The sequence below is a fragment of the Macrotis lagotis genome, chromosome 1 (assembly GCF_037893015.1).
Source record: "Macrotis lagotis isolate mMagLag1 chromosome 1, bilby.v1.9.chrom.fasta, whole genome shotgun sequence".
Lineage (NCBI taxonomy): Eukaryota > Metazoa > Chordata > Mammalia > Peramelemorphia > Peramelidae > Macrotis > Macrotis lagotis.
In genome coordinates this window covers 727284680-727356768 of record NC_133658.1, presented here as the reverse complement: position 1 = coordinate 727356768, position 72089 = coordinate 727284680, and the positions used below count along the sequence as shown (strand labels likewise).

At 36.0% G+C, this 72089-nt stretch overlaps 1 protein-coding gene, 1 long non-coding RNA gene and 1 pseudogene across 2 annotated transcripts; 2 read left to right on the top strand and 1 right to left on the bottom strand.

The window, feature by feature from the left end:
• Positions 1 to 22761: 22761 nt before the first annotated feature.
• Positions 22762 to 24086, bottom strand: LOC141523723 (annexin A5 pseudogene; annotated as a pseudogene).
• Positions 24021 to 57635, top strand: LOC141506424 (biogenesis of lysosome-related organelles complex 1 subunit 4-like). The gene is given in 5 exon segments (XM_074213209.1): positions 24021 to 24169; positions 32397 to 32511; positions 56522 to 56724; positions 57156 to 57562; positions 57565 to 57635. Coding segments are annotated over 5 exon segments (945 nt in total).
• Positions 57636 to 66411: 8776 nt separating this feature from the next.
• LOC141523717 (uncharacterized) lies at positions 66412 to 72014 on the top strand. Its single transcript, XR_012478570.1, has 3 exons — positions 66412 to 66744; positions 70548 to 70635; positions 71228 to 72014. It is a non-coding gene; the product is annotated as an uncharacterized LOC141523717 (long non-coding RNA).
• The last annotated feature ends 75 nt before the right edge of the window (positions 72015 to 72089 follow it).

The window sequence follows — 72089 nt, the reverse complement described above, 5'->3', positions numbered from 1 at the left end:
TGCAGGATTCTTTGCTCAGTAAGAAGGTAGATGAAATTCAGTTTTATACAGATAGTAACCATTCAAAGTGGTTTTATGATGTATTAAAGGCTATTTATGGCTAAAGACCTGCAGTTCTTTTCAACTACTCAGCTTAACTATATTGTTGGCAAGATTCTTGCCAAAGTCCTCCTTATTTGAATGATCCTTTACTTAGAAGACTGTCCTCCATTTGAGAGCCAGTGTGTCTTCAGAAAGGGCTGAAGAATTTTCATTATGGTGTTTGATGCCCAACAACTTCAAGAGAGATGCCAGGAGCAGGACAGAGATCTGTATTTATCACTCTAACTAAGGCCTTTCAAACTGGCAGTCATGAGAGCTTATGGAAGATCTTGGCAAAATTTGGTTACCCAAAGAAGTTCATCAGTATAACACATCAATTTATGCTTGCTCCAGTTCTAGATAAGGGACAATGGGACAAAGGGACAATGATCTCTCACTTCCATGGTTCTTTCTTCCATACTTTTTAACATGATGTTTGCAGTGATATTGTTAGATGCTTTTCAACAACGATGAAAATGGTATTAACATCAGCTACTATATGGATTGTTAATTATTTATCTTGAAAAGGCTATAAGCCAAGACAAAAGTAGAGAACTGGTTCATGACTCTTTGTTCACATTTAGTATGCATTGAGATACAACAAAAAATGAATTGATTCCCTGCCATTTGTGCTAATTTTGACCTGATAAACTCAAGAAAAGAAATCCATAACTGGACCTATCAGTTATAGCAAATGGAGAAATTTTGAATACTGTAGATAAGTTCACTTATCTTGTCAGTGTATTTTCCAGGGATGTCAACATAGATGATGAAGTTCATGTATATATTACTAGAGTTCACTAAATGTTTGGGAGACTGTGAAGAAAAGTGTGGGAGAGAAGAGGTATTGGGGCTACCTATCAAAGTGAAATTCTACAGAGTTGTTATCCTGACCTCATTGTTGTATGCCATGAAACCTGGATAGTCTACTGGTATCATGACAGAAAACTGAATCACTTCAATTTGAACCTGGAAAGATACTAAGATCATCTGACACAATTAAGTGCTGGACATTGAAATTCTTTCTTGAGTTGAACTGTCCAGAATTCAAACTCTGTTAGAGAACATAATGGCGAACAAGTAAGTGCTTTGAAAGACTATTTTATAGAAAATTCACACAAGGAAAACACTCATATGGAAGACAAAAGAAACAATATGAGGACACTCTCAATGTTGTGCTAAAGAATTTTGGTATGAACTGCACAACATGGGGAACACTAGCAGAGGATCACCCAACATGACATACCCACATCAATCAATGTACTGTGCTTTATAAGCAAAGCAGACCTGCAGTAACTCAAAAGAAATGTGAGATGTCCAAATACAGAGACAACTCCACTCTAAATGTCCATATGTACTATTTTTGATCAAACTATGATAGAGCTTTCTAAAATAATATTAATGCATCCAATCACATTTTCTTTTTTATTTTTGCAAAGCAATGGGGTTAAGTGACTTGCCCGCACAGCTAAGTTAGTATTAAGTGTCTGAGGCCAGATTTTAAATCAGGTCCTCCTGATTCCAGGACTGGTGCTCTATTCACTGCACTACCTAGCTACCACAGTCAGACATATTTTACCGATTCCAACCTAGAGATGCTGTTTTGAGCCTTTTTAATCAGTCAATTTGATTTATGGTTAGCTGAGAACTGTGTAGCATAGACACTGTTGTAGCCTTCTTTGGAGGAGGGAAGCAGAATGTGACACTGAGAGAAGCAGTGAGGAGAGATGGAAACTGTTATATTTAATGACCTGCCATTATTAGTCCAGAAAGCCATTAATGTGCCCAAATGGACCCCAGTTTGATTTTCTTTGGGCCTGAAAATATTTTGCTAAGGGAAGACTATGGATGGTTGATAAGGAGCTTTCTAATCAACCTAAAGAGATTATAAGACAATGAGCCTATGAAATTTTACTTTTCTTTATTCCTACCCTGCATTCAAGTCTAGAGTTAACTCTATTTCAATTCACCTTTCTTTGCTCCATTTTCTCAGCAACTCACTAAAAAAGAACTACTCTAAAACTAAGGTACTTTTTTTTAAGCAGTGAAACACAAAGCTTTGGTTCCAACCCATAATCAATTCCAATTATCCCTGACCAATTGATAAGATTTAGTTGTCTATAATCCTCAATGAAAATGGAAAGAAAAAAGATGAGCATTCCAGATGTTCACAAATCTTCTAAAGAGGGTTTTCAACAAAGGTTTTCCTTTGTTAAAATTTATATTATCAGGTTGTTCAGAAAACTATCTAGTTAAATCTCATTCATTAACAAAAATTATTAGGGAAACTGGTTAGCAGTTCAACAAGACCTGAGAGAAACAATTATCTGAAACATTCACATTTATAAATGGCAAATCTACAATCTAAAATTAAAAATAAAATAAAAGGAAGATGATGGAATGTATCCTTCAAAACTATATATATAGGGAATAAATTGTTAACAAACTATAATTTGGAGCACATTATGAGAGAATAGATGAATTCAATTATATAAAAATAAGCTATTGCACAATAAAAATGAATGCAGAAGAAGGAAGAAAACAAAATGGGAGAAAATAAAGAGTTGTTTAGGGTATTCCCCCTCATTTTTCAGATGAAACAACTCAAACTTTGGGAATCAACATTATTTCTCTAGGATCAAAGTGATCAAAAGCAAGTTTTGAAGCCAGGACCTCTGATTCCAGAGTCAATGTGCTTTCTGTTTGCATTAAACAAAATTATAAATAGCATCTAAAACTATAACAAACTTTTGGTTTCCTATAAAAGCATCATTCTCAAATAAATTATCAAAGGAAATTTTAAACCTCTCTTCTTCCCATACTTTATTCTCCTATTTCCTGTGGAAATAGCAATGGCCATACTGACTTTTGTTTAAATCCAACTTCCACCCCATTCCCCATACTCTGTTCCCTCTCATTCTGAACATTTTACAACTTTAATTCTTTTAGACCTCTTTACATATAGTATATAAGGGCAACTAGGTGGCACAATGGATAGAACACTGGCTTTGGTGTCAGGAGGATGGGAATGTGAATTCCAGCCTCAGACATTTGATACTCACTAGCTGTGTGACTTTGGGCAAGTCATTTAACCTTGATTGCCTCTCATCCAGGACCATCTCCAGTAGTCCTGATTCATATCTGGCCACTGGATCCAGGTGCCTTTGGAAGAGAAAGTGAGGTTGGTAACTTAGCACAGCCTCCCCCTCACTTAAATCTAATTCATGTGCTTGTCATGGCATCCCCTCCCAGATGTTTTGGTCTTCTTAAAGAATGAAGTACAAATATCATCACATGTGATATATGAAAGACAGTAACAATTTTGGTGACCAAAGATAGCATCCACCAATTATACTCAATCCTGTGTACTCTTGTTCCTGAGATGTTTTGCAACAGGGGCATGATAAATATTATAGGGAATTTTCCCAACAGCTTCACTTCTCTTCCCAATCACTATTTTGCAATTTTGCCAAGTAAACTTCCTGGGATAATTTGTGGTGACCCAAGGTGGCAATCAGGGGCATGACAGAAATTAAAAAGAATTTTCAGAACATAACTAAACACTTTAGAATGAAGGTGTCTAGTGAGCAATAGACAAGATGATTTTTTAAAGTACAGATTTAAATGCTTGATGTTTCTAAAGCTAAGTAAAGAGTTCTCTAGGGTCTACAATCACTAAAAAAAAAAACCCAAAATACTCCCTTGGGCCATGAATTAAAGAATTGATAACTCTCTCTTTAAAGCAAAGGGATTCTTAAGCTCTGACTCTCAGGGAATCAATGGGTAGATTTCAGTAAAGGGGAGTGTGTTTTTTTGAATTTGGATGGAAACAAAATTAGCATTTCCTTCAATTATTTAAAAACATCCTTAGGAGATGTGGTCCATACACTTCACCAGAATGTCAAAAGGATCTATGAAACAAAAATAGGTCAAGAAGCCCTGCTCTAAGGGACTTCCTATAAATCTATAAGGCTTTATTAAGTGTCTACTCTATCTGTTGAACCTTAGTACTAGATATATAAAAAGAAAAATTGAATAGACCCTAGCCTGAAGAGCTTATATTTCCTAGTTAATTAAATCTCTTTTAGCCAATGGTAACTCATTTGTAAAGTGAGGAGGGTATTTTCAAATATTCTTTGATTGAGAATTTTTCCCAAATCCATTTGATGAAATGACAGGAAATAAGAAGTAGGTTACAGAAACAATATGTTAAGACTTTGCCTCTTGTGAAACTTTAAGAGGCTGAATTTACAGCTTGTAAACAGTTCACCCCTTTCAGATTTTAATGAGTCAATGTAAAAGAAATGTTTTCACTTTGTAATTCCTGCAGGCCCTATGAACAAGTTTCTTCATCAATTTGATAGAATTTTAAAGTTGCCAGTCTTGGCTGGCTGAAGGATTAGCTACACGCTTGATAACTTTAAAAAGTACAAAAGAGATATTACTCACTTTAGAAAGGATTTGAAGCTTTAATAGCCCAATTAAATCAGAAGAACTAATGAACTTGCCACTAGGGCATAGACTGTATTTATATCTTTGTTCCATCTGCATAAGATATGGAAAGGAGTCTGGGAAGTAGAGCTGACTGAACTGGGATTGATAACATTAAAGCAGAGAGATGAAATTTTACCAGGAAGGATTGTTTGACAGAAGAGACAAGCTCACTCCTGTCTTCCTGACTGGAGATGATAAACCTCAGAGCTGAGGTCAAAGAGAGGATTCAGTAATCCAGAATTTCAAAGTAATAATAATAGTGTTGTTGTCCAGTAGCTTCAGTCATGCTATTTCAAAATGGGCAACTTGTATTCACTTATCCATGGTCTAAAAAAGGAGTCCAAAAACTTACTGTATTTTTCATCTTTTGGAAAATTCACATTATCCACCTGGGTATCCTTATGTCCCCCTATTTACCAAGTCACCTGAAGTCTGCCATTTTAAGGGGTTTTTAGAACATTGCTCTGGGAAATCTAAAACACTCAACCCAGTAATCTCTTCTCCTAAGCCCTTGTGATTCTGCAAAGTTCATATCTCTGAAATTCTCAGAACATAAAATCTGAATATGCTCCTAGGCTTTTGAAGTTCTCTGTCCCTCACTACCTCTGAAATTGCTTACCTATTGCTGAGCTCTAATTATTATGATTCAAGGTCATATAATCACCCTTTTCCAGAACTGAGTGAAACAAGATTCTATTATTCTACTGCTAAAGAAAATGATTCATTCAAAATCATGCATGCATTGGTCCCTTTGGTATTAGTGCTTTCAAAAGAGTTGACAGCTCTGCCAGAGATAAAGGACTCCTAGTCCAGGCCCTAGAGTTCTTTATCCTCCAATAGTTCATTGGACCCCCATTGGTTATTAGGTTTGGGGAGTTTGGCTTGGTTTTGAGTTTTTTTGAGTCCCATTTATCAATGGTTTCTCCTACAAGAGAAGTTTACACAAATAGATTTTAAGAAGTCATGAACCTGAGTGATACTCTAGGGAATATAGAGTCTAACATGTCCTCCTAGTGCAACCAACTCCAGACCACAAGACAAGCATAAGGGAGACTTGAGGATGGGATTGGAGTAGATCTTCAGCTACCATGATTCCTGCTCATTGGTCATGGATCTGACCTGAGACTTGAGGACCACAGGAGTGGAAAGTCAAAGACTCTCATTTTTGAGGTCTGGAGTGATGGGGGAATTTTGCTAATGTTTTCACAATTTGTGGACCTTGTAGTCACCCATCGGAGACATCAAAAGTTAAAGAAACAGGTTTAAAATAAAAACAGCAGAGGTTGAAGATTAGGTCTGTTGTCAATATGGACACTGGGGTGATGCAAGATTGTGCTAGGCATAGGACCATATAATCTCCCTAAGTAGACAAGACATCTATTCCTGTCCAAATGAGTTCTTTGTGCAAGTTGGAGCCCTAAGTGGCCCTCAAATTGATCCCAATTGGAAAAATAATTCTTCCACCTCTAGCCATGAAGTTTGCTGCATTATCATGCAACCAGACTACCCAGGTCATGAGTCTAAACTTCCAAGAAGTCATGTCTATTACAAACCAATGCAATCATAGGGAAGGAAAGGGCTTTCTGATCCTGTGGTTTCTAGATTTCAGTCTTGAGGAAGATAAGAAATGAGCAGAATCAGGAATATCAAATACAATATCAGCAATATTGTTTTGAGAATGACATTGAGTGAATAAGTTATTTTGATTTTTATAAATACCCAAATTAATTTAAAAAGACATATGAAGAAAGATGTTATCTGTATTCAGCAAAAGAACTAACAAATTAAAGTATGTGTAGTATATGTGTATGCATCTCTCTTTGCACCTAATGGCAGCTATTTCTAGGGCATAGATAGGTGGTAGAAGAAAAGTGGGGAAAAAAAGAAGGTTATATGATAATTTTGTTGTATATTTGAAAGGAAGTTGTACATAGTAGATTCATGTGCAATAATGTTATTATAACATATTTACATATTTAACATAAAACAATGTTATAGAAGTGCTTGTTTTATTCCATAACTTTAAATTATTTTTTTAAAAAATAAAGGATTGTTTAGGGATTTAATACTGCTGACTCTCTCCCTGCATTTTTTAATTCCTTCCTTCATGCCAAATTACCTTCATTTTAAGGTCCTTCCTGCCCTATCACCCTTTACCCCCAAAGGCTCTGTGCACCCTTAAGAAACAGCTTTCAGTTAATAAACTTCTCAGGAGGAAGCTCTTTTCCTAGAAAGGGCTTGGGGAAAAAAGTGGTATTGTTGTTGGGAGGGTCTTTGTTTTCTAACAACATGAAAAAAGTGATAATTATGTAAATGTAGGAAGTATGCATTTACTTGAAATAAAAGGTCTTAACAAGAAAATTTGGTATTAATTCTGAGTTGTTGGATCTTAGTGAGGGAGAGACCTTATTTAGCCCCTTTGCAAGGAGGTAAGCCCCTCCAGAAGTCAATGAGTCAAATCAGTAAGATATTAAATATTAAATGCCTATTGGGATAATGATTTCATATCATTTCTTGATATGGCTTTCAGAAATAGGGAGATTTGGGTAAGTAAGTCAGAGAATATTGAGTGAATAAGAACTACATCAATATCCACGAAAATCTCTTAAAGACTTACCAATGATTCTGATGTATGATGCATTGTCGACTTTGCAAGAAATGTCATTTTCTGTATCATGGTCCTGATGTTTCTTGTACCATTTCTACTCATTTCCATCTTCTTATATTAGGAAAAGAATCAGTGACTATCCTGGAGGTATTGTCATTTACTATATCCTAAGAGGCCTATCATCATTATTGGTGAACTACTGTGAACTATAAGGATTTGGCATCATTCACTACATGGACCAGATGGTTGAGATCTGAAACTCAGTCTTCCAAATGGAGAAAAAAGCCTAGAAAAGATTCTAACTTTTATTCTCTTCCATATTTTTTCTTTCCCTTTCTTCTTGTACTTTTCAGTTTTATATGTTCATATTCCTTCCCCCACCCTCTGACTATGCCAAGGGAATTGTTCAATAAAAGCCCCAAAAGTATTAAAGTGGCAGAAGATCCTCTAAGATACTTAGAATCTCACCACCAAGGGAGTGGTATGATAGTACCAATATATTTATCAGGGTTCCTTCCCTCTCCTCTAAAAAAATGATTAGAGAAATGTAACACAGATAAAACTCAAATGGACAGGGAATGGAGTAAGGGTCAAGTTTTGCCTTCCTTGGTACAACTTCCTGGTGTCCTTTCTAGTACCTAGAAGCATAAAAGATACCATCTTCAAGGAGACATGGGTAGCCAGATGATGCTGTGGATAGAGTACTGGGCCTGGAAAATTCATCTTTATGAGTTCAAATATGACCTCAGACACCCATGTAATGCCAGGCAAGTCACTTAACCTTATTTATCTCAATTTGTTCATCTGTAAAATGAATTGTAGAAGGAAATGGCAACTACTCTAGTATGTTTGCCAAGAAAACACCACGAAAAGTCAGACACAACTGAAAATTACTGAACAACAATATATGAAGGCAGGGTCCCTGGAACTTGAAGGATAGCTTTGTCTCCTTGCTGGTCAAACTGATTTTCATATGGTATGTATATGGGCTAAATAAAATTTCTTTTACTAATTGCTCAATTACTTATGAGAACCTCATTTTGTCTCAACATCATTAATAGGTGGCTAATGGCAGGCTTACCTTAAACAGCCAGCTCACTCAGTAGGAATCTCTGCACTCATCAGAGAGCAAAAAGAAAGGATTAGCTATGGCAGTTGAGAGAGTTGTTGAAGAGAAAAACAGACCTGGATATTCCACCTGAGTCACCTACCTGGCAGAGAAGTAGAGATGATGAACATAGGAGGAGCAGTATGAGGGCATGGCAAGAAAAAAAAGGCTATTGGGGCCTGTAGCATCAGAGCTATGAATTATCTTGGCAATTCCCTATATGTGGGTCTCTTTGTTCATTAGCATTTTTGTGTGTATCTTCCTACTGATATTGCATTTGTGTGAGAATGGTCTTGATGTTTATGGAAGGAATATTTTATTACTATTCTTCATACTGTGCTTTTTCAGGAAATTCCTTTGCTTTGAGCTAATTGTGACAACTGTATAAATATTAAAGTTTATTGCAATATTGGGTACTTCTGAGTGAGTTTTATGAGTGTGGATCCATAGAATTCATTGAACCAGGGTATCAGTTTTGGGACCTCATTCCATGACTGAGAGTTGTTAATATAGCTGAGAGAAGATGTTGACATGTAAAATAAGGGTGAGTAGATGGGCTTGATGACCTGTAAAGAGCTCTAGATCTGCAGTCCTAGATAGGGTCTACCATACATATTCTCTATAGATATGTTCCCAAAGTTTGTATGTTTGCTCTCTTTCTTATTGGTGGTGTGGAAATTTAAGGAGAAGTATAATTATATATAGATATAAATTATATATATATATATATATATAAATATATATATATATATATGGAAAGAGAGAGAGAGAGGCAGAGACAGAGATAGGCTGAGACAGAGACACAGAGAAAAAGAGACAGAGAAACAGAGATGGAAAGAGATAGAGACAGAAGATTTTTCTTCTTTATTTTATTACATTGTATAGTACAATATATTATTTTTGCTTCTTTATGAAGACTTCACACAGGGCAAGTACTCACAAGGGGGTCAGAAGAATTGATGCCAAGAAACCCCAAAGAGACCTTTAGAATTGATTGTGCAGCATGGGAGATACTGGCACAGGACAGCCCAGCATGGTGTGCCCTTATCAGTGAGGGGGCTGCACTCTATAAGGAAAGCAGAATTGAAGCAACTCAAAGAAAATGTAACACATGGAAGTTTAGAGTACCTACCTCAGGTGTTCACCTGGACTATTTGTGCCCAATCTGAGGTAAAGCATTCTGAATTCATTTTGGTCTCATCAACCACAGTTGAACATACTCTAATTTGTCTCAAATATAGTGATGTCATTTTGGTCTTCTTCAACAACAAAGGACAAGATCAACCAACCAACCATATTTTGCTTGAACAAAAATGTCCTCTTCTTGGCTGGTATAATAATAATAATAATAATAATAACAGTAATAACAATAATCATCATCATCATCATTCTTTTTCTAGCTGGTTATTGATTTTCTATATTTTTAACTCCATGCCTTCAATGGGCTCTTCATACCTCACCAGTGTCCTGTTTCTTTTTTCAGTCTCCCTTTCTATATTGTCTTCCCTCCCATTAGAATGAAAACTCCTTGAGAGCAGGGACTGTCTTTTTTTTTGCTTGAATTTGTCTCTACAACACTAAACATATCATCTTATAGGTAGTATGTACTTAATAAGCATTAACAAATACTTGCCTAATTAGGATCTCGTATGGTTAAGGGGTTCTATGCTATCATGTATCTCAAACCTGAGGACGGACATAATTTAGTATAGCAATTTTTCATGTCAAAATTGTCTTAAGTTCTTCTTTCCTCTTAAAAGTCTCTTCTCACATTGGAACATAAGCCTTGGAGGGACGGCTAGGTGGCACAGTTGATAGAGCACTAGCCCTGGAGTCAGGAGTAACTAAGTTCAAATGCGGTCTCAGACACTTAATAATTACCTAGCTGTGTGGCCTTGGGCAAGCCACTTAACCCCATTTGCCTTGTAAAAAAATTAAAAAACCTAAAAAATTGAACATAGGCCTTGCAAGGGATTGTTTTGGAAATAGTTTGGTTTGTCGGAATGGGGAGCAAGATTATATTTATGCTTATTGGCTCTTTATCCACTGCACCACCTAACTGCCCTTCAATAATTTAGTTTAAAAAAAAGAATTAGTGACCTTCCTAAAGACTAATTTTTAAAAAGCCCAACCCCTATAATTGATGGATTTGTATGTGAAAAATTGTATGGACCTATTAGAATCAGAAAACAAATTCCCTTGGTATTTTGCTATTTGGTAAATCCCATTGAAATGTTTTACTAGATGTATGGATGTCCTTTGCCTAACTTGTATAGAAATGCCTAGAAGGGTAACCTGAAGGCTTATTTTTGGTCCTTGTGTTGTCCTTAAGATATAGAGATAGAAGATAGAAGATTTAAGGCCATTGAAAAGCAAAATAATTTGCATGCTCCTGTTGGGATTTTAAAACTGCTCAATATTTTATTACAAATATAGCAAAGTAAATAGGTTTAAAAACTTTTTCTCCTGAAGGGTCAATAAGCACTTTAGGACAGAGTGAATAACAAAAGGCTAGACATGGTTGCCTAGTAGACAGAGACTGAAACAGAGAGAGGGAGATAAAGAGAGGTAGGGAACAAAACCAAATATATCAGCCAATTTGGCCTAGTATATTATGCAGCTCTGCCTTTCTTAGTTTATTTTCTATAATTACCAAGGGAATTTGGGGGTAGGCTTTGTGGGAATCTATGGTTTTCTTCTGAAGGCTGTCCTTCAACTGCTCTGGTGTGAATATTCCACTTTGATTATTAAACTACTTATATAATCAAAGTGGACCTTCTGGCTCATTTTTTGATATTTTGATATTAAACTTAATTCTTTACATGATAAAGCCTTGAATATCCTTTTTGGGGGGGCAATTTCCCAGGAAAACAGTCCTTTTCCCCTTCTCTTTCCCTCAGAAAATGCAAATAGTGCAAGTGCTACAACTGACACACCTTTTTGGGCATGATTTTGTCTATAATAATAGGGGGAAGATGTTCCATTTCATTGATTCTCTGTCCAACTCTGTCCAGAGCAATGAGTGGACAGAAATGATTTACCAGTTGAGTTCAATTATTTAACTAAATCTCCCTCCACAAACTGATATATGGGAATTCCAGTGTGAATAGAGCAAGGGTTCCAGATATCATCCCTAAAGGACTCAAGTTCCTTGAGTGCCAGGAACTACGTTCATCTAACTTTGGTTTTACTGGCAGCCCTCTGTGCATAGCAGGCCAGTAAATAAATACTTGTTTACAAAAGAAAGTAATGGCCAAGTTTTTCATGGGTTAACATTTGAGTGCAACCATATTTCTGCATTCATCTCAGACTCCTACAACATTGTTACATGTGGTTTTGTAGACAAGTTGATTTCCTATTATAGAGCTTGATTTGTCCCCTTTGATTCTGAGAGGGTGGGCCAGTCAGTTAATCAGAAGCTATTCATTATGTGGAAAGCTTTGTTTTGGTGTTTTCTAGCACAGCTGCCTTCCCATCTGAGAGCAAATTCAAGAAGAAATTCAAATACTTAATGAAGCTCCTCTACAAATAGCCTGTAGTATCTACATATTATTTCATCACTCCTTTGTAGTTTCCCATCATCCTCTATTCTGAGCTATGAGGACTAATAATGAAAGAGCATCTTTGCCTTTTCATAAGTTACAGAGGGTACTGAGGTACCAAGGCTCTACAGTTTGAGGATCCTCAAACCTGCTCTCTCATTCTTCGAGACACATTCAACACATTAATAAGAAATAGATTAGTACAGAAAGAAGATCAGAATTTGTTATAGAGAATTTGGGGGGAATATGGCTCTTCTTTTCCAAGGCTTGCCTAATGAGATGAATCTGGGGAACAAATAAAGTGCCTTGCCACTTGTCCCTTAGGGGAAGAGATGGCCAAATCTATTCTCAAGGGGGGAAAATAGAATTGGGTGTTTTTGGTCACTGTATTTATGATCATATAATTAAGGTCTCTCCTGGATCCCAGTACATACATGGAACTCCAAAGTAGCAAGGGTCTTGTCACTCCAAAAAACAATAAAATGGCCCTGTTTTCTGAAGGAGAATATCTTCCTCCAACTTCAGGGTCATAGAGTATAAGTCTCCTTCTGAGTATCCAGTGAAGGTATGACTGAGGTACCCATTTGATTGATCTGAAGAACCTAACCACACATCAGTTCTCTAGATAGGCTATGAGGGAGAAAAGAAAAAAGCTTTGTGAAAAATGAATGAATGAAAAAACATTTATTAAATGTTTACCAAATGATACCAATGGATCCACTATGCTCTGGAGCATTCTAATTCAAGGAGGTTATGTTTTACAGGGAGATTGTGCATAGGAAAGTAGAAGCCAAGGAGGACCACTTTGATCCAAAAGGGTTTGTTTACAATGGAAAAAACTCTGGTGAGGGAAAATGGTGGTATCAGGCAGTAGTAGAGCCCAGTGATAAAGGACAGGCCTGAGTTATACAGAGATAAGAATATCTTGGGAAGGCTCATGTACATTAATTCAAATCAATAAATATTTATTAAGTCCCTACTATTTCCAAGGTACTGTTCTAAATACTGAAAACCAAAAAATAAAAAAAAGAGAGTCAGAAGTCAGTCCTTAATCTCAAGGAATACAAGGAGCTAATAGAGGGAGACAAAATACAAACAAATATATACAAAACAATTATATATAGAATAATGCAAAATAATTAATAGAGGTAAAGCACTGGAATTAAAAGAGGCTAGGGAAGACTCAATAAGAGGTGAGATTTTAACTGGGACTTAAAGAAAGTCAAGGAGGTCTGTAGTTAGAGTGGAAGAGAATATTCTAGACATGGCAGACAGCAGAGAGAATGAAAAGAAAGAGATGGAATATTTTGTTATGGAATAGTGAGAAGACCAGTGTTGTTGCCTGAAGAGAACTGGCTGGGGAATGAAGTATAAGAAGACTAGAAAGGTAGGAGGGATGCAGATTATCTATTTGACAGCTGAACATAGCATTTTATATTTGCACTTGGTACTGAATAAGAAGCATGAGAAGAGCAGATTTGTGTTTTAGGAAAATAACTCTAGTGCCTAAAATGAGGATACATTGGAGTGAACTGAGACTTGAAGCAGGCACAGTCCTAAGCAGTAAATGAGAAATGAGTGTTTGTAGTAGAGTGGCGGATGTGTCAGAGGAGAGAAGGGGACATCTGAGAGATGTTCCAAAGGTAAAGGAATGATCACATAAGTAGAAGGGAAATCAGGAGGGAGAGTATCCTGAAAACCTAGAACGAAAAGAACATCAGGAAGGAGAGGATAGTGAATAGTGTCAAAGGATACAAAGAGATCTAGGAAACTAAGGATTGAGAAAAAGACTTTGAGTTTTGTCAACTAAGAGATCATTGGTAACTTTAGAGAGAACAGTTTTGGTGGAATGATAACGTCAGAAGCTAGATTGGATTGCAAAGATTGTAAGAAAAGAGTGAGAGGAGAGAAAGTTCAGGCACCATCATAGCTTTTTTTGAGGAGTTTAGCTACAAAGGGCAGAAGAAATATAGGTGAAAAGTTAACAGGGATGGAAAGATCAAGTGAAAATGTTTTGGACAGGGGAGACAAAATGAGCCAGTACACAAGGAAAGATTGAATATATAAGTAAGAGTGGACATTATAGAGGGAACAATTTGCCATAGGAGACAAACTGGAATGCAATTTCTTAAAAAGATAGAGGGGTTAACCTTATTAAGGAATAAAGCCACTTCATCCTGTGAAATAGGAGTGAAGAAAGAAATTGTGGCAGAAGGTATCTAGGTGATAAAGATTAGAAAGGGAAAAAAGAAGACTCTCATAGTGAATGACTATAATTTTTTCTCTTAAAATAGGAAGGAAAGTTCTCAACTGAAAAATTTGGGGTGAAGGAACAATGGTGAGTTTGAGGCTTATTGGAGAATGGGAAAGAGTTGACAAAGGAGATATAGTAGGATTGGGATTTCCTAGTTACAGTGAGGTACTAGTTGCAGCTATGTATCAAATTTGCAATGTATTCTGTCTGAACAGCTGTGTGATTTTTTTTTTCACTTTCATTAGCAGCACATGTGAAGGTGACCAATAGTGGGAGTGATCACCCTATCATACCAGAGATATGATAAGGAGGTTAAGGAATTCAGGAGTTAAAAGCCAATGTTGAATTGAATTAAATGGAATTGAGGATCTAGCAGGAAGGAGGTATTCATGATAGAAACAGGATCACTCAAGGAAAGCAGCACCAATGTTCTTGGAAGACTGGTGAACTGTAATGATACAGACCTCTGGACATTCACTTCCCAAGTGAATCAAGTAATTGCAATATCCCCCCACAGGTGAATTGTTTTGCTGTTACCCCATGCCTCCTAGACTCTCATTCATTCCCCTAATAATCAGACTTTCTTTCTGCATTGTCCTTTAAGCTTGCCCAGAAAATTTTATTTTCCACATCACAGCTTTGCTCAATTTGTATTCATTTCTCCAGCCTGTCAATGTTATTTGTTTTGTTTTCTTTTCTTTTCGAATAATTATAGCACTATAGCTGGAAGAGCTTTTAGAACTCATTCAGTCCAAACTCTTTATTTCAGATGAAAAAGCCCAGAGAGGTTACGTTTTGTTTTGTTTTCTCTTAGCCATGGAAACTCACTTCTTAGAAAAAAGATCTATTTACCCAAAGCAAACTGGGTAAATGTGCAATGATGCCAGACCAAGAAGGCAGCAGATCACTGCTACTCACCCTTCTTTGCCTCCAAAGTACAGAAAAATCCATTCCTGGTTACTCCTGGAGGGCTCCTCCAGGAAAATGTTCAATTATACATTTTAGTACATTTCCCAGTCTTTACCTAATATGACAATTAGACTTGTTTTCTTCTTCCTTTTTCTTGACAATCTTAAAATCTTTCTGAAATATTATTTCTCCCCGATCCCTGGTCCACAAAGACCCATTTCTTTTCCTCTTTTACCAGGAAAGTGGCCCTGTTGATCCAGTTCCTATTAGTACACAGGGACTGCTAAAGTCAGCTCATTCCTTTCTTCTTGTTTCCACAAGTTGGCTTATGTTGCTAGGCAGCCTCAGCCTGGACATCAAACAGTCTGGCTGTCTTTGCTCTCAGCCCCACAGGAAGGGTGAGATGACCCTGCACCTGCTGGACAGTGTATGCTAGGACAGGCTATACTGGATAAAGGATCAGAAAATCTGAAAACTAATAAAGATCAAGCTTTACTGGCATTGCTACTGGCCAAATACATATAGACCAGGACTTCTCTTCAAAGGAAGGAAATGGAACAATTCAAGTTGATTTAGGGAATCAACTATCTTCTCTCCTTTTCTCCTTCCCTCATTGTGCTTTTCTACTCTCTCCTTCCCATTTTCACTCCACAAGAAAGCAGCACAAGAAAATAGACAAGCTTAGTAAACACAAATAATTGTTTTATAACCGAAGAGAGCAAGTGTGTTTATTATATTAAGTAACTGCTTTTATAACCAACCTTATACCTGGGCAGAAAAGGTGGTTGTCCTACATAGAATATGTGTCCCATGGGAGGCAGGGACAGTCTTATTTTTGTATTTGCATTCCTGAAATTAGAATAAGACCTGATATGCCATAGATGTTTAGTCAGTCACTAGGCATTTTTAAGTACCTACCTGCCAGCAGCATAAGTCTGGGCATAGAAACAAACAAAAAATTTGTTCTGATATTAAGGAGCTTATAGTCTAATGGAGAGACAATATTCAAACAGCTTTTTAAAACAGGATTTTCAGACCATAAAACCATAGTGTGAATGAGCTTTTTGGTTTCTTTACCCTCTGAGCAAAGTTCAGGGCAGCATGAGACCCTTAAAGGTTGATGAAAGAAAGCTAGGGATAAGGAAAGGGGAGGCAATGGGCACTAAAGACAGATATGAGATCACTTAATAAGAGGTTCTCAGTTTATCTCACTCCTTTCACCCCTCACTTTCCTTATGACTAGCCACAAATTATGTTTTATTGAGATTAGTGTAGAATGACACAGGTTTTTTGTACTGGGATAGAAGAATGACACCTTTTCACTTGCATAATGATATTTGTTAGGATATGATTGCTATGAAAGTGGGTCTGCTTCACAGGTATGCCTTGCTGACTGGGTGTTACATAAATCTTGGTTTGTCATTTGTAGTCTTGTCTTCTTGGCATGTGATTCATGTTGCTATAATAGCTTAATGCTATATTAAATTTAATACTTTCTCCTTCCCCATTTTCTTAATCTTATTGTTCAATCATTACAGTAGTGTCTTCAGGACCCCAGTTGGGATTCATCTGGCAAAGATATTAGAGTCATTTGCCATTTCCTTCTCCAGCTCATTTTATAGATGAAGAAACTGAGGGAAACAAGGTTAAGTGATTTGCCCTGGGTCACACAGCTATTAAGTGTCAAAGGCCAGATTTGAACTAAAAGAATTTATCTTTGTAAGTTCAAATATGGCCTTTGACAGACTTTGTTGACCCTAGGCTTAGCAATCTAACCACTGTTATCATCTAACTGAGGGTTTCTGAACCTATTTTGGATTACAGACTCCTTGGGAAAACTGATGAAATTTATGGCCCTTTTATCAGAATAATAGTTTATTGACACATACATAATGGAAGAAAATATTGAATTGCAGTTCATGGGTAGTGAAAAGTCATAATTTTTCTCACCTAAGATCATAATCTGTGAAATCTATCTACATATCTTAATGAATCCATGTACCCTAGTTTAAGAACACCTTGATTTAGTCTATTGTAGCCCAATAAGGCTGCTTTGTGGTAAAGCCAGCAATTAGTTACACATCCTTTCACTGCATTGCAGCATTGGACTGGAAATCAGAAGACCAGAGTTCAAATCTCACCTCTGACATTTAATTCTTATGTGACCTTGAGCAAGTCACCTAACTTCAGTTTAGTCAACTGTAAAATAATGGGAATGAATTAATTGATCTTTGAGGTCCCTTCCAACTCTAGATCTATTTTTCTTAGATTCATCTATGGTAAATTCAGTTGTCTTTGAGAGGACAGAAACAAATACATACTCATAATCCCTACTTCAAATACCAATTATTATTGAACAATGGAAAATGGCTCTTATAGTTACCCCAATTAATTGTACCTTACTAGGGAGTCATTCCACTTTAGTTCATTCAAGGTTTCTACTCAAAAAACTCTTTAGCACAAGCAACTAGTTCAAATTACAACATTATAGAAGTAGGGTAAAAGCATGATCAATCAAACTTAAATCATTTTCACAGAGTCCAAGACTTTGTTTGAGTTAAGTTAGGCTGAACTGAACCTATAAAAAAGGTGATGTTTATAGACTTGAGGTTTAAAATACCCTTCAGGTTTGTGGTGGGATATGAAAGGAATACAGAAAAGAGGACAAAAAGGAAAGAATTCAGAGATATCTTGAAAGTGATCCTCCCCAGAAATCTTCTAATTTCTAGTTTATGATATAACAAGAGATGAAAATTCCTATATTTTGGACACAATTTATTTATCTATCCATTCATTCACTCATTTGTTTATTTATTTGTTTGTTCTTTGTTTATTTTACATCTGGGTTAGTTTTAACTCATATCCTCAGAGAAATATAACAATAGAAAAGAGATGTACAACAAGTTTTGTACAACTCCTTGGGTCTGGGGGGTTAAAAACTAAATCCCCTTGAAGTCTCATGTAAAGCCCTTTATAAACCTTTCAAGCACAAAGGTAGAAAGTGACCTTGCAGAATTTGGGCTAAAGGTTTAAAAAGTACCTCAGAGGGGTGGCTAGGTGGCACAGTGGATAAAGCACCTGCCCTGGAGTCAGGAGCACCTGAGGTCAAATCTGGCCTCAGATACTTAATAATTACCTAGCTATGTGGCCTTGGGCAAGCCACTTAACCCCATTTGCCTTGCAAAAACCTAAAATTAAAAGTCCCTCAGAATTCTCAAACAATTCTGGTTTTATGCAATTCTAAACATCTCACATATTTAAGAAATTAATTGAAGATCAAAGACTCAAACTAGGCATTAGGAAGAATCAGTTGGGCTCCCCAGAAGTAACTGAAGAACATTTCAGGAGAAACTGAAATGCAGAGCACAGTTATAGTTGATTGGCGATGTCACTGTGAAAAGATATTGGTGAGGTAATTTTATTAGGTGCATACCTATACATGGATACTAGAGAATTGTTGTGGGCAAAGAAAATGTGGAAGACATTTAACTTAAGTGAGGGAAACAGCCATCTTGAGCAAGTCTGGCAGACACGGCAAACATAAAAACAGGAACCCTTAAGTCAACTTTTAAAGACAAATTTAATTGGACAGGAAGTAATGAAAATCTTAAAGTAATACACAAGACACCATGGAGAAAGACAGAGAGGCTCTAGGACATGCTGAAGTTTCTGCTGGGAAGGATAACAATGGGAAGGACCAATGACACTGGCCTACTTGTTGTTCCTTGCACATATATTCTATCTCCCAACCCCTGATATTTTCACTTGGTGTTCCTCATCCTTGGAACTATCTCCTTTCTTATTTATATCTCCCAACTTCTCCAGCCTTCCTTTAAGTCATAGTTAATTAAAATCCTATCTTCTACAAAAAAAGTCTTTTCTTATCCTTCTTAACGTTGGAACTTTGCCTTTGTTTATCACTTCTAAATACTACTTACTTTGCAGATATTAGTCATAAAAAAGATATAATGTAATTATGAACCCAGAAAAAAATGATGGCACTTTTAAAAAATTAGTTCTCCCAATAATGTAGAGTAAGTTGGGTACTTAAAATCTTGAAATGCACTTTTTCAAAGAATCTATTACTTTTTTCTCTGAAACATACTTAGATTGTTTCACTCTGGGGCATAATGAAATTCCTTTGATATGCATTTTAGCTTCAATTTAAAAAGCATCTATATTTCTTATTCTTCTTATGTACTTGAATGGAAATCTCTTTTAAATGCTTGTTTGAATTAAACCAGTAAAAATAGAGACAAATTCTTACTGTACTTAGTTGGATCCTAAATTCCGCCACAAGAGGCATTTCAGAATGATTCAGTATTCTCTAAAGTTCTCTCTTAGATTTGAAAAGATTATAGCAAAGTGATTACCTTTATTTTGTTTTATTTTATTACTATTTTACTAAGCTTTTCTAAAGCCTGAGAGAAGTTTCTTTGGGGGGGGGGGGAGTTGGTAATTGATCTAAAGGTATATTCAGTAATATATTATAAGGTTTCAGGTACTACTAAATTATAGTCTTATTTACATATATATATATATATACATATATATATATATATATATGTATATATATATATATATGGAGAGAGAGAGAGAGAGAGAGAGATCAAAAGGAAAACATAGAAGGAAAAAGAAATGTGAGAAAAGGAAGCTCCTTTTGGTATTTGAATATGATAATAGTATTTAGAGTCAGAATAAACTTTAGAGTTAGTCCAACATTCTCATTTTAGAGATGAACCTGAAGTCAAAAGATGGAAAGGGTCAGCTTTGATGAAAGGAATAATGAATTTGGAGATAGAAGAGCTGAGTTTGAACCCTGATTCAGTTATTTACTTTTTGTGTGACCTCAATACTTCACGTCCTTGGTTTCCTTATATGCATACCGAAGGAGGTTAACAGTTATGAGATTTCTAGCCAAGATGGTAACTTAAATGAAGGTAGATCTTTGAGATCTCCTACATGTTCTCCAGCAAAAACCCAAAATTAACAGAATGCTCAAAAACATTCAAAGAGGAATTATACTAAGTGACTTCCTCTACCCATGAATTGAACAAAATGTTAGCCTACAGCCCACAGGCAATAGGAAACAGAGCCAGCAACAAAACCAGTACCCAAACAAGCAAACAAGACTTAAGAACTCCCACTTCAACAAGAGAGGACTGGGGACATAAGAAGGCTGACAAGATTTGTGTTCAAGGGGCATAAAAATATAGGAATCTACTGAGAAATTACTGAGGAAGTTTAATAATGAAAACAGACAGAGATTCAAAGGAAAAAATAGATTTTCCACGAGGACTATATAAATACCTAGAAAAACTGAAACAAGAGGGATAAGAAAAATTGTAAAAATTAGTGAAGAAAGAATTGGTGGGAGAATATATAGCTTAAAATAGAAAGTGTTCTTACTTGAGTACTAGATTCCCTGAAAACTAAAATGGAACAAACTCAAATCAATGATTCCATGATAGTAAGAAATATTAAGATGAAATTTTAAATTGATGAAAATATAAGAAATCTTATACTAAAAATGACTGATCTAGACAATAGACAAGGAAAGATAATTTCACAATCATTGAACTCCCTGAAAACTATGCTTTAAAGAAAAAAATTTGAATCTGTTTCAAGAAATCATAAATGAAAACTGCCATATCTGTTAGAATCAAAGGGTAAAGTAAGAAAGACAACACCCATCATCTTCTGAAAGAAATTCCTAAAAGTCCTAGGAATGTCATAATTTGACAAAGAAAATATATTACTAGTATGAAGAAACAATTCAAATATCAAGTTACCACAGGCAAAATTACAAAAATCCTGTTAGCTTCTACTAAAAATAAGAGAGTATCTCAAAATATAATATTCCAAAAGGTCAAAAACATAGACTTATCCACCAGAATAGCTTACTTTGAAAAGCTGAGTATAATTCTACAATGAATAAAAACTGGAATAGAGGATTTTTAAGCATTTCTGATTAAGACAATAGCAGAATAGGAATTAGGAAATTAAAAAAAGAGTTCACAAACATCTAGATTCTAGATTATATGTACTTATTTAAGCAACTTGGAGAGATTGTTTAATGACATAGTACTGATATTCTAATTCTAATAATTCTAACAATTGTGCCAATTCAGAATTTAATATCTCCAAAGGATATTAAGGGAGTTAAAGAAAAACAGAAGTCCTAGAAGTGGATTGATTCTTTTCTGGGGTTTTAAAGAAGGGGAAAGAGAAAGGTAGATAAATGAAGAAATACATTGATATAGAAAGGGGCAGAATTTGCAATTTCCCACATTGGAGATACATAAGGAAAAAATACAAACATGGCTGACGAGGTGAAGGAAGTGGACATCGGATGAACTGCATTCTTACATGAAATAAAAGTAGATTGCACATGCACAAAAATACTTTGGCAAGGAAATAATATTCAACAGATACACAAGGAGAGTGTTGAGTTGGGGTTAAGAAGGACAATATTGAGGAATAAATATTTGCAAGCAAACTTCCCACTGAAGGTGGGGTTAAAAGAGGAAGTAAGACAGAGCTAAAATGAAGGAGGTTCTATCAATTGAGGAATGGGTAAGCAAATTGTGGTATAGCAATGTAACCAAATATTATTATGCCACTGGGAATTATAAAAATTATGTTTGCAGAGAATTCTGCCTGCCTAGCTTTTTAACTAATGTGGAATGAAATGAGCAGAACCAAAAGAGCAATATATACCAGTATAACAACACTGTAAAGAAAAACTTTTAAAAATGTAAGAATGGGGGCAGCTAGGTGGCGCAGTGGACAGAGTACTGGCCCTGGAGTCAGGAGTACCTGAGTTCAAATCCGACCTCAGACACTTAATAATTACCTAGCTGTGTGGCTTGGGCAAGCCACTTAGCCCCATTGCCTTGGAAAAAAACAGAAAAAAATGTAAGAATGCAATCATCAACCATGTCTCCTGAACTCTGATGTTCAAATATGTTACCAACCTCCTAAATGAGAGATGATTGAATCAGGATACAGAAAGGCATACATTTAAATACCAAGTTACCACAGTCAAAATTACAAAAATCCTGTTAGCTTCTACTAAAAAAATGAGAGAGTATCTCAAAATATAACATTTCAAAAGGTCAAAAACATAGACTTAACCACCAGAATAGTGGTCATTGTGGAACATAATTTGCTTGATTCTGGTTATCAGTTCCAGGGATTTTTGTTTTGTCTTTCATGTATTCTTAATTGAGGTGGATGGATGAGGTTAGGAAGACTGGCGTCAAAAAAAGGGGAGGCTATTGAAATATTTTTTAAAATGCACAGAAAAGAACAAAAAGAAATTTAAAAGTAAGCACAGGCAAACAAGATAATTTTGAAAGTAACATAAGAAATGTAAAAAGACTCCAAGTACTATGAAATGGAGACTCATGGTTTCATATACAATCTTCTCTTTATGTTCTGTGTTTACAGAAATGTTCTTCGGAAGAGGTGATTTCAATATTTTTTTCAAAAAAAAATGAGTGAGTTTTATTAAATGAACTTAAAGATCTCATTCAGTCCTAAATCTTTGATTCTCTACCATGTTCAAGGTTTTCCAGGCAGTAGTAATAAAATGTGAATGTCAATCAGGTCTCCTTACTCCAATTCTAGTCTTTTTGTTTTTGTTTTTTCTGTATGAGATTTCTTTTTTTTTTATTTGAGGAAAAAACATGAAAGCCAATATAATTTATTTAACACAGATTTATTTTTTCATCATATCATAATATGATAATAGTATCCCTGAGCCAGGCTCTAAACTTAGTCCCTAAGGAGGAGTTAGAGGTGACTTTTTTTTTGCCCCTGAAGAGTGCTCTGTGATCCCACAGCCCTCAAAGTAGGGAATCCTCAATGCCGGGACCAAAAGGCAGCCCAACAATCACTTCTACAACATGCTTCCACTTAGGGGTCAATCATTAGCATGCTAGTATGAATAAGGCAATACAGAGAGCATTAATATACTAAAATGAGGCTAAATGGGAGGCTAGCTGGAAGGCACCGGGAGGCAGGCACAGAGGAAGATGCTTTCTACCAGGAGACCAGATCAGTCATTTTCTCCACCACAGAGGAGTAAAAGGGCTCTCTTATAGTCCCCAGAGGTATCATCCTCAATCATGGAATAAAGAGAAGTTGAAAAGTTCTTTCTAAATTCTTTCCTGATGTTGAATAGGTCTTTTTCACTCCTGGAAACTATGACTCTTATAAGAGTGTGGTCATCAGTGCCAGCTCCCTTCATGGCATAGTAGAGCGTCTCAGCAAGGTAGGCAGGTACGCTTTGGACGGACTTTACAATAGCAAGGAGCAGCTGTTCCAGGTGCCCCAATCGATGTTTCGCGGTCAATGGTTTCTTCAATTTGAAATCCTGATATTGTCATGTATTTATGAAAGACCCTTCTTAAGTGAGACATATTGCGTGTTCCCAGAATGGTGATGAACTTCTCTTCATCAGTCCCCCATTTCAGTTCCCCAGCTTAAAAGAGAGCCTTGGCATCTTGTTCCACTAGGTCTTCATTGAGTCCATTATCGGAGTCTCGATTAGCCTGCAAAAGAAGCACCAGCATCCTCTGGTAGTACCCAGAAGTATCCCCAATGACATCATCCTCCAGACTGGAGCCATATTCTTCTTCATAAGCTTGTTTTATGCTCACTAATTCTTTGGGAGTTCTGGATGCCAGAATTTCAGTCAACACTTTTTCATTTGTTCCGGCCCCCTTCAAAGCATGCTTCAGTTCATAGGTATCATAGAGCCTGGCAGGCTTCATCAGAGCCACAATGCGTTTCTCAAATTTCCCCGTCAATTCTGATTTCAGGTCATCCAGAAGATACCTGCCAAATAAAGTTTTAAATGCCACCGCAACGTCTTGGTGCTGGGCATTGCTTCGCGCCGTGAGGAGAGTCAGGATGCTTTCTTCATCAGTACCAAGTCCCTTCATTGCTTTCCTCAGGGTTTCAGCATCAGCCCGGTCATCAAACCCAGGGAAGGCAGTCACTGTGCCTCTGGTTGCCATGGTGGTTTCTGAGCCGGAGGGCCAAGTGAAGCAGGACCCGGGGGCTGGCGGTCGCGGCGGGGACAGCAGGAGTCAGCAGCGGCGGCCGGAGGACCGCGAGGAGAGACGTGGCGCGGCGGGGACGGACCCGCAGTGGCCCCCGGCTCTGTATGCGATTTCTTGACGAGGGTTGAATCACCTACACAGTTTATCAGAATTGATTCTTTTTCTTTCTTTCTTTCTTTCTTTCTTTCTTTCTTTCTTTCTTTCTTTCTCTCTCTCTTTCTTTCTTTCTTTTTCATCCATTTACACACAACACACACACACACACACACACACACACACACACACACATATATATATATATATATATATTTTTTTTTTTTTAAGTTAAAAAATTTCCTTCCACCCTCCCTTCCTAGTCCCCTTCCCTCAGTGGCAAACAGGTTAGCATTGTACGTTTTTGATAAATATGCTTACAGATTAGTTACTTTCACTACGAGGAATTAGAATTAAGGGAAAGGAGATACAAAAGAGATCATTTTTATAAAGTGTTCATCAGATTCTGAAGGGTTGTTTGTTTTGTTTTGTTTTGTTTTGTTTTTCTTCCTCCGGATGCGGATAACATTGTCCATAGCCAGTCTTACACCCTTGTCCTAGCTTTCTCAACTGCTGAGAGGAGCTGCTTCCATCAAGGTTAATCATCTCACAATGTTGTTGTGTCTTGTGCAGTATCACACCAACTAGCAAATATATGAGGTTTCTGAGGCTAGATCCAGTGTTCTATCCACTATGCAATATTGCCTCCCCAGTCCTCCTCTCTGGACCTGAGAGACTTTATTCTTTACTAAAAGAAAGAGTTAGATTCAATGATATCTAATATCCCTTCCATGCAAAATGTATGAGTTAATTTATCTGATTGATATCTATTACCTCTCACTATCAGCCAACTAGAGGGCTAGACCCTGAAGGAATGGATAGAGTGTTTACAGATAAATTTTGATGCATAAGAAAGGAGCATGATGGATTGTAGTTAATGAAGAAGACATCACAATGATGTCTTGAGTAGTCAAAGGAGAGAACCTTATGGGCAAATTTAGGTAGAGGAACTTCAAGAACAGACACAAGACTGGTTTTCACATAGACCAGAAGGCACAAGGTCTTGGAAGATCAGGTCAGGTATGGAACTGACAGTTATCCATAACTACACATCATTCTATGTTTATTGAAGCATTATTTTTATATATTTTTGTCCTCTACTTCGATACATCTTTCATATTCATCCATCACTAGTCTCACCAAAATACTTTACAAATCTGTAATTTTCATAATTATCATATACAGCAAGCATTTATTGAGCACCAAGCACTATGCTAAGTGCTAGAGGATACCAAGAAAAGGGAGGGGGATAACCCCTGTCCTCAAGAGACTCACATTCTAAGTAGGTTGACAACATGAAAACAAGTATCTACATATAAGATATATGCAAGATATTGGAGGTAGTCCCCATATAAAAAGATGGAGTGAAGGAAGGAAGGAAGGAAGGAAGGAAAGGAAAGGAGGGAGGGAGGGAGGAAGGAAGGGTGGGAGGGAGGAAGAGAGAATGGGATCAGTCCATAAAATGATTTGATCCTTGGGGTAATGGGAAGCTACTGGAGTTTATTTAATAGAGAGGAACAACTTCTTGAGTAAGGGAACTCTTTTATTTAATATAAATTAACCAACTAATAAGCATTAAGTAAGAACCTCCCCTATGGCAGGCATTCTACTAGGATACATAAACAAAAATAAACCTGTCCCCACCATCTAGCATAGTTTATATCCAATTTGGGGAAACAATGTGTCCATATGAATAAATACAAAATAAATACAAAAATAACATTTGGGGAACATAAGGAAGCATTAACTGTTGGGGAAAGGCAGAAAACCCTCCTGGAAAATATAACCCTCTGAATTCTGCATTTCATGAAAAGCCATGACCAAAGAATGAAGTACTTGGGTATTCTGCTGGCCAGGCACGGTGTGTGTCCTTGAAGCCTTATTCCAGAACCTATGTTTCACTGGCAAATTACCTTCATATCAGTCAAGGCATCTAAGGACATATTTAGTGCAGAAATCATAATAATACTTTCATATTTGGAGAGTACAATAATAGCTACAAAGTACTTTCCACCTCCACTATCCCATCTGATCCACTCAAGAACTGTGCAAAAGAAGTAATGATGATTCTAATGTTTCTTTAGTGTGTTTTTACTCCCTTGATCTAGTAATACTTCTGCAGAATAGTAGAGATGAAATAAATCAGACCCAAAGTACTGCTCTGACAGGTCTGGGCAGAATGAGGAACTTATTCACTACCAACCTTCAGAAAATAACAGCAATTTGATTTTCTTTGCTATAAAAATTCCAAACAATGCCATGCCTTATTTAGAAGTACATCTTGACAATATCCACTTTATGACTTAAAATTAATCCCCAAAACAATGGTATTTGTCTTTGTCTTAACAAAAGGGAAATCACATTTCTTTTTGTCTTGAAGCTTATGTAATCATTCTGAAAGGAATATGGATACATAGACTATAGCAATTTGATTTGTAATCAAGGCTCTTTGGGATCACAATAAAGTCTTCTTTTGTTTCCCCTTGAGGTTATGTTCCCCATATCCTTCAGAATCACTTTTTTCTTTCATAGATGTTCTTCCACTTTTCCTCAGCTATCTTCTTTCTCTGAGGCATGTATTAAGTCATTATCTAGTCTCCTCAGAAGATATGCAATCTCAAAATGCAGAGAACAGGGCCACTGGTCAGGGCAGGTATTTTACAAATGGCTGTAGAATGAATGAATGAATGAATGAATGCACAATAGATCAGTACAAATGAACTAGATCAACAGGTCTCTATACATTTTTTTTCATGGCACAATATTCTTTGCTATGAAGAACTGAAGTTATTGCAACACTGTAATAGAGTGGGAATAACTGTGCATATACAGGAATTAAAAACAATCACTGGAACATATATTGCTTAAGGTTTGCTAATACTTTACAAATATTCTTTCATTTGATCCTCACAATGACCCTGGAAGATAGGTGTCATTATTGTCTCCACTTTAGAGTTGAGCAAACTGAGGCAGATAGAGATTAAATGACTTGACTGAGGTCAAGTGTCTGAGCAAGTGTTTGAGGTTGGATTCAAACTCAGGTCTTCCTGATTCCAAGGTCAACTTTAATCACTATGCTATCTGTTTTTTTTAATTGTTGTTGATACATTTTGAGGTTAGTTCAGTAATCCATTTTTTTAATATTATAATTCTCAGACTGTATATGCTGGGGGAAAACATATCAAATGAATGTTTTTTTTAAATATTGCAGTAACAATTTCACAGCTAGCTCAATTAGTGAAATTTGTAGAGGGGCCAGCTAGATGGCACAGTAGATAGAGCACTGGCCCTGGAGGCAGGAGGACCTGAGTTCAAATCTGGTCTCAGACATTTAATAATTGCCTAGCTGTGTGACCTTGGGCAAGTCACTTAACTCCATTGCCTTAAGTAAGTAAATAAATAAATCTGTAGCATACCAGAATGCTACAGCACACTTTTGGAAATTACTTCTCTAGATCAAGGTAGGATGCCCAAAGAGATTATGGTGTAATTCCATGAAGGTCACTAATTCACAGATTGAAATAACTGTTTGCATATATTGGTAATAGCATACAAGATATATATAAGATATATATATGTATATGCATATGTATGATTCAATCATTTTTCTCTTTTACCAAGATTATTCAAAATATGAAATGTAACCATCCAGGAATATTGCACATCACAACAATAGAGATGTTCTTTTCATCATAAAACTTTATAAATATATATATATATGTCTGTGAGTATGGACACATGTTTGATAATAATAATATAATAATGATGACAATAATAAGAGGGAGCAGGTATATACATACATATATATATATATATATATATATATATGTATACATACCAGCCACTGCACCAAGTGCTTTACAAATATTATTCCATTTAACCTGGGAGTGTTATTATTATTAATCTCTCTTTTATAGATCAGGAAACTGAAGGAACTGATAAATGACTTGCCCAATGTTACACAGCTAATAAGTGTCTGAAGCCAGATTTTAACTCAGGTCTATCTTGCTTTATCACTGAGGAGACTCACAAAGCATATGTTTATGGAAAAACTAATACTTGAGCTTCGGTCCTCTGGCTTCTAGAATAATGTTCTTTTTACTAAATAATATTTTTAGTTTACCTTCTAAGTCACAATTTCTTTTATTTTTTTAGCTTTTGCAAAGCAATGGGGTTAAGTGGCCCAAGGCCACACAGCTAGGTAATTATTAAGTGTCTGAGGCCGGATTTGAACTCAGGTACTCCAAACTCCAGGGCCGGTGCTCTACCTACTGTGCCACCTAGCTGCCCCTAAGTCACAATTTCCTAAGCCTTAAGTCTTGAAACAGCATGATTGATAAATATAGCAGTAATCATGGAGTATAAAAGATCAGAGTTCCAGTTCTGCTTCCACTATTAGCAAGCTATGTGAACTTGGAAAAGTCATTCATACTCTTCTAGTCTTCAGTTTTCTCATTTATAAAATTAGATAATTGTATGTAAAGAAATTTATGAATATGTAAATAGATGAACAATTCAAACTATCTTGAAAGGTGAGAATTCCTACTGTGGGGACTTCCTCCACAATGAAGATTTTAACTTTCTATGATAAGTCCTAGGTTACTGTTTGAAATGTCTGGGGTTTCAGTGACTTACCTGAATGTCAGAGGAAGGGTATGAATCTAGATGTTCCAGCACTCTTTCCACTATATTATGTTATAGAAGCTTTTTTTTAACCTGGGCAGGATCTGCCATCTCTTAGGTTTAAATAATAGACTTGGATAAACCAAGGTCACTGCCTCTCACTTAATAATTATTCAAGGTCTGTTTCATCTATAAGATTCTATGAATCCCTTACTAAGTGGTTTATGCTGGACCTCTCTTTTGTGGCATTCATATCATGTTTTAAGGTATGCAAAGTCATAAAATTAGTAGGAGGTCATTGAGTACAACCTTCTCATTTGGTAAGCTGAAGTTCACTAAAGTTAAGTAGCTTACCCAAGATCCTACAGATGGTAAATATCATAGCTGGGATTTGAACCCAGGTTCTAAGACTCCAATTTAGATACCTAGATTATTGTGCTTAATCCTTTCAATAGCCCTATTTGGTAGTAATTTAGCTATTATTAGATTCATTTTACAAACAAAGACTCAGATAAGTTAGGTGACTTGACCATAGTTATATAATTAGTAAGTGTCAGAATCATGTTGCCTATAAATTTAACATTCCTAGCATTAGTGGAGTATCATCTAAAAGACATAATCTTTACTGATTTTGAAGAAAGGATTTTGGTACACACAAAGAAATCTCTGAAGCTTCAAGAAGAGAATGAAGCACAGAATATGATACCATTGCCTTCTCTCAGTTTAGTTATTTTAAAAAATTAATATGTATTGTGAACCGACTATATATAAGGCACTGTATTGGGGCACTTGGGGTTACAAAGATAAGTTCCAACTGCAAAGAAGCAGAGAATTTAAGAACAGATAATATTTTATATGGGCATAATGTAAATAGAGATGCTAATTGAAGTCCAAAAAGTGTCAAGACCCTTAGGCATAAAAGAAAAAAAACAACACACTGCTCCCCAATTTGGAATTTCATTAGTTGAATATTGGTCAAATGAATGAGTGAATGAACTGTATGTTGGATGGTTTTTTTTAAATAAAATCTTCTCCTTTTGCAATAGTAACCTCACAAATTTGGAAAAGGGTGGGAGTGCTTCTATTTTTGAGAAAAAAAATGACAAAGAAATTGAAGAATTACCTGCTAAATTCTGTTTCATTTGTCATATTTTAAATGGTTTTCATTCTTCTACAATTCCATTAGCACAGTACTGAATAATTATACAGAATTTGACATCACACTATATAGCACTAAGGAATCAATTGAACCCTCCTTCTTGGTCTCCTTTGTAGGATCTTCACTTAAATCATGCTGATTAATTATAAGAGCTCCCAAAACCTTTGTCCTGTGCCTTCTTCTTAATCTCCTGCAGTACTGTTTCAGTTGTTGATCTCATATGGTCTCAACAATCATCTCTATGCAGATAGTTCTCAGATCTATTCATTCATTTCCAACTTCTGTGATTATCTACAATCTTACATCTCCAATAAACATTTCAAACTAGATATCCCAGACAATGTAAATTCAACATGTCCAAAACTGAATTCATTGTCTATTCCCCTAAACCCTCTCCTCTCCCTACCTTCAGTATTATTTATAGGCAGTACCTTTACCCTTCCAGGCACCTGGGCAATCTAGGTGCCATCCTTGATTCCTCACTTTTATCACCCATATCCAATCTGTTGCCAAGGCATGTCATTTCTACCTTTATATTCAGACACAGTTGCTATTCTGCTTCCAGGCCTTCATCACTTTATAGACATATTATTGCTAGAGCATAATGATTATTTGACCTTTCACAAATTTCTCCCCATTCCAGTCCATCCTTCATTCAGTTGTCGAACTGATTTTCCCAAAATACAAGGTTGATCATGCAACATCTTTCTATTTATCAAATAGTAAATCCTCTGTTTGACTTTTAAAGTTTTCCAAATCTTGTCCCTTCCCACCTAACCTTCCCCAACAAATATAAATATTTTGTAATCCATTGGCACTGACTTCCTTACTATTCTTCTTGATGCATTGCCTAGCTCCATACACTTTCTCTTATTACCTGGAAATTTATTTCTTCCTCCCAGTTTCCCTGGATTCCTTTGAGCTGGCTAAAATTTCATCTTCTAAAAGAAGCCTTTCCTGAGTCCCCATAATGCTAGTAGTCTCTTATTGTCTCCAATTTGTTTCATATATGTGTGTATTTATACATAATGTTTGTATATAATATGTAGACATGTTTATATTCAGATACATATATATGCTGTGAACACACACACACACATATATCTATATCTATATCTATATCTATATATATATATATAATTGCTTATTTGTACATAGTTGTTTGCATATTGTTATCCTCTTTAAATTGTGAGCTCTTTTAAATCTGGTACATCTTTTTCCTTTTCTTTTTATCCCCCAGCACTTAGCACATAGCACACTGACACATAACAAGTAGCACATAAATACTTATTGACTGTACATCACAGAAGACAGAAAACAAAAGCAAATTTCCTGTCCTCAGAGTGTTTACAATCCTGCTGAAGATGTCATCCCTCTCTTTGTCAGATGCTTAGTTTACCTTATTTATTTAAGAAAGTACAAGAGGTAAGCCTTAAATTCTGTAACCCATAAGAACTTATGGAATACATTTGAAGAAATTCCTTAATTCTGGAATGCTAGGGGAAATGTAGGAATAAGCAGACATTCTAACATCTTCTCTGGTAGGCATTAATATGTTTTGGATTTATTTATCCATTTCCCGGATGGCTTGGAGATTTAAATAGTCAGAAGCAGATAATAAATTGGGGCAGCTAGGTTGGTAGAACAACAGCTCTGGAGTCAGAAAACCCTGAATTTAAATTCAGTCTCCTTATTAGCTGTGTCATTTATTAGCTGTGTCATCCTGGGAAAGTTATATAATTTTGCATGCCTCAATTTCCTCATCTGTAAAATGATCTGGAAAAGGAAATGCAAACCATTCCAGTATCTTTTCCAAGAAAACATGACAGAAATAACAATTGAAGGGGAAGAGTTGGGCACTAGCCCATTCTGCCAGGGAAATATTGACATGCATGAGGTAGATAACCCCCAACTCACCATCTGTTACCCTTAACCTGAATTATCCTGTTTGTTGAGATGATTTTACTGGACTGTGGCTACTACCCATTCTATAGCTTCTTAAAAACACAACTGAGAATGTCACTTGTCACTAATCTTCATTAGTCATAGGAATTACAGTCAGATAAGGGTAACCCTTCAATGCTGATCACCATGAAAACCTAAAGGTATTTTAACCTCATTAAAAAGAATCAGGCTACATTTTGCAGGCAATCAGAAAATTTCTCTCACAGTGATTTTTAACTTTGAGTGATAAATTATAAATTGTAAGCTGGTCTGATGACATATGATCACTGTGCATTCAAGTTGTCTTTCTAGTTATTTTTGACACGAATTTAGAATGTTATTTGTTAAGCAGGCAAGAATGCTTTACTCTGTGAAATCCAACACTCTTGTCTACCTAATAGATAACATAGACTATAGCCTAAAGGTCTGTACATGGCCACAAATTGAGAAATCATTCTAAATGAAAAGTGCCTTCCAGTTTCTCAAGTTCATGCAGGGCTTATTTCTTAGAAGGAAAGAAAAAGAGAGACAGGTTGACATTGCCAATGTCACACTAGACGTGGTATCAGGAGATCTGGTTTCAAATTTTGCCGCTGACATTTATTATCAGCAGCATCCTAATCAAGTCAGTGACTGGCAAGGCAGCTAGGTGGCACAGTGGATTGAGCACTGGCCCTGGAGTCAAGCGGGACCTTAGTTCAAATTCGACCTCAGACTATTAAGTGTGACCTTGAGCAAGTCACTTAACCCTTGGGGTTTGGCCTTGCCAAAAAAAAAAACCAAGTCAGTGACTGGCAAGAAGTGTTTAATAAATGCTAGCTGACTGACTGACAATTCTGAGTTACAGTTTCTATCAATAAAGTAGAATAATAATAAGCATAATAACTTCCTCATATAGTGAGATGATGATAGATATAGTTTGGCAAACTTCAAAGCACTGTATAAATGTCAATTATTAATATGATTAATATTGATGTGGTGGTTTAAGAACTATGGTACTTTTGAATTTCTCATAAAAGGAAGAATTAAAGAGACTTAAGGTATTCAACTGGGGTCTTTCAATAGATCTTGAGAAGGAGGTGTGTTTATTGTCTTGGAATGCCCCTTTTTATTTTTGCATCCATTTAGTTATGTAATTGTTGAGTAGTTCCCAAAGGACCAGAATGATTCTGGTAAGTTGTTTTCAGTTCTTTCATTTATCCATCCATCGAATAATTACTTCATTTATTCAATAATTACAGTAAAATACCTATTGTAGGCAAGGTATAGTATACTATAGAGGGTACAGGGATGAAGTAGACATTGTCACTGCTTTCAAGTAATTTAAAATGTAATAAACAGCATTTCATTAGACTATGATTATGCCTGACTGAGCACCACACTTTAGGACTAATGAACAAAAATAATATTGCAATAGATTTTCCAATTATACTTCCAATGATATTCACAGAATATCCTCCATGCATACAAAGGTGGATTCTCTATGCATTCTTCTTGAACTTTCACCATAGGACTGCTGTTAGGAAGTGAATTGGATAATTTCTATTTATGGGAACTCAAAACTTTCTACTTCGATCTATTTTGAAGAAAAGGAAATCATTTTATTTTCTTTTTTACTATTCTTGAATATAACTTCTCCCTGAAAACTTAAATCTACTGTCATATGAATTCAATAATTGTTCTCACTGAAAGAAATAGAAAAGGAGAAAGGCAATTATCAAAGCAGAATTGCACCAGGCAGAGAGCAATCTGATTCTTTTTAATTGTGTTTCTTTAACTTGCTTTTATGTTCAAAAGAAGATTCCCTGCATAGGAGAAATTTTAGGAATGGTAAAATAACTATGCAGTCTATTCTCTATCCAACCACATAGGGTCTAACAGGATTTTGACATATTGAATTGAAGACATGGTAAAGTCAGGTTATGGCCAAGTGAGATAAACACAATTAATTGTAGAAATGAGCGAATGCCTGGACTCAAGTTGCTTTTCTCAAAATTTCATGATCTGAATGAAAGATGCTCCTTCTTATAAGTAGAAAATGAGGAAGAAATTAGACAATCAAGAAATGCATATTAGAACATCTTTTGTACCTAATGCATCATTGCTCCCATAAGGCTGAAAATTTATGGAAGACTAGTCTCCAATGAATTGAAATTGAGAACCATCTTAAGGACAATGGAGAAGCAAATGATGGGCATGAACACAATATAAACAATCATTTAGGGGCAGCTAGATGGTCCAGTGGATAGAGCTCTGAGTCCTGGAGTCAGGAGGACCTGAGTTCAAATCCAACCTCACACCCTCAATAGTTACCTTATCCCATTGCCTTGCCAAAAATAAAACCCCTAAGAATTACTTAGGTGAAATAGAATAAGGAATTTCATGAAATAAATTTTTTAAAAAAGAGAAGCATGTCACATTCCTCAATAGGTTAAATTTGTCTCCTTTATGATATCAGGGAAAAATAATGGAGTCTTTCAGCACAATGAGCAAACATGAACAAAAATCACAGAATGGGCATGGTAGATTTGGGTTCCAGGTCTGTGGAGTAGCTACCTACCTTAGTGAGATAATAGATATATTTTTGTGGTTGATTATGGAGTTAGGTGCTTTATGGCATAAAAGAAGTCAAATACAAAGTTCCCTGAACTCAAAAGGCTTATGCTTCTTCCCTATTTCCAGGACTAAATACAAACACTATGACACTTTTTGAGACCAGTAAACCAAGTGGTATACTAGTAAACATTTAAATAGTTAGCTCTTGGTGTAGGGGTATATGGCAAGAACAATGTACACAATACAGGTGTAATTTATAGTATTAATATTTTCTCTGTACCTTTTTTAGATCTATACAACTAACAAAACAATAAATCATGACTTGACTTCTAGCATTTGCCAATGTCTGAAATGTAAACACTTATACTGAAAATTTGACATTCAACTTTCATGAGCTAGTTCAAGTCTCCCTGAGGAACCTGTATGCATGGAATCACTCAGCTACCTTTTTTACAAATTTCTTTAAATAGGCAGAACCACCAGACTTCATTTGGAAATTAATTCTGATGAGCATAAATTCATTCAATCACTAAGCATTTATTAAGGACCTTCTGGCACCAGGGTTCTGGAAAAGAAATGTTACCTTCTGTCACAGTCATTGCTTTTATTTTCTATATTGTATATTAAGTTTTCTGAACTTTGTTGAAAGAAGTTAAGAAATTGGGTCTACTGGCTCCACTACAACAAATTCATGCTATATAGTTTCTCCATCAATCTCCAACGTGTCCCTCCCCCAATCATCTTGTTTTTCAACCCCTTATTGAACCTCTACTGAATTACCTACAACTGTGCTTCTAACCTTTTTTTAATGAAGCCTATCTCTATTCCCTTTACTCTCAAAAGGTGATTTCCTTTCCACCTTTATTGAGAAGAACACTCATGAGCACTGTCAACCACTCAAAACATGCCATCACCTATTATTTTCCTGTATCCTTCCAATCTCAGAAGAAAAAATTAATTTCTCTCTGTCCTTAATTCTATCCCATCTTACATCCTCTAAAACCTTAGTCTATCAATTATCCTTTCCCTGAATTCTCATTTTAGCTCTTTATCCACTATTTATAATGTATTGTTTTCTCCAATCCAAAAAACAAAAACTATATCTTTCTGTAACATTGCCACCTCCTAAAGCTGCCATAAGACCTATCTCCTCTCATTTCTAAACTTAGAGAAAGATGGCAATTCCACTTATTCATCATTTCATATAACATCAGAAACATATGGTATTATATATTTCAATAAAATATAGTCAAATTACCAAAATAAATATATTATAATTTTCTGTTTCTTTATCAATTAGCCTAGAACTTAATTACCTTTGACTTTTGTTTTCTATATTTAAAAAATACAATTTCAGTAAGAAGTACAATTTCAGTAAAAATGCAATTTCAGATCCATTGTCCTGGATTGCTGTTTTGACTTTATATCACTTCATATAGCTGACCATATTTTGCTGTATTTTATGTATAGTTTTTATAGTGCCTTTATGCTCAATTAAATTAACAAACATACATAAATAAATGCATAAGTATATAAGGGCTATCTATATATACATATATATATATACATGTATAGATAGATAGATAGATAGATAGATAGATAGATAGATAGATGATAGATAGATAGATAGATAGATAGATAGATAGATAGATAGATAGATAGATGGAGAGAGAGAGTTTATTCAAACATTCATTCTCCTGTCAAACAACTACAGTTTTTAACATAATAATTGTATAAATTTAGTATATGTGTGGGAGGTACCTGGTTTGTGGAGAACTTTCAGGTGTGAGTTTTTTTTTTACAACAATCAAATGCTTATATAAAAATCAGCTTAAAAATCATTAGACATAATGGGATCTGATGTTCTATACACTATTCAGTCACTTATCTGCCTGTGAAGATGTGGGTCTGCTAGAAAAGACCATCTAGTGAAGCTTCTCTGCCCCTTCTTTATAATCTCTTCAAGGATATTGTTAATGTTTGTGTTTTCAATGAGATCGATACAAATGAGAAGACATTTAATGGTTCAAAGTTGCTGTGGTCTTTTCACATGGTTTTATTTCAGTTTATTGGGTTTTTTTGGTAGGGAATCTTGTTTGTTGTCATTTTCATTCTCTTAGAATCTTCCCCTCTGAGATATCTTAAAATTTAAGTCCTGGATGCCTCTAAAATTTTGTTAATTCCAGCATACATGTGGTTAGGTACAGTTACTCTTCCCAACTTCACCTTGTGTTTCAATGCCACTTCTCTAGATATTAATGAAAAAGTCAAAACATGATGGTTCCATCATTGTTTCTGATATAATAGTGTAACACACCAGTCCAAATCTCAGTAGATACTGATCTTCCTTCCAGTTTTATATTTACATGTTCTCAAGATACATTATTACTACTACTACTATTACTACCAGTACCACTACCACTACTACTACTACTACTACTACTGCTGCTGCTACTATTACTACTGCTGCTGCTGCTGCTGCTGCTGCTGCTGCTGCTGCTACTACTACTACTACTACTAATAATAATAATAATAATAATGATGATGATGATGATGATGATGATGATGATGATGTTTGTCTTTCATTCTCGAAGAAGACCATGACATCAAGGAAGTGATGTCATGACAAGCACATGGATTAGATTTGAGTGGGGAAGGGGATCAGGGTTCTGTGCTAAGTCACCAGCCTCACTTTCTCCTACAAAGTCATCTGGATTCAATGACCAGAAATGAATCAGGATGACTGGAGATTGTTTTGGATATGAGGGGATCAGGATTAAGTGACTTGCCCTAGGTCACACAGCTAGTAAGTGTAAAGCACCTGAGGTCAGCTTTGAACTCCCATCCTCCTGACTCCAAGACCAGTGCTCTATCCACTGTGCCACCTAGCTGCCCCTGTCAAAGTATATGTCTTACCTGTATATTTCAACAGGTTCTTTTCAGACTGATTTACTAGATATGATTATTTTTCTAGCATATTTGTAAGGAAATATTGATCATCATTATCCTTCAGCCTCCTATGTAATAGTTCCATTAAGAACTCACATTTACATAATGTTCGTGGTTTTCAAGACACTTTGATACAGGTAGGTAGAATGAATATTATGTCCATTTTACAGATTAAGAAATTCATAAATTGTGACCTGGCTAGTAAGAGTCTGTCTTAGATTATCAAGACTCTTTGTTTGGCAAGGAATTCAAGTGTTTACTGGTTGGGGAGAATGCCTTGGTCTTTTGGCTTTCTGGATGTAGAAACTTTTCAAATCCACTAAACTTTTAAGAAATAAAAAGCTTACATTGTTAGTTTTGTACATTTCCAATTTTCTCAATAGACAGTTTAATTAAACAGAACAGATTTGCACTGCTAGAATAAGAAGTGTTGGTTTTATTAATGTAATCTTTTTTCTGATTCAACATTTATTTTGACTGTTATTTGTCTGAATTCAAGACTGCAGATTCTAAAATAATCACTACATATGGGAAGAGTTGTTTCCCAAATGAAAAGAGATTGTCAATTTCATTTTTTGTTCTGTTCTTATCCTGTCTAGCACCTCCTGACTCTTATTAAACATAATAATGTATGTACAGATGTGATGCATCTGAGCCTTTTGCCTCTTTAATTTCTTGATTTTGAAGTGAAATTTTTAACAGTTTTCTTCCTTAACTTCCATCCCCACAATTTCTGTAATGAATTCATGAAATATTAAAGATTTTGATGGAACTTAAGAAGATCTTGTCAAATTTTTCATAGAATGCATCTGGTTTTACCCTCTACAAGTTGGTGGGATATTCACTTATGCTCTTTATAATCACTGTAGGATAAGATGACCAAGTCCCTCATGAAATGATGCTTCAAAAATGTTTGGCTTGAGTTAAGCTATCTGGCTTCTATTCTTGATTATGTGCAATTAATTTAACTTCTCTACATCTCAATTTTTTTCCTATCTCTAAAATATGTGTAATAATATTTGTACTGCATACCTTAAAGGATTATTACAAGGAAGGTTCTTTGCTAAATTGCTATAGAATGAGTAAGTATTATTGTTGTGACTTTGAGCACAAAATAAACTAATTTTCCCTATGGCTCTATAAAATAGAGACAATTCCAAAGAGTGGCATTTAAGGTTTCAAAAAATATATAACAGTAAGATATGGGAGGAAACCAGCAGGTGCATTTAGATTACTATGCAAACTGTTCTGAGGGCAGATGGATTGTATGAGTGTTAATATTTCTGTATGTGTGTGTGTTTGTGTGTGTCTAAGTATGTATATACAGACCTATGATTTCAATGCTGCAAGAATTCTAGGCCAGTAAACTCCATTATAAGCTGATAGCTTTTCTGTAAGGGTCATAAGAATTTAAATGATTTGCTAATCTCATCTCAAAAGTGTGGGGATTTGAATCCAGGTCTAGCTGACATTAAAGATAATTTTTTATATCATATTATGATAAATTATTAAAAGTAAATTTCTATTTTTCATCTTGCCATTGCTCTAGCTTCTTGTGAAAATTGCTGATATATCTCAAGGCATTTCCAAAGTGGCTCCTCCTGAGAAAGGAAACATAAGGTAGCCAAGTTTGGCATCCCTTTCATTGTCTCTCACACTTCATTTTTGGTCTCTCCAAGTATTTGCTGTGGATGTATTTGGAAATAGAATATCAAACACACACAGTGTTTCTGAAAAAGTTAAAAGTACTCCAGAGAAAACATCTGACATAGAAATTTTAGGCCCCATTCCCAACTAGCAAAATGAGCTGCTATAACAAAGCTAGGAGGTCACAGTCAAGGATAATGGATTTGGGGATTTTGTCCAACAAAATCCCCATTTGAAAGTTTAATTCTGCAAGACATTTTCTGTTATACAAACCAGTGTGAACTCGGGAGTAAAATAAAACCTGAGATCTTGAATGTATTAACTGACATTCTCAGAAGACAAAAACTTGTTTGATATTCCAGATTTACTTTGAGGTCTAATGAATTGGAAACACATCAGCCAGTAAGCACAATAAGTGCTCACTGTGGAGCATGCACTGTGATAAGGTTTGGGGATAAGAAGAAAAGTACATGATAGTCCCTCCTCTCAAGAAGCTAATAGAAGAGATAAGCAAACAGTATAAAAAAGCTATATACAGAATAAACTGGAAATAATAAATAAAGGGCAAACACTATAATTAAGGGGCACTGGAAAAGGCTTCAAAGGTAGAATTTTAGCTAAAACCTGAAAGAAACTAGGGAAACCAGGTAGCAGATATGAAGAGAACATATCAGGTATGATGGACAGTCAGTGAAAATACCCAGAATCAGAAATTTCCTCTTGTCTTATGCAAGGAATAGCAAAGAGGCCTGTATTACTTAACTATAGATTTTGCGGTTGGAAGTAAGGTATAAGAAAATTAGAAAGGTATTTGGGGGAGAGAAGTGAAGATCATAAAGGGATTTGAACACCAAACAGAAGATTGTACATTCAGATCCTGGAGGTGATAGGGAGCCATTAGAGTTTACTGAGTAGAGGGGAGGGTTGTGATATGATCAGACAGATCTGTCCTTTTTGCACAAAATACATAAACATATAAGTGATGAGTTATATTTGGAACATTCAATGGCATTTTCATTTTTGGTAGCATGTTATGTTAAGAAAAGGTGTCATGATCAAGTTTGATTCTGAGAGGAAACTGGTAAAGTGCATTGTTAACATTTCATGTGCTTTGGTGAAACATTGGGGCCAATAAATATGACTCTCAACAGAGAATCTCATATGGCTCTGATATGTTTTAGTTTTATAGAGTTTCAGTCATCTCCACAGAGATTCAGCTCTTCAGTCACTCGTTATACTAATGGAACTCGAAATTTTTTCATACATTTGATTCAACTTGCAATTTTGTTGGATTGGACTTCAAGCCACCATATAGAAAAGAAGAAATTTTGTACATCCTTTTCCTTTAGGAGTTCTGTCTCCTTTTATGTCTTATCATGCTGCTATAGTAAAGGTTTTGTTGTTATTGTTGATGTTAAAGTAGTTCATTTTGTTCTTGGTGTTACTTTGATTCCCCAAATTACCTTAATTTTTCAGTTTTGAATTGCTATTTAAGAGAATCTAGAATTCTGATATGTTTTTTGTTTCAGTATTCCATTCCACATTTTTATTTTTTCTTAAAGAAAAATAGGCAGCTAGTTAATTCAGCAGTTAGAGCATTGGGCCTGGAGCCAGGAAGATCTGCATTGAAACTCAGACTAAGATATTAGATGTGTGAATTTGGCAAATTAGTTAACTCTGTCTGCCTCTGTTTCCTCATCTTCTAAAAGGAAGGTAATAATAGTATCTACCTCTCAGGATTTTTGTAAGGAACAAATGAAATAATATTTGTAAAGTACTTTGAAAACTTTAAAGCACTATTTAAATGTTATTTATTATTATTAACTGAAATTGGACAAGACAACATTCAGATTTTCTATTGTGAATATTACCTAAATATTGGGAAAAAAGCTGTAATTAGTAGCTATATCAGGAGAGAAATTCCTTGGAGACATTTTAAAAAACAGAATAATAGGAAGTTTTAAATACTCTTCTATATGTTAACTGGAGACATTCTGCTCCACTAATAGAAGATAGTGCAATAAACCAAGTCAACAGAGGTCTGAGTAAACAGGGAGCAGGCTCTCCCAGGAAGAAGGACCACACTGATGAAGAGTAGTACTCACAATTTTGTGAAAGTAACTAATACGGACTGAGCTCCTTTGAGGAATATTTTTGGGAATCATTGAACTCAAAATTATTTTGATTTGTCTAGATAAACTCTTTATTGTGTTAAATTTTTCTTTACATAAAATTCCTTTTTTGATATACTTTGTGGTCAATGTGTTTGTAGACCATTAGTATCATAATAATCTTAGAGCTGGAAGGGCCTTTCAAAGGCATCCACTAGGAATTCCTGGTTTTATAGATAAAGAAACCTAAGGTTACCAAGTAGAAATGAATCCCTAAGGTATCACCAGTAGAAACTAAGAAATGTAGAATTCAAACTCAGGTCTTTCAACCCCATATCATGTGCTCATTCCACTTTGCCACTTCAATAAAAATTCTTAGAACCAGAAGGAAACTTGGTTCATGTAGTATCATCCCCTTCATTTTAAAATAACAAAACTTGCACCCATAGAAGAGAGCCATACAGCAAATTAAAGAGTTGGTACCAATCCAACAGAGAGGTTCTTTTGTAGGTTCCTAGGTAAAACTTGAAACAATTTGAATAGAGTGCTGTTCCTACAGTCAGGAAGACTCTTTATTTTGAGTTCAAATCTGACTTCAGATACTTATTAGAGTGTGACCACGGGCAAGTCACTTAACCCTTGCCGAAGGAAATGCCAAGCCACTCCAGCATCTTTGTCAAGAAAATTCCAAACGAGGTCATAAAAAGTTGGACATGACTGAAAATGACTAAACAACAACAAAGGGTAAAACTTAGTTTAGAATCATGATTTTTTTCCTGATCTTTCTTATTCCAGGCATTGCTAACATGAGAGTAATTCGCCAACATAGCATGATGTAGAAATAAAATTGGTTCTAAAGCATTAGCACATTTAAGCAGACAAGAGTTAGCTCAGATGCTGCCTCCTTTATAAAACTTTCCCTGATTCTGCTCCATTTAATAATGGTATCTCAGGGTGGTGAGGTGGCACAATGGATAGAGCACTGGCCCTGGAGTTAGGAGTACCTGAGCTCAAATCCAGTCTTAGACATTTAATAATTACCTAGCTGTGTGACCTCCGGCATGCCACTTAGACCCACTGTCTTGCAAAAAAATAAACTAAAAAATTTTAAAAAATTAAAAAAAATAATGGTCTCTCCCTCCTCAGCCATTCCTAGAGTGCTTTGAGTTCTTCTAAGCTCCCTTCACTTTCTGAGTACATGTAGAATCTTCCCAGTAGGGTGAAAGCTCTTTTAAGTTAAGGGGAAAGGATTGGGGGAACTAATATTCAGTAAGCACCCTCTGAAAGGTACTTTACAAATATTACCTCTTTTGATCCTCACAACAAGCCTGTGAGGTAGATGTTATTACTCCCATTTTACAGTTGAGAAAACTAAGACAGACAGAAGTGAAGTCATCTGCCTGACATCACACAGCTAAGAGGTGTCTGTGGCTGGATTTGAACTTCAGTTTTCCTGACTCCAGGCCCAGCTCCTTATCTACTGCCCTACTTAGCCAACTCAAAGAAAGATATGCTTTGGATTTTGTCTTTTTATCTGCAGACCAAGCACAATGATCTTCACAGAGTAGATACTAAGTATTTATGGATTTGAGATTTTTTTCCCTTCATTCTTGAAGAGAACCAACCAACACCTGGGAGGTGATGTCATAACAAACTAGTGAAGTGAATTTGAATGAGGAAGGAGTTGTACTAAATCACCAGCCTCACTTTCTCCTCTGGAGCCATCTTGAACCAGTGGCCACATATAAATCAGGATGACTGGAGATGGCCCTGGGTGCAGGGGTATTAAATTTGTTAGTGATGTGACAAAATCATTCTTCTGGATCTAGAATCATCTCCCTAACATTTCCTCCTCTTTCATAAGATTTAGCTATTGAAGGGACATTAAAGTAGGTAAATTACCCAGACCCTGTTAAAACTTTCCCTTCATGTTGATCTCCTTTTAGATCCAGTCCACATTATCCCTTTCCAAATTTCACCATTTAATTCCTTTATATTTTTAATAATATTAAAGTACATAATTTCTTTAGTATCCTTTTAGAACAAAGAGCTTTTGAAAAATCCATCATAAAATTTAAGGGAAGGAAATAAAGCTGAAGCCTGATTCAATTAATGGGATGAATTAAATATTGAAGACCTAAATTAAGTCTATATGGATTTGAATGAATCACTGACTTGCACTTACCAAATGAATCTGGGGCAGTGAATCTAGATAATTCAAGGAAAGAAAAGATAGTTATTTCTGGACTGAATCATCTTTATTGTTTGATTGTACTTTAAATATTCAAACCTTGATCTTTGTTTCAACTGTATTTTTTAACCTCAAACCCACATAAAAGATAAAAATTAACTTATTGCATCTTTTTTAAGGGTAACCAAAGGCTATATTGGATCTGGACTCAGGAAAACTCACCTTCATGAGTTCAAATCTAAGTTTGGCCACTTTATAGCTGTGTGACTCTGGGCAAATTATTTAACCTCATTTGTCATAATACCTCAACTATAAAATGAGCTGAATCACTTTGCTAAGACCCTAACTGGGATCACAGAGAAGTGAACATGAATGAACAACAACAAATGGCTGTATTAATGTACAAAGTACAGTGATTATATTGGAATTTTTCTCTAGGCCCCCATGGACTTGACCTTAATACTGTGATGTCCACATGATACTTATTAGCAGTGTGACCTTGGGCAGTTAGGTCACAGCAGAATTCCCTGAATCACAGATTGTTAGAGACAGAAGGAACCTTCAGCTAATCCATTCCCTTAATTTTACAGATAAGGAAACAGAGGTGAACCTACTCGCTGTTCAAAAGTCCTACATTGTTAAATACAAATCTTCAGGAAACAATGTAAAGACTAACAGATTGCATTCTGTGGGGTGGGGTGGGGGAGGGAAGCAAAATTTGGGGAAAATAGTAAAATTCAAAATAAATAGATTTAAAAAACAAAACCCAATATTCAAACTCTTATTTTATTGTCCTTTACCAATATCATGCTGTCTCTTGCAGAAAATAATGTGACTGATATACTTTGATTCTCATGTCATCATGTTTCACAGAATTATATGTGCCTATCATCTCCCATAATGGAATATAAGCCCCTAAAAGGCAGAGACTGTTACATTTTTGTTTTTCTGTTCTTAGCAACTTGTGTAGTAAATGGCAGAAAGTATGTACTTAACAATAAAAACATCAACAATTACAATAATAGTAATAACAAGAAGCACTATGCTCAGTGCTCAGGATCCATAGAAAGGCAAAAACAGTCCCTGTCCTCAAGTGATTCACAATCTAATGGGCAGACAAATGACAATGTATAGAAAAAATGTTTGTTGTTCAGTCATCCAAATCTTTGTGGGTCATATTGTCCTTGGATTTTTCTTGGTGAAGGTAAAGTGCTTTACCATTTCCTTCTCCAGTGGATTAAGGCAAGTTAAGTGACTAGCCCAAGGTCACACAACTAGTAAGTATCTAAGGTTGGATTTTAACATAGAGCCTAGTACTCTTCCATTTAACCACCGCACTGCCTCCTATAAAGAAGATACATGCAGAATAACCTGCAGGTACTCCCAGAGGAAAGGCAGCAATATTAAAAGAGACTAGAAAAGGCTTCTTCCAGAAAAATGGAATTTTAACTTATTGAAAGTCAGAGAAGTCTCATAGAATGAAGGCTCCCTCATTCCTCCTCACCTTCCTCCTTCCATACCATTGAAAAACCTACATGAAATATCCTTTATATGAAATATCTTAGCCTATCTACCTCTCCGTTCTCTTTCTCCCAGTACATTTCCCTTTCTCCCATTGACTCCATTTTTACAATATATTATTTCTTCAAATTCAGCTCTCCTGTGCCTCATCTATAAAAGCTCCTTCTACCTGCTTTATTAAATGAGAAGGTTCATATGAGTATTATCAGTATCATCTTTCCATGTAAGAATACATGGAGTTCATGATAATTGAGTCCGTCATAATTTACCCTTCATGGCCACCATCTCTATGCTTCACCTGAGTTCTGTACTTGAAGGTCAAACTTTCTGTTCAGCTCTGGTCATTTCAACAGGAACATGTGAAAATCCCCTATTTCATTGGAAGTCCATCTTTTACCCTGGAAGAGAATGCTCAGTTTTGCTAGGTAGTTGATTTCCAGTTGCATTCCAAGCTCTTTTGCCTCTCTAGTGGCTTTGCAATATTATATTCCATGCCCTATGAACCCTTAATGTAGTTGCTGCTAAGTTCTGTGTGGTCCTGACTGCAGCTCCATGATATTTGAATTATGTCCTTCTGGCTGCTTGTAATATTTTCTCTTTGACTTGGGAGTTCTAGAACTTGACCATAATATTCCTGGGGGGTTGTTGTTTGTTTTTGGATCTCTTTCCAGGAGAGAGTGGGGGATTTTCTCAAATTCCATTTTGCCCTCTGAAAATATTCCTGTAGAAATTTTTTTTAAATGAAGTCAAGGCTCTTTTCCTGATCATGACTTTCATTTCCTGGATATGTTTTCCATATCAGTTGTTTTTCAATGAGGTTTTTCACAGTTTCTTCTAATTTTTCATTCTTTTGGTGTTAAAGTATTGTGTCTTGACTTCTCACAAAGTCATCAGCTTCCTTTTGCTCCATTCTACATCTGAAGATTTGTTCCCCAGAGAGCTTTCTTACCTCCTTTTCTGGCCTATCTACTTTTTAAAACATTCTTCTCAATAACTTTTTGAACTGTTTTATCCAATTGACCTAAGCTGGGTTTTAACATGTTATTTTCTTCAGCATTTTTTGGATCTCATTGACTAAGCTGTTGACTTTGGTTTCATGTTTTTCCTGCATCTTTCTCATTTCTTTTCCCAATTTTTCTTCTATCTCTCTTACTTTATTTTTCAAAATATTTTTTGAGCTCTGTCATAGCCTGAGCCCAAATTCTATATTTCTTGGAGACTTTAGATGCAGAAGTTTGGGCTTTCTTTCTTACCTTCAGATTGAGTATTTTGATCCTCCTTGGGACCAAAGTAATGGTCTATGGTCAGGTTCCTTTTTTTTCTGTTTACTCATTTCCCCAGCTGTACCTGGTTTTAGGGTGCTTCCTGAGCTTTTGAGTATTATTGGGATACCACACACACACACACACACACACACACACACAAGGATCTCATTGTATGAGGCTCTGACTGCTCTCCTGGTCTGTGAATGATCACAAGCTCACTCCTCTGCCATGGGGTTGGTCAAAGCACCAGAGTTCTGATCCAGGGACAGAGGACAGACCTCGGAAGTCTGCTTGCACTCCCTTGCCTTCAACGGGCAGAACACTCAGGGCGCAGCTGCCTGGAGGCTCCTGCTGGGTGGCTCCAAGGGCCTGCTTCCATTTCCTGAATCTGGGCTGTGCTGAGGAGGGACACACTGGCCTGGGCTTCATGCTCACTCTGGCAGAGGTCTCCCTGCTGATCTTCCAAGATGTACTTTGTGCTCCCCGGGGTGTAGGTCTGGAAACTGCTTCTGCTGCCAGGAGCTGACACTCCCAGGTGCCCTAGGACTGTTACTGGGAGGCTGAAGTTTCTTCATTCTGGCAGGTCCACTCCTCCAGCCCCATGCAACACAGTTTTCCCACTATTTTCAAGGTTACCTTGGTCTGGAGAATTGCCTCACTGGATTTTTCTGTGGATTCTCTTTCTCGAAAATTTAGTTAGAGTAATAATTTTAAGGTTTTTGAAATATTTTGGAGAGAGCACTTAAGAGAGGCTCTTCTCCTGCTGCCATCTTGGCTTCACCCTTCTGGTTTAGATTACTTTCAAAAAATCCTTATTATTTGAAAAATTAAAAAAAAAATAAAGCATTTTAAAAGCTGTAATAAATCTTAGAGATAAGCTAATCTAATATCCTTCTTTTACAAATGAGGAAAAGAGGGTATATAAGGCTGAATGATTTGTGTGGAACACAAAGTAAGTGTCAGAATACATATTCAAATATAGTTCCTCTATTTCCCAATCAAATGGAGTTATTTTTTTCATAATATAAACTATTGTTTCTAAATAGAACTACATAAGGTACAAAACTTAACATGTCAGATATAGGGGCAGCTAGGTGGTACAGTGAGTGAATAGAGCACCAGTCCCGGAGTCAGGAGGACCTGAGTTCAGATCTGACCCCAGACACTCAATAATTATCTAGCTGTGTGACCTTGGCAAGTCACTTAACCCCATTGCCCTGCAAGTCCCCCCCCCAAAAAAAGGTCAGATTTACACACTCATAAAGACATGTTATGCCATTAAACACTTGCTGACATTTCTGAAAGGTCTAGTCAATAGTTTTTCTTATAATCTTTTTTTCTATCTACTCTTCCCTAATTCCAGTAAGATAAGGGAAGTCATAATGGAGTAACTAATCTTGTCTATTCTTCCTGAGGAATAAGAGGTCACTGATTAAAAATCAACCTTTTTTCTCATAGTAAAAGAAACTCATACCAAAAGAGAAGGGGAGAAGAGTTTCAAGTCCATTATCACTACCAACACTCTGGCTCCTAATCTGTCTCCTTCTGAAGGTTTATTTGAAAGGAAAAATAGAATCAAAGAAAGAGGTTTTAGTTTTTAAAAATATGGAGAGTAAACATAAAAATTTCTGATTGATTTTGCCAGTTATGGACACAAGGATCAAGAGATAACACTCAAGCTCTACTTCCTGAGACATTACGGTTTTGTTTAGCAGAATATGGTGATTTACAGTGAAGAATCAAAATCAGACCTTCAAACAAAGGAGACAATCCTAGGAGCAAGTGACCTGGCATAAGTCAAGAAACAAATAAAAATACAAAGCGAAACAGATTGAGAGTGAGCCAGGTAAAGGGCAATAATAGGAAAATAGGACTATTGGCCCTAGGAGAACATTTGAGTGATGAGTTAACAAAACATATTTCTGAAAATAGGTGAAGCTCACATTCTGAGCTGAGAAAGAAATCATTGAATAATCTCAAGACATGTCCATTATCTCTATTCTGTGAGTGAGTTCAGAATCAGAAAGGCATTTCTCATATTTGGAGTAGAAATTCTGGAAGAGATTCAAAAGTCACAGATCATCAACAGGAGAGTGTTCTAATGAATCTTTGAATCATGGAGCTGATTTTGATGAATAATAAGAGGAAGGTATATCTCACTCAAGGTTTTATCTATTGAACTGCCTAGTTGCCTCAAGAAGGAAGTTATGATTACATACATACCATTTATTTTGAAATAATATGGAGGTTTTGGTGGAATAAAGTTTAATACATCACAGACTGAAATGACTGTAATAGGGAATATTAAAAGACAAATAGTGCCCACTATTTGGGTGGCAATAGTCATGCTTTATAGTCCTGAGTAAATTACATGTGTATTGCAAAGCAATAAATATCAAAAAGTTCAAGTCAATTATGGAAAATACATTTTAAGAAATTCATTGAAAAAATAGCTAGATCAAGGTGATGAATATAGTGAAAGTTCTTGAGACATTTCCATATAAAGATTTGTTGACTCATCAGGGGTACTTCTGGGCAGAACCAAGATGGCAGTGTAAAGCTAACATGCTTCTGGAACTTTTCTCTACCAAAGATAAATGAAGCCTCTACTCTGACATTCACACTACATATCCCACCAAGAAAAAGAGAAGATTCAAAGAAGTTTTCAACTGTAGACATCATGGAGGATCTTCAGTGAAGGTCTGTCTCTTTGAGGGAAAGGGGAAGTAAAGTCCAGAAGGTGGGAGAGCAGGAAAGTGAGCAGAAGGCTGTTAGCCACAGTGCAATACAGGTCCTTACAGCCTTACAACAGCAGAGGTCTTGGCAGCTAGATAGCAAGCCAACAGGGAGGACCCCAACCCTAAAGTCTGAACCCTGAAAACATGGGGGTAAAAGAAAGGACTGGGTTGTGAACAAAGCACTGTTAAGTTAGAATATGGACATCTAGGAGGAAAAGAACACCTGTAAAGTCAAAGCATAGACTGCTGAGGCAATATCTTGGCCAACAACAAGCAAGGGATCAGACACCAGTCCCAGCAAAAAAAAAGTTTGGATCTATATTCTCTATACACCAGAAGCAGAACTAAACAACAAAGATAAGCAAAAAAGCTAAAAGAGTGTTCACTATAGAAAACTGCTTTATAAAGATGATAACAATGTCATGTCTAAAGAAGAAAGCAGTGAAAAATCACTCACAGGGAATATACAAACAGTTTATAAATTGGATTTAAATACAAAAATGCATTGAAGTGAAGAGCTTAAAAAAGGATTTAAAAGCCAAAGGGGAGAGAAAGAAGAAAAATGGTGGGGGGAAGAAATGAAAGTCATTCAGGAAAAGCATTAAAAACTAACTAAAGAAAAGAAAACCCTAAAAATTATAAATTAATAAATAGAAACCAAAGAATGTACAAGACTATAAGATTCCATCAAAACAAATAAAAAGTCTGAAAAAATTGAAGAAAATGTAAAGTACCTTTTAGGGAAAACAATGACCTGGAAAATAGATCCAGAAGAGACAATCTATAAATCATCCAACTACTAGAAAACCTGGATCAAAAAAGAGAACCCAGAAAACATCTTGCAGGAAATTATAAGGGAAAAACTGTTGAAATCTACTAAAAAAAGGTAAAAAATAACCATTGAAAGAATCCACAGAATCCCTTCAGAAAGAGACCCCAGGATTAAATCTCCAAGGGCTTAATAGCCAAATTTTAGAACCCTCGAATAAAGGAGAGAATATTGTAAGCAGCAAAAAAATACCATTAAAATACAAAGGAAATACAATTAGACTCACATAGGACCTATCAGCCTCAAAACTGAAGGATTGGGAAATGTGGAATAGCATATTTTGGAGAGCAAAGATCTTGGGGTTATAACTCAAATCTCTCCATTGAAGAGGTCAAAGATGACATAACTATGTTTGAGACAAAAAGCCCTGAAGAAAAGCAGAAAACTTTAGTGTCTCATTATCCTTTGACCCTTTAATTCTACTGTGCTTGTCTAATGAGAGTCATCAACTGTGAGGTCCTGAGTCAATGTCTCTGTGACTTACAATCATTTGTAAAGTTCTCAGGTGAGACCTCCAGAGTCTCCCAATACTTAGAGATCTTTAAGATTCTTGAAGTTAATTAGATCAGGGTTTGACTTAATCCATGCTTCACTTAACAATGGATGAAGTACACTGGGTTGCAGGAGGGGGGGGGGGATAAAGTATGAGAGAGAATAGTACTTGCTTCATTTAACAAATGGTTAAATACTCTGACTATGGGGGGGGGTATGTGAGAGAAAATAGACCTGGGGGGAGGTGTACAAATAGTCCAAGAAATGGATGATACTTTGGCTCATGATGCAGATTATGTGTATTTGAAAGATACTTTAAAAGGGTGTAAAGTAAAAAATAATTACAATTTTATGTGATTTGGGTCAATGCTGCTTAGCAAGCAATCAAGTAAACAATCTGTGATGACATCTTGAAAGCAATATGAGCTTATCAAGCATTCAAATAATCAAACTGTGAGTGATGATACCTGATTAATAGTATTAGAGCAATAAATAACACCAAGGGAAGAGACATGACGATTTATAATTTTAGAGGGAAAGAAGGGAATTGTGAGTGCTGAGTAAATTCTATTCAATAGAGTTAGCCCATAAAGGGAATAAGATACATTTACACTTGGATTTAAAAATCTAACCTGATCTGCAAGGAAGGGAGGGGACTAAGAAAGGGAAAGATAAGGGAAGAAGGGACTGGGAAGGAGAAGGTATAAGTGAAAATAAACTGAAAGTTAAATTTTTAAAAGAAAAGTCAACAGAGAAATGTAGTAAAATTTTGGTGAGGGGAAATAAGAGAAAAGGAGAAAGAAAAATATAAATGAAGAAATACAGAATTAGAAATCTTAGCTGTAACTGTGAATGGGATAAACCATCCCATAAAATGGAAGCAAATAGCAGTATGGATTAAAAACCAAAATCTTACAATATGTTATTTGCAAGAAACACATTTGAAGCAGAGAGTTACACACAGGGTAAAGGTAAAAGGTTGGAGCAAAATATATTATGCCTCAGCTGAAGTAAAAAAATCTGGGGTAGCAATCCTAATCTCAGATAAAGTAAAACCAAAAATCAATCTCATTAAAAGGTATAAGGAATGAAACTACCTCTCCTTAAAAGGCACTGTTGGTAAGGAAGCTATATCATTACTAAACATGTATATACCTAGTGGTATAGGATCCAAATTCCTAAAGGAAAAACTGAATGAATTGTAAGGAGACATAAACAGCAAAACTTTAATAATGGGAGACCTCAATTTCCCTCTCTCAGAACTAGATTAATCTAACCACAAAATAAACAAGAAGGAAGTAAAGAAGGTGAATTAAATCTTAGAAAACTTAGATATGATAGACCTCTGGAGAAAACTTAATGAGGTTAGAAAAGAACATACCTTTTTCTTGGCAGTACATGGCACCTACACCAAAATTGACCATGTACTGGGGCACAAAAACCTTATAATCAAGTGCAGAAAGGCAGACATAATAAGTATATACTTCTCAGACCATGATGTAATAAAAATTACATGTAATAAAATCATGAAAAGATATACTAAGAACTAATTGGAAATTAAATAACTTTATCTTAAATAATGGGTGGATCAAATAGAAAATGTTCAAAATGATCAATAATTATATCCATGGAAATGATGATAATGAGATATCATACCAAAAATTATGGAATGCAGCCAAGGCAGTTTTGAGGGGAACTTTATATCTCTAAATGTCTCTGTGAATAAAATAGAGAAAGATAATATCAGTGAATGGGGTATGCAACTAAAAAAGCTAGAGAAAGAATAAATTAAAGATCCCCAATTAAATACCAAATTAGAAATTCTGAAAATCAAGGGAGAGATTAATAAAACTGAAAGCAAGAAAACCATCTCATAAATAAAACTAAGAGTTGGTTTTATGGAAAAAGCCAATAAAATAGACAAGCCTTTGGTTAATCTGATTTTAACAAAAAAGAAAGAGGAAAACCAAATTACCAGTATCAAAAATGAAAAGGATGAAGTAATCACCAATGAGGAGGAAATTAAGGAGATAATTCAGGTTTACTTTGCCAGGAACAATTAATTCCTATTTTATATAAACTATTTTTAAAAATAGGAGAGGAAGGAGTTCTGCCAAATTCCTTTTTTAACACCAACATGGTGCTGATACCTAAACCAGGATGAACCAAAACAGACAAAGAAAATTATAGACCAGTCTCCCTAATGAATATTGATGTAAAAATCTTAAATAAAATTTTAGCAGTAAGACTACAGCAAGTTATTACTAGGATAACATACCATGATCATATAGGATTTATACTAGGTGGGCAGAGATGGTTCAACATTAGGAAAGCACTCAACATAATTAAACATATCAATAGCAAAACCAACAGAACTCATATGATTGTCTCAAAAAATGCTGAAAAAGTATTTGAAAAAATATAACATCCATTCCTATTAAAAAATGAATGGAGTTTTCCTTAAAATGATAAGGAGTATCTATCTGAAATCATGAACAAATATTATATAATGGGGATAAATTCAGAGCATTTCCAATAAGATCAGGGGTGAAACGAGGATGCCCATTATCACTATTATTATTGAATATAGTTTTAGAAATGCTAGCAGAAACAATAAGAGAAGAAAAAGAAATGGAAAGAATTCAAATTGACAATGAGGAAGCAAACTTTCACTCTTTGCAGATGATATGATGGTATACTTAGAAAACAAAAGAAAATAATTTTTAAAAACTCCTTTAAACAATTAACAAATTCAGCAAAGTAGCAGTATATAAAATAAAACCATATAAATAATCAGCATTTCTATACGAGAAAAACAAATCCCAAGAGCAAGAGACAGAAAGAGAAACTACATTTAAAATATGTAAGGGATTGTTGTGTGAGGAATACTGTAAACTTTCATCACCTGGTGTCCTCTAGCACCAGAGCCTTATTTTACTGGTTGATTGTAGAGTGCCACAGGAATGGGAGTGGGAGTGGACCAGGGACTGGGGAGAATATTTAATCACTTGTATTTGGTTCAATAAACAGAGGTCTTGGAGAACTTGGAGAACTTTTCATCCTTGTCTCCAACCCCTTCAATGTTCGCCTGGGTAAAGGAAAAGCCAGCCAGCAGAAACTTAACAAAAATAACTATAGACAACATTAAAATCTTGGTAATCTACATCCCAAGACAAACCCAGAAACTATATGGACACTATTACAAAGCAGTTCTCACCCAGATAAAGTCAGATCTAAATAGTTGGGGAAATGACCAATGTTCATGGTTAAGTCATGCTAATATAATAAAAATGACAATTCTACATAAATTAAATTACTTATTCAGTGCCAAACCAATCAAACTACCAAATAACTGCTTTAACAAGGTAGGAAAAATAGTAACGAAATTTGTCTGGAGTAACAAAAGGGCAAGAATAGCAAAGGAACTGATAAAAAAAAATTTAAAGGAAGATGGCCTAGCTCTACCAGATCTAAAAATTTACTATAAAATGTCAGTCATCAAAACTGCCTGGTATTGGTTAAGAAAAAGATCACTGAATCAAGTGGATTAGGATAGGTTCTAAAGAAGTTGCAGCAAATGAATACAGCAATCTACTATTTGACAAACCCCAAAACAACAGCTTCTGGGATAAGAACACATTATTTCACAAAAATTGTTGGGAAAACTGGAAAATAGTATGGCAAAAACTAGGCATAGATCTATATCCCATATCCTATACCAAAATAATGTCAAAATTGGTATAGGATTTAGACATAAAGAACAATACCATAGATAAATTAATAGCTCAAGAAATACTCTATCAGATCTATAGAAAGGGTATAAATTTATAACCAAACAAAAATTAGAGTACATTATAAAATGCAAAACAAGTTATTTTGATTACATTAAATTAAATAGCTTTTGCACTAATAAAATCAATGCTGCCAAAATTAGAAAAAAAACAGAAAGCTGGAAAACAATCTTCACAACTAGTAGATCTGACAAAGATCTCATTTCTAAAATATATAGAGAGAATTGTATCAAATTTATAAGGTCACAAATCATTCCTCAATTGATAAATGGTCAAAGGATATGAACAGACTATTCATGTGAAGAAATTAAAACTATATATAATCATATGAAAAAATATTCCAAATCATTATTGATTAGAAAAATGCAAATTCAAAAAGCAAGGAGGTTCCATCTCACATCTATCAGATTGGCCAAGATGAGAAAAAGGGAAAATGATCAATGTTGGAGAGGTTGTGGGAGGTTTAGGACATTGATGCTTAGCTGGTGGAGTTGTGAATGCATCCAACCTTTCTGGAGAGCAATAGGGGACTATGCCCAAAGAACAATAAAGCTGTTCATACCCTTTGACCCAACAATTCCAATTCTAAGTCTATATCCAGAAGAAATTATAAAAAAAAGAGAAAAGTCCTATGTGTTCCAAAATATTCATAGAAGCGTTTTTTTTTTTGTAGTGGCAAAGAATTGGAAATTGAGGGGATGCTCATAAGTTGGGGCATGACTAAATAAGTTATGGTAGATGAATACTATGGAAATCACTGTTCTATAAGAAATCATAAATAGTCAGACTCTAGAGAAGCATGGCATGATTTATGTGATCTGATGTTCAGTGAAGGGAATAGAACCAAGAGAACAATGTACACATCACATATTTGACCCAGAAAAGATAGGATAGAAATAACTGAATAACTGACATAGAGGAAAATATTAAGAGGACATGTGATACAATGGAAAGAATATAGACACTGGAGTCTGAATCAAATATTACCTCTGAAAATTTCTTTTTTGTTTATTTTATTTTTATTTTTTCCAATTAAATACAAAGATGGTTTTTAACATTTATCCTTTTGCAAACTTTTAAGTTCCATATTTTTCTACTACCTCTCCTTCCCTTCCCTCTCCCCATGTCAGTGATCAATCTGGTATATGTCTATGTTGAACTTATTTCCATATTAGTCATGTTGTGAAAGAAGACTTAGAACTAAGGAGGGGGGGGAACCATGAGAAAGAAAGAAAAACATAAAAGAAGTTTTAAAAAGTGAATATGGTATGCTTTCAGACTCCATAGCTTTTCTCTAGATGTGTTTGGCATTTTTTCTTTCTAGGTCTCTCAGGATTGTCCCTGATCACTGAACTGCTGACAACTGCATCTATCATAGTTGATCATCTCACAATAATGCTCTTAACATATACAATATTCTCCTGGTTCTGCTCATTTCACTTAGCATCAGTTAATGCAAGTCTTTCCAGGCTTTTCTAAAATCTGGTCACTTATGATTTCTTTCCAAACAATAGTACTCTATAACATTCATATGCTATAACTTATTCAACCACTCCCCAATTTATGGACAGACCTCTAACAATGTCTTGCATGTCACTTAATTTACTTGGGTCTCACTTTCCTCAACTATAAAATGAAGAAGTTGGACTAAATGGTCTCTAAGGTCCCTTGCAACTAACTCTAGAAAGACCATCTATGTTTATTTCATTTTACATCAGTGGTGAGTCTAGTAGCAATGAGTATATTCCTTAGAGAGAGATTTTAGTTCAAAAGAAGAATTTTTTTCCTAACCACTAGAGTTATCCAGAAATGAAATAGGTTCTTTTTGGAAGTAGTAGATTTTCTCTTACTAGAGGTCTTCAAGGGAAAATTGGTTCAGTACTTATTAGGGATAATGTAGATAGGAGTTTGAGTGAGGTAAAAATTGAAGTAGATTCTTTCAGAAGACTTTTCCAACCTTAATACTGCATGGTTCTGTAATTTCATTTCAGTAATTTTTAGTTTCAGAAGTCCAATAGTTTCCATTAAATTCCATATTTTGCCTCCTTAAATTAAAGCAATTGATTAACATGGTACCATATCTATTATGCTTATATATTCCAGTCCTAGTCATGCTGTTTTTCACTTTAACATATAAAGAATTATTTTCCCCTCAAAAATTCATGCAAATAAGTTAGCAGTATGGTTAACAACATATTTATACCATAATGCTTGGTGTAACCCTTATTTTTAGAAATGCATAATCTGGATTTTTATGTCAATTATTTACAGCTACAATTTTCTTCTTAAACTAAAGATAGTTTTTCTGATATTTATATTTCTGAATTTATCAGGTAATTTTCTACACAATGACAGCATGGTAAAAATTGCAGTGTCAGGACATAAGGATTTATGAAGTTTAATTTAACTCTTGTTCTAAATATTGTCTTCCTTTTATGCAAAAAATAATGCTGCAATTGGACATCTTTTTCAACGCTATAATGGACATTTCCTATTAGGACTTTATCTCTTTTTGTATAATTTATCTTTAAAATCAGAAAAATAGGCGCTGCGGGCCTGTGCGGGGCGTGAAGGCGGGGAGCGGCGCGACGGGCCGGCGCTGCCAGGCCATGGAGCGCGCCCTCTTGGGCCGCCGGGGCCGGAGGAGGTGCTCGAGCCCCCGGGGGCCGCGTGGAGCGGAGACAGCGCGAATGTGTCCCAGAGCCACAGCAGCGCCTCGGGCCTCTGGGAGGAGGAGGAGGAGGAGGAGGAGGAGGAGGAGGAGGAGGAGGAGGAAGAGGAGGAGGGGCAGGAGGGGGAGGGGAGGGGGAGGGGGAGGGGGGAGGAGGGGGAGGGGGAGAAGGGAGGGGGAGGAGGGGGAGGGGGAGAAGGGAGGGGGAGGAGGGGGAGGAGGAAGAGGGGCAGGAGGGGGAGGGGAGGGGGAGGGGGAGGGGGAGGAGGGGGAGGGGGAGAAGGGAGGGGGAGGAGGGGGAGGGGGAGAAGGGGAGGGGGAGGAGGGGGAGGGGGAGGAGGGGGAGGAGGGGGAAGGGAAGGGGGGAGGGGGGAGGGGGAGGGGGAGGAGGGGGAGGAGGGGGAGGAGGGGGAGGGGGGAGGAGGGGGAGGGGGGAGGAGGGGGGAGGGGGAGGAGGAGGAGGAGGAGGAGGAGGAGGAGGAGGAGGAGGAGGAGGAGGAGGAGGAGGAGGAGGAGGAGGGCGGCGAGCGGGCTACGCCGCCTACCTGCTGCTGGTGGCCGGGGAGGGAGGCGGCCCCGAGAGAGAAGCTTTAGATAGGAGTCTTGAAGACCTACTAACTCGAGTTGATGAATTTGTTGGGATGCTACATATGATTCGAAGTGACTCCTCACAAGTAGTCAATGAAAGTGTACCTCAAATACACTCCAAAGCTACCGAAATGAGTGAACTATATAGAAAGACTGACACATTGGTGGCCTTTGTTAAAATGATTGGAAATTGTGTGACTAGAATGGAACACCAGGTGACAAAAGCAGAAGCAGAACTTGGGACATTCCCCAACTCATTAAAGAAACTTTTGCATACCATTAATGTGCCATCCTTTTTTAATAAGTCGTATTCCACAAAGCAACAACAGTTTATGAACCTCCTATCCTTTTCAGGACAGAAGACTATTGTCTTTGTTGCAAAGAAGGACCTCGGGCATGATATTGCACAGGACAACTAATTAGGAAAACAGTTGTATCGAAGCAGAAGTTCCTATCTTGAAGAGATTTGTATTATTATATATATCTACAATTTAGTGTATTTAAGGTTCTATGTATATTAAGCAAGCAGTATTTTAAAACAATATTTTTCATTGTGTGCAGAATACATAGCTTCCCACGTCTTCCAAATTTAAAGTCTGTTTAAATGGGGGAGTAAATTAAGTAAACATTTACTTATACTTATCAAAATTGCAAATTTTCTATTTATATCAACCCTACATGTCAACAGTATTACCTTTAAGACTTACCTCCAGTCTTAAAGAAAAAACTACTGAGGCATTAAAAATCATTATTTGTTAATATTCTTAAACTAGGAAGGCTTGTCAACCATTATTTTTTTAATGAATCGTAAAGTAACATGAGTTAAATTTGATACGTTTTGAACTGTAAAACTCTGTAAGACTTGACTTGTAATTAATCTTGAAAAATATATTCAAAAGCTAGAGCTGAAATCTTTAGTTTCTAAATGTGTACAGTTTGACTTATAATTTAAAATCAATTAAAATTGAAGACTTATTTGCAAAAAAAAGACAAAAAGTAAAATCAGAAAAATATAGACTTGAAAATGAACACCAATATGCTTAACCCTTGGTCCATTTTAATCTTGAAGATAGTGGGATCAATCCTCACACAGGAGAAGAAAAGAGTAGCTGGTTCACTACCTCCTTCCAGGACAATGAACAGTACTTACCCCAATCCACTAATTGAGGAATTTGTCAGGCAAATTTTCATTAAGATAAAAGTGATCCTAGGCTTTGATCCTGAGAAAGCTTGTTAGTGTTCATTTCCAAGTCTATCTTTTGTTGATTTTAATGGGAGTTTGAGGGGGGAAAAAGAGTCCAATTATGGCCATGTTGACTTTGAGATGACTCTGGAACTTCCAGTCAGCATAAACAACTTCCATGTAGAGTAGGCAACTGGAAATAAAAGACTGAAGTTCAGGGAAGGGAATGGGTCTAGATATATAAATTTGGTATTGATTTTGAGAGATGATATAAGAGATAAAGAAAGGGTCTAGAAGAGAACCTTGGAGAACTCCCACAATTAGGTGATATGATATGGATGATGAAGCAATAAAGAAAATAGAAGAGTGGTCAGTCAAAAGAAACCAAAGGGATAAGAATCATATATCTCAGAGAAGAGAGAATTCATAGGAGAGGGTGCTGAATAGTATTTAATGTAGCCAGTAGGTCAAGTATGAGGACTGAAAAAAGCCCATCATATTCGACAATTAAAATATCACCGGTGTAGAACCAATGGTACAGAGCAAAGGTCAGAACCCAATTGAAGATGCCCAGCAGTCTTTCTGTTTTCCTTTTAATGTTGGCAGCCTTGGTTTTATTAGTGCAAAAATGGTTTACTTTGATATAGTCAAAAGTATCTATTTTGCATTTTATAATGTACTCTTGTTTGGTTACAAAGGTTTCCCTTTTCTATATATCTGACAGAGTATTTCTTTTTTTTTTAATTAATTTATTGGGGTTGAAAGGCTGTGGGGTTAAGTGACTTGCTCAAGGTCATACAGCTAGGTAATTAAGTGTCTGAGGCTGGTTTTGAATCTGGGTCCTCCTGTGTTCTATCCACTGTGCTACCTAGGCACCTGATAGTATTTCTTCATCTGTTAATTGATCTGTAGTAACTTCACCCTTTATGTCTAAATCCTGTACCCATTTTGTCATCTAAGGAACTTAATATAAAATCCTGAAAGAGTATAAAATTTTATTTCTAAATTTATTTGTAATTTAAACTCTTCAGGTAAATCCCATCAGAATATATCTCATCCTAACATTGACTTGGAAAAGCATAGTCTCCATTGTATGATCTTCCTTTATCTTCCTTTACATTTCAGCCAAATTACTACTTCCCAGTCATGTTATGTCTTCTTCCTATTTCCAGCTTCTTCTAGCATTTGTACAAACAATCCTCTATGTATAGAGTATACTTTTTAATATCTGTGTTTATTTAAACTTGTAACCTACAGTATAAATCTTTAAGTTACGTGTGTGTGTGTGTGTGTGTGTGTAAGTTAACTTTAAGCCAAGTCTGATGAGAGGAAGATTCAGGTGTTTCTCATCTCCTCCCTTCTTCCCTTCTATTACCATAGGTTTTTTGTACCTCTTAGTGTAATGAGATTTACCCCATTCAGTTCCCTCCATTCTCCTGTCTCCTTCCGTCCCTTTTTTTAAGGAGAAGGTGTTTTTAAATCATTCTGAGTCATAGAAAATACTGAGTATCCATCACTTCTGTATGTAAGTATATTCTGTAAGTAAACTATATTCTCTCTAATAGAGTTTCAGTTCTTGAGAGTTATTAGAGCCTTTCTCCCAAGTAGGAATATAGTCAGTTTCATCCCATTGGGTATCAGTCTCATGGATAAGTCATGAGTGTCCATCATTTCTGGCTAAGTATATTCTCTCTGATAGAGTTACAATTCTTAAGAGTTATGAGACTCTTTTTTTCCCATGCTAGGATATAGCCAGTTTCATCTTATTGGATAGCAGTTTTTTTTAACCCCCCCCCTTTTTTTTAACCTTTTCATGTATCTCTTGAACCTCCTGTTTGATGTCCGAATTTTCCATTTAGCTCTGATTTTTTCATCAGGAATTATTAAAAGTCTTCCATTTCGTTAAATGTCCATCTTTTCCCCTGAAAGAGAAGGCTCAGCTTTGCTGGATAGTAGATTCTTGGCTGCATTCCAAGTTCCCTTGCTCTTTGGAATATCTCATTTCAGGCCCTTCAGTCCCTTAATGCTGATGCAGCCAGTCCTGCGTAATCCTTAACTGTGGCTCTTTGGTATCTAAATTGTTTCTTTCTGGTGGCTTCCAGGATTTTCTCTTTTGTCTGATAGTTCTGGAATTTGGCCATAACATTTCCTTGGTGTTTTCATTTTAGCATCTCTTTCTAGAGGGGAATGATGTTTTTTTTTTTAAGATTTTTTTCTTCCAAGACAATGGGGTTAAGTGGCTTGCCCAAGGCCACACAGCTAGGTAGTTATTAAGTGTCTGAGGTGAGATTTGAACCCAGGTGCTCCTGACTCCAAGGCCGGTGCTCTATCCACTGTGCCACCTAGCTGCACCGATGTATTCTTTCAATAACTATTTTGCCCTCTGGTTCCATGATATCAGAGCAATTTTCCATCACTCAATCCTGTAATGTTAAGTCTAGGCTTTTTTCCTCTTCAATGTTTTCAGGAAGACCTATAATTCTCAAGGTGTTACTTCTCTATCTTTTTTTGAGGTCATTGGTTTTGCTGATGAAGTATTTTACATTTTCTTAAATTTTTCTGTTTTTTGGTTTTTTTGTTTAACAGGTTCTTGTTCTCTCATGAAGTCATTGGTTTCCACAGACTCCATTCCTTTTTTTAGAGAAGAGTTTTCTTTATTTACCTTTTGCAACTCCTTTGCCATTTAGTCAATTCTATTTTTGAAAGAACTTTCCATTTGACCATTTGAGGTTTTGAGTGGATTATTTTCTTTTTGCATTTGCCCAGTTGAGGATCTGAGAGAATTATTCTCATTTTTGTATTTGTCCACTGATTTATTTTCTTGTTGCAAGGTGTTAATCTTCTCTTGGGTTTCTTTTCCCAAATTTTCTGATTGATTTTGAAACTCCTAACTTATTTCTTCAAGGAAGTCTTTCTGTGCTGGAGACCAGATCATATTCTCCTCAGAGGTTCTAGGTCTCTCTGAGTTAGGGTCTTTTCCCTTCCAAGAATTTTTCTATGGATCCTCCTTTCTGCTGACCTTTCTTCATTTTAATAAGACCTTGAGTTGGGGAGGGACTGGTTCACAGAGCTTTATGCCCCCAGGCACTCAGGCATCCCATGGATGGCTGGAGTTCTGTGACCCTTTCCAACCCCAGTGTTTAATGCAGATCTTCCAAATTGTTTTGAGTTGGAAAACTGTTTCACTCAGTCTTTCTGAGGGTTCTACCAATCTAAAATTTGGTTTAAATTTGGTCATTGTTTAAAGTTATTTGTGGGGGCAGCTAGGTGGCACAGTGGATAGAGCACCGGCCCTGGAGTCAGGAGCACCTGAGTTCAAATCTGGCCTCAGACACTTAATAACTACCTAGCTGTGTGGCCTTGGGCAAGCCACTTAACCCCATTGCCTTGCATAAAAATAAAAAAAAAGATATTTGAATGCATTTTCAGTGATCTGGGGAGAGCTCAGATTTCCTGCCTTCACTGCTTCACTCACTGAGTGCAATATCTCCAGCTTGCCAGTAGCGGGTGCTGGCTGGTTGCTTTCTCTGGAGTGTCTGTGACCTAAATTGAGGCCCTCTCCCTTGGTCTGGATTGCTGAGGTGGTTCTGCTCCAAGGGCTTAGCCTGGGACAGAGGTAGTCTGTAATTGTGTTTGTTCTGGGAAGAGGCTTCAGCTGAAATGGAGGTGTGGATTTAGAGTTCCTCCTGATCAGAGGAGCCTAGGTATGATGTCTTCAGCTTTCCTGCACTGGAACTCTCCCTGTAGCCCTGTTGGCATGCTCCCAAGGGTCAGGCTAACACCAATGCCTCTGCTCCCTAGTTGACCCAAGCCCCCACGGTCGACCAGGTTCTAGCCCCGGAGCTGATCAAACCTGTCTGATTCTTGGCCCCTCAGGCTCCAGGGCTCCAGCCCCACCACTAATCAGGCTAATCCTGCTAATCCAGGTTCTTAGGTTCTCCTGGTCCTGTGTTCCCAGCAGAGTTGAGAAAGCAAGCAAATTGAATATAGGTTTTACATGTACCGTCATGTAAACATCTCCATATTAGTCATGTTACAATATTGCTGTTCCTTTGTACATGGTACATTTTACTTTGCATCTGTTCTGCTAAGTCTTTCCAGGTTTTTCTGAGAGCATCCTGCTCATCATTTCTTATAGCACAATAGTTTTTCAATACAATCACTTATGGCAATTTGTTTAGTCACTCCCCAGTTGATGGGCATCCCCCCAAATTTCATTTTTTGCCACTAGAAAAGAACTGCTATGTACATTCATATACGTGTGTGTGTGTGTGTGTGGTGTGTGTGTCCTTTTCCTTGGATACAGGCCATGTGGTGGGTATTCCTAGGTCAAAGAGTATGCAGGGTTTTGTATCCCTTAGGCATAGTTTCAAATTTTCCTGCAGAATGGTTGAATCAGTTTACAACTCTATCAACAATGCATTAATACTTCCATTTTTCCACATTCCCTCCAACATTTGTCTTTCTCTGTTCTTTTACCTTATCTAACATATGAGGTAGTTCCTTAGAATTGTTTAAATTTGCATTTTTCTATTTAATAGTGAGATATAACATTTTTCATGTGGCTATAGATAGCTTTGATTACTTCATCTGAAAACTTGTTTTTTTTTTTAAAATCATCTATCAATTAGGATCTGGCTCTTTTATAAATGTGATTTCGTTTTCTTTATGTTTAAGAGACTAGAAAGCCTCAAAAAAAATTTTCATAGTCTGAAATCCTGTCCCTCATGATTTCTTATAGAACAATAGCGTTCCATCACATATACATATACCGCAATTTGTTCAACCATTCCCCAATTGATGGGCATCCCCCTTAATTTCCCATTCTTTGTCACTACAAAAAGAGCTGCTATGAATACTTTTGTACATGTGAGATTTTCACCCTTTCTGAAAGTCTTATTTTAATGAATGTCCATATTTTGCCCCTGAAGGATTATATTCAGTTTTTTTTGCACAAGTTGTGCTCCTGGTCCATTTGCCTTCCAGAATATCATATTCCAAGCCTTTAATGTAGAAGGTGTTAAATCTTTGTTATTCTGACTGTAGCTCCATGGTACTTGAGGTTTCTTTCCAGCAGCTTCCAAAATTTCTTCCTTAGTCTGGAAGTTTTGGAATTTTGGCTATTCTTGGGAATTTTCATTTGTGGATCTCTTTCAGGAAATAATCAGTAGATTCTTTAAATTTCTATTTTACCCTCTGGTTCTAGAATATCTGAGGCAGTTTTCTTTAAATAATCTCTTGAAAGATGATGACTAAGCTTTTTTAAATCATTATTATTTATGGCTTTCAGAAATCCAATAATTTTAAAAATCTCTGTCCAAGATCTACTTTCCAGATTTATTGTTTTTCCACTGAGATATTTTCACATTGTCTTCTATTTTCCCATGTTTGATTGTTTCTTGATTTTTTTTAATGTCATTAGCTTCATTTGTTCGTTTCTAAATATTTTTTAGTTCAGTTCTAATTTTTAAGAAATTATTTTCTTCACTGAGCTTTTGTACTTCCTCTTCCAGTTCTCCTTTTTTTTTCCCCTTAGTTTTTGCAAGGCAAATGGGGTTAAGTGGCTTGGCCAAGGTCACACAGCTAGGTAATTAAGTGTCTGAGGCCTGATTTGAACTCAGGTACTCCTGACTCCAGGGCCAATGCTCTATCCACTGCACCACCTAGCTGCCCCCAATTCTACTTAAGAAGTTTTTTTTTTTCCTTCACTGAATTACTGGGCCTCTTTTTTCATTTTTCATTCTGTTTTTTGAGGCATTCTCATTGACTTTTGTACTTTTTTGTAAATTTGACCTACTTTGTTTTTAAGGTGTTATTTTCTTTAGGTGGTTTTTTTTTTTTGGTGTATCTCCTTTACTAATTAGTTGACTCTTATTTCATGATTTTCTTAGATCACTTTTATTTCTCTTTCCCCAATTTTCCTCTATCTTCCATACTTGATTTTTAAAGTTTTTTATTTTAATCTCTTCCATAGCCTGAAACCAATTCATACTTTTTCTTGGAGACTTTTGAATACAGAAGCCTTGACTATCATCTTCTGAATTGATCCTCCATGAGACCAAAGTACTTGTCTATGGTCATATTCTTTTTGTTCTGTTGTTTGCTCATTTGCCCAGCCTATGACTTGATTTAACTCTTTAATAAGGTGGGGCTCCGCTTCCAGGATGGAAGGCTCACTGTCCCATGCTTCTAATGGTTTTTGCAGTGGTTTTCAGGGATACTCTTCCTAGGACCTTATAAGAGACTCTCAACTTCTCTCTTGGCCTGACCACAAGAAGTCTTCTCTGCCCCCCCCCCCCCCCCCCCAACTCTCTTACCACCAATGGACTAAAAACTCCGGAAGCATCTGTAGGGCTCTGCAGGTTTGCTTCCCATTCCTGGGGCTATGAAGACCTAAGAACCCCTGGACTGGGTTCCACGCTTACTATGCTGCAGCAGAGTTTTCCCACTGACCTTCTAAATTGTCCTTGGCAATCCCTGAACCCAGAGGTCTGAAAAGGGCCACTGCTGCCACTGACCTAGATGCCCCCAGGGACTCAGGCATCCCATAGATGGCTGGAGTACTGTGGCCCTTTCCAACCCCAGTGTTTTCCTGCAGATCTTCCAAATTGTCTTGAGTTGGAAAACTGTTTGACTCAGTCTTTCTGAGGGTTCCACCACTCTTAAAATTTGGTTAGAGTCATTGTTTAAAGATATTTGAAGGCATTTGCAGTGATTGGGGGAAAGCTCAGATTCCTGCCTTCACTTTGCTATCTTGGCTCCACCCCCTCTCAATCCTTTTTAAGCAAACTTTCTTGGCCTGAGACCAATTCATATTTTTCCTGGAGGTTTTTGAATGTAGAAGCTTTGATTCTATCTTCTGAGTGTGTTTTGATCTTCCTTGTCACTTAATAACTTTCTGTGTTCAGAATTTTTTTTCTGTTTGTTTACCCATTTCCCCAGCCTATTTCTTGACTTTTAACTCTTCCTTAAAATAGGTCTCTGCTTCCAGGGTGAAGGGCACACTGAAGCTTTTGGGGTTTTGTACAGCTGTTTCTAGAGATTTCTAGGGACCTGTAAGTTTTTAGTTCTTTCAAGGTCGAATATCTAAGAAGTACATTTCCATACTCTCCTGGATTGTGCTGTGGTCTGTGAGGACCAGATTCCAAGGACTTTTTTCTGGAACTGTGAGGATTCCACTTCTTCTGTCGCTGCAAGTTCCAGTGTTCTGATGCTTGACACTCTGGTATTGTCACCAGAGATGTAACCCATATCCAAGTGTGGACAAAGGAATAGTCCCTGCTTCCAGTGCCCATCAAAGAGAACCCTCTATTCTCTTTCTAATCTCTGTTCCCCCTGTTACTGTCTGAGGACTGAGAGCTCCAGAAGTGGCTGCTGCCATTGCTGATTCAGTGACTCTCAAGACTTGTTTTACTCTGCTGGAGCTTATTCTGTGCTAGATTGTGCTCCACTCTTACTCAGATGTGACAGATCTTTCCTGCTGACCATCTAAGTTATCTTGGACGAAAATTATTTCATCTCATCGTTTTGTGGGTTCTTACTGCCCCAGGAATTGTTTTTTTACATCATTGAAAGGTTTTTGGAGGGGTTTTGGAGAGACCTCAGACACATTTTCTTTTTTTTCTTTTTTTGTAAGGTGCTAGAATTGGGTGGTCTGTTCAGGACCAAGGGGCTGGGTGGTTGCTGGGTCCCTGGGCTGGGATGTGGGCTTGGGGCCTCTTGACCTTAGGGCCAGTACTGTGTCTGCTGTATCACTTGGCTGCCCCACAGCACATTTTTGAAAGGGACAGAGTGAAAGGAGAGAGGAAATATAATAGATGGTAGTGGGGAGGAATGGATGGAGGGAATTACAATCAGCAAACAGCAACCATAGAAAAATATGGAAGTAACTGCTATGATGGACTTAGGATAAAGAAAGTGATCTACCTGAGACAGCTGATGGTATTAGAACACAGACTGAAAACACATCTTTTTTTTCCCTCTCTTTTACTTTTTTTCTCATGAGGTTTTATATTTTTGTCAGGGAAGGGCATTATATTTACTCTTAAACAAGAGTATTTTAGTAATGTGTAAATAAATTAAAGAAAAAAGATAAAAGCAGAAAAAAGAAAATTAGAGGGTATGATACAAGAGTATTTTAGTAATGTGTAAATAAATTAAAGAAAAAAGATAAAAGCAGAAAAAAGAAAATTAGAGGGGTATGATAATGTTAATAGAAGAAGCTAGGGAGGATGGAATGAGCAGGTTGATTTTTGCCAATTAGTAGGTTTGCCTCTTAATCGGAGTCTGGAGTATAAAAGAAGTAGAGTTGGAGAATGTTGTCAAGGTGAGATGGTAGTCTTGATCCTTCTTTCCTTCCTTCTCCCTCCCTCTTCCCCTTTTTTCCTCTCTCCTCTTTCCATCTTTCCTCATCCTTTTTTCCCCCACTGTTAACTTCTTCCTTTCCTTCCCCAGCTGTCCTTCCTATCCTTGCTTCTGGGTCTGCCAGTTACTTACTTTACATTGTTTTATTGATTCCTTTTGGTTTTGTATCAAAGTCGTTTTTTGAAAAAAATATTCCCAACTCCAGTGGGTCTTTTCCTTTTAACAGAGAAAAATCGATAAAGCATATCAATGCAATATGGAATTTGACAGTATGTTACATTACAGAATGTTACATTCCTCTGCCCCATTGTCTCCCATCTTACAATGAAAGAAGGTAGTACGTTTCCTAACCATTTTTCTGAAGCCAAGATTGGTCATTTTTATAACTACCTAACAGTTCTTCTCCAATCTGACTATTGCTACAATAATTCATCTTCCATATCCATCTGTTCATTTTACAACATTCAGAAATCTTTTAATGTTTCCATATAATACCTCCTAAATTAAGTTGGGCCTTTCATTCAAGGGCCTAAACTCTGAAGCTACTTTACCTTTTCAAGTTCTCCAATCTTATATTATACTCATATTGTCTTCTATCGCCCAGTATGATTTAACTAAATTATAATAATTGCTTTCCCTGTACAAAAGCATCACTATGCTTTACTCACAGTTATTTTTATCTAGCAGGTCCTCCTTTTCCTCATCTATAGAAGTCTATGTGAAGCCTTCCTTTGTCTCTATCCATTTTCCCTTTGGAACTCAAATAGCACTTTGAATCTCTGATGCAGTTACATACTTTTATTTTGTATTAAGGTAATTTATAGATATGCATCATTTCCCTACTAGACTATGTTCTATTAAATCAGAGATTTGTGTCTTATCTAAGCTATGTTACCTCTCCTTCCCCATCAATTACAACATTTTTTGCAGGTAGGAAACTCTTAATGTAATTGTAAAGAAAAAAAAAGAACATTCTTGTCCTTAGAAGAAGGTAAGTATCGAAATAAGGAGTAGTTATTTTCTGAAAATGTTATTCAAATAAGAGATAACAAACTCAAATATATATCACTATTTTGCAATCTTGAATTGTTTGATAATTGTTTCATGCATGTTTATCTTATATCCCACAATAGTCCCATAAGCCTTTTTTTGAGCAGGAGCCTTGACCTACTTTTTATATTCAACAGTGCTAGATATACAATTGACTCTCAACTTGATGATTGATTTTTATAAACTATAAAAATTTTCTTAAACTTTTTTTTCTGGTTATCAGTCACTTCTTTTTTTTTTCTCCTTCTCAATATAAAATAAATTCTCACATTGACCATGTCCAAAATGTGTGTATTTGATTTCATCATTTCTCTGACAGGAGGGTAGGCATCATTATATTATATTCTGGAATTATGATTTTATACTAATTTAAATTCTTAAGTCTTTCAAAGGTTCCTTTTTACAATGGTTGTGTTTGAGTACAAAATTTTCTCCTTATTTCATTCTGTATAAGTTCATATAAGTCTTCCAAGGTTTCTTTAAAATCATTTTAATTTATTATAGGATGATAAAATTCTGTTATACTATCATTTACTCAACCATTTACCAGTTGATGGGAATCTACTTAGTTTCTATTTCTTTGTCCCTTCATAAAAAAGTTGCTATAAATAATTTATGAAATACTATGTTGGTAAATAACACAGTCTCAAAAGATATTCACTATGAAACTTCAGAGAATTTCATTAAGTTATAAGATTAAGAGAAAGAGAATAAAGAACATAGATGCTGTTTATTAGATGAAATCAATGCTACATCTGGTTTAAACTTTTATTTGGCAACCTTCAAAGATTTAGCAACATTCCCCTGAACATTTCTGAGTTTCATTTGGTGTACCTTGTTATACAATTCTCTTTCATTAAAATCTCTTAAACCCTTCTTGAAATGGGTTCATCCTTTCTCACTTCTTAGGCTAATAAATTTCATGAGTTAAATGGGTAATTTTATTTTTCATAAAGTAACTTTTTTAGTTTTTAAAGGCAAACTTTCAATTATTAGTATTCTAATTGTTTATATTTGTAAAGATTTTTGAAATTCTAAATAAATTTGATACTACTTTTGTCCATCATTTAAAATGTTCATTTCTTCTCAAAACTACTAGATTAGTCAAGTATTAATTTTGTTTACCTTTATATTGTCATGTTATCTTTCTCATTCATTGATACACTTAAATTTATTGAGTATCTCCTTGGTAATATATTCACCAGTTTTCTGTTTATGAAAATGCTATTTGTCTAAGACTAGACTATCTATTATCTAGACTATCTCTGGAAAGTTTCTTATGAATAAGTGTTGCATTGGGTAGGTGTTTAGTCTTAGTAACTTTCTTGTCCTTAGAAAAGAAGGTAAGTATTGGAGTAAGGAGGAGTTGTTATTTTCCAGAAATGTTATTCAGATGAGAGATATAACCCAAATATATATATCTTTGAAATATGTATGTCATTGTATTTATACATATAGGTGTATTTATATATGTGTGTGTGTGTGTCTATACATATAATTATATATGAATAGATATATGTATAGAAGTATGGGAGGGGAGTGAATTCATCCTTAATTATATAGCTGTCCTGTGGGAGGGGCAGGAAGGGAAGTAAGGGGGGGGATAAACAGTGCATAGGAAAGAACAGAAGAAAACATACAAGGTAGCAAAGAAAGGTGAACAATTTTGAACGTAATGTGAAATATTTATTATATAATAGACTTTCTTGAGATTGAAATTTATTATAAATCCTCTTAAATTTTGTTGTACATATGACAATATTTTTTTTGTTTTTTTAAATGAATAAATAGGTTATAAAAAATGAGGTCATAGGAAAGGGAGAAAAGAAAATTTCCTTTTTAAGAAACTATTTAATTTCCAATTACAATATAAAGTCCATTTTTAGCATATTTTTAAAACTTGTTTCAAGTTCTTCCTTTCCTTTCCCCACTCCCATTGAGAAGGCAATTTGATATAGATTATATTTGTGTAGTCATACAAAATATATTTTCATATTAGTCATGTTGTGAAAGCAAGCACAGACTGAAAAAACTTAAAGTAAAAAATATTTGATCTGCATTCATATTTGATCAGTTCTTTCTCTGGAGTTTAATATAAGATTTTTTTTCAATCATAAATGCTTCAGAATTGTCTTGAATCTTTGTATTGCTTAGAGTAGCTAAGTAATTCACTGTTGATCATCATATATTATTGCTGTTATGGTGTACAGTGATTTTGGTTCACTTCACTTTGTATCAGTTCATATAATTCTTTATGGAAGTATCCTGTTCATTATTTCTTAAAATATAATAGTATTCCATCAAAATTACATATGACAATTTATTAAGCCATTCCCTAATGGATGGGCATCCCCTCAATTTCCAATTGTTTGCCACCACAAAAAACATACATATAGATCCTTCTCCCCCCCCCCCCCCCCCCCCCCGCCTTTTTTGTTAAATCTCTGAGATACAGACCTCATCCTGGTATTCTGGGTTAAAGAACTTGCAGTTTTACAGCCCTCAGTCATAATTCCAAACTGTTCAAGTGATTTTTGTTCTGCTTCTTTGAGGATTCCTTGCTCAGAAGCATTACTGCTATCAGAGAGGTTATATATGCTGTCAATCTCTTATTAAATGCTTAAAAGGAACCAAATACAGATCAATCAATATAATCATTGCTTATCTTTTTTTTTTTGACTAAATACTGTCTTTCCTCCATATACATATATACAGGTTCGCAATACAGATCCCAATGATCCAAATAGAGAGATGGTTGTTCAACTTTTGGATGACTTCAAAATCTCAGGAGTGAATGGAACTCGTATCCTTTCAGGAAATTCCGAGGGAATTAATTTTTACATATATACATAGAGATAGAGAGGTGTGTGTGTGTGTGTGTGTGTGTGTGTGTGTGTGTGTGTGTGTGTGCGAGAGAGAGAGAGAGACAGTATTAGTACAACATACTGTCAAGCCAAGCTTCAATAAAATTGTTTCTCTATTGCACACTGTTTTCATATGATAAATTTGGTTTTAGAGTACAGTTTGAAGAGGATAACTGCCTATTGTTGCATTTTAAATTAAGCAAAATAAAGGTTCTTTTACAAGCTGCTAAAATAATTATAGAACTTTGAAATATAATTATAGAACTTAGAAGTTTGTTCACAGGCAAGACATAGGCCCATTAGATTATGATTTCAACTTCAAAGTTATAATTGAACCCTTAAGTTATATTTGCTTATCATTCATCATATCCCACACTTCTGCAATTGTTAATGTACTCCCAATCAGGCATTTATTATACTTATTACATGCGTAGAAGGAAAATGTTTTTTATTTTTCCTCCACATTTCTGTGCTACTGTCTCTTGGTGTACCAGTATATCTCTTCTTTTATATCCTTAATCAACTCACAAGATATCTGTATGGTATTTGAAGTTTTGGGCCATCACCTGCTCAAGTGGATTATCAAGTCAAATTATCAGGGACTTCCACTTCCATGTGTCAAAAAAATCATCCAACAAGTATGTATTCTTAGGCATTTTGTCATGGTTATTTTCCTCTTAATCAGTTTTCAATATCAGTTTGTGTATTATAATGAAAATGTTGATTTTTTTGCATCATATCATACAAATTAAATCATTGCAAAGGTGAGAGATGAACATAACATGTAATATAAGATTATATTTTTCCCCTCTTTATTATAAGAAATAATAACCCTCTAAAGGGAAATAGTAGAACTATTGGAACATATAGTTGATGCAAAAAACAAGATATCAGATTTTTATTTTAAAAGCTGATTATAGGGATGGCTAGGTGATGCAGTGGATAGAGTACCAGCCCTGAAGTCAAGAGGACCTGAGTTCAAATACGGCCTCAGACACTTAATAATTACCTAGCTGTATGGCCTTGGGCAAGCCACTTAACCCCATTGCCTTGGAAAACCCTTAAAAAAAAGCTGATTATACATGCTAGGATAATAACATTTCAGAGTGCGTAAGGAAGTTAAAAGATCATTTGAACCAGGGAATCTCTTCAAAGTTTCATGAACCTCCTTGGAGAGAAGATTTCAAGGGATCTATGAATTTAGATAGTAATTACTTGCACTAATTTAGTATTTCCAAGGATTATGAAAAGTAGGCAACATTCTTAGAAGGGAGTCTATGACACAAAACTGGGTTAAGGACTCCTTATCTAATCTAACTCACACTCCAAATAGATATATAGATATAGACATTTTTTTAAATTTTTTCAAGGCAGTGGGGTTAAGTGGCTTAGG